General features: G+C 41.1%; 1 protein-coding gene across 2 annotated transcripts; it reads right to left on the reverse strand.

The window, feature by feature from the left end:
- Positions 1-30,400: 30,400 nt before the first annotated feature.
- PRRC1 (proline rich coiled-coil 1) lies at positions 30,401-53,947 on the reverse strand. Of its 2 annotated transcripts, none has more exons than XM_059492071.1 (9): positions 53,867-53,947; positions 47,785-47,895; positions 44,407-44,802; positions 42,845-43,002; positions 40,559-40,661; positions 37,388-37,551; positions 35,862-35,965; positions 33,718-33,820; positions 30,401-32,227 (listed from the first exon to the last, which is right to left on the reverse strand). In XM_059492071.1, exons 2-9 carry the CDS (start codon positions 47,873-47,875, stop codon positions 32,018-32,020), a joined length of 1,329 nt encoding a protein of 442 aa, XP_059348054.1. In that variant the 5' UTR covers positions 47,876-47,895; positions 53,867-53,947; the 3' UTR covers positions 30,401-32,017. The 2 variants fall into 2 exon arrangements, with proteins under 2 accessions (XP_059348054.1, XP_059348053.1); XM_059492070.1 differs by lacking the exon at positions 53,867-53,947 and adding an exon at positions 53,647-53,763.
- Between the last annotated feature and the right edge of the window lie 7,001 nt (positions 53,948-60,948).

Genomic DNA, 60,948 nt, shown 5'->3' on the forward strand with positions numbered 1-60,948 from the left:
CAAAACTTTGCCTGAAAACAGGCAGCATGTGCCTTCCCTCCCCTCTTCACGATGTTTGAGAAGCCTGGCATTACTGGGAACTTCTTCAAGATCCATCTGTGTGCCACTCTTGTGGTTTTCTCCCTCCTGCCAGGACAAGAGATGCTGTTACTGCTATAGTGTTCCAATGTGCTCAACAATGCTTGCAAATACCCACTTGGACTACAAGTAGATCTACTAAATTTTAAGCAACCTCTAAAACCTTTCTTTCCCTGACTTGTCCTGCAGACAGGTGTTTGTTTATGTTGACTTCCAGGAATGGATCTTTCTTGTAGAAATGCTTTCAAAGACATTTATAAATAAAGGTGGGTGGTGGCTATTTGTGGATTCTTAGCACCAATGTTTCAGTCATATAAACAGACTGAGTTCACCAAATAAACAGACTGGTGGAAACACAGGGTTTGAAACACATGCAAGACTGAAATTCATTTACATATGTTTTTGCAAGAACAAAGCAAAAAATCTATTTTAGTAGAAAACAGTTTGGGCAGAAAAAGACAAAGACAGGCCAAAATAATTACATGTCTTACTTGCACCAAAGATTACAGTGATTTGCTAATATCAATCACTTCTTAATGCTAAGAAAGAGCATTTTATTGAATACATGGGAAAACAGAGAATTTTTTCTGGAAGTCTTCTTGACCTTTCAATCTTATGGAATGGGACACTTCCTCTCTTGTATTTGGATATAGAGTAACAAGAGCCTTGTGGGGCTTGAAAAGCTAAATTATACCTTTCTTTACAGACTGTTGTTAGTGCAAAAAGGCTGTGCAAGAGATTATGTACTCTAGTATCTCAGCTTTTTGTAAGAGATCACATACATTCTGAAGTGTTCTGCTAACACAAACTTTTATGTTTTTCACAGTGAGAATATTCATTAATCTACTTTCAAGAACCTTATTTGCTTTTGCATTTAATTAAAATAATTTTGTGTGCATTCCAAACATTGCAACTCCTGCAATATTTGGAAAAACGTGAAACAGAAACAAAACAACGAGACATCCTGGGATATTTCTTTATCAGGGTGCTAAATAAAGCTCCAAAATTCTTGTCTTAAGCAGGAGCATTGCTACAGGATGGATGAACCTCCCCTAAGCTGGGGGGGAGAGACTAAAAAAGCAAATGCAGCCGTGGTTTCATACACAATGACCCAAAATGTGTGGATGTGGGCCGGACCAGGATCTGCTGCAGGCTGACAAAATTCATGTGCCCCCCAGGATGGAAGGCAGCAGCCACTCGGTGCCTGCAGCACTGCAGCATTTAGCCAGAGGCATAAATAAATCACTTCTGTGTGTTTGAAATGAGAAAAGAATCTGGAAGGAAGCCTGAAGTAAGTCAAGTAGCAGTTTAGTTCAAGGTCAAATGTTTCCTCTTCTTACTTAAAACCAGAGTCAGGCTTACAGACACAGTTAGCAAGAAAATATTTTTTATATCACCAGATCTGCCACATCAAGAGAATTGCCAGGATCTGGGCTTCAGCTTGGCTGTTTCTAGAGAGCAGAGCATATGCTGTGCTACTGCCTGCCTGGCATCTCTGCTCCCTGAAATGTCTGTCTGGGCGTCTGCCCACCTTTAATTTCTCCTCCTTTGTGCATTGGATCTTCCCTCCAGCAGGAGAGAAGCACTGCTGGATGCCAGAGGCAACCTAGGCCTGGTCACTGGCACCTCTGAAATGACCTGCAAAGTATTCCCAGGAAAAGAAATGACTCAAAAGTGGTCGAAGAACAGGGCTAAGGCAGCTGAGCATTGTCTTATGGGTGGGAGGGAGGAAAAGAAATAGAACACAAAGCAGCATGAAACATGGACAGGTGAAATGTTCACAGGATTACAACCACTCTTTCACTGGACTGGGGGCAGTAAAGATTTTACAAACCTCAGTAACAACGATGTCTCAGCCACCACTTATAAAATTGTGGAGGACTGACTAATAGAAGGGGATAAAACTTTAGGAATAACCAGTTTAATGAAGGGGATTGTTTTGTTTAGTTTTGTTTTGGTTTTGGTGGGTTTTTTTCCCCTGAGGAGTTGGTCACCAGGTGAAGGGAATACAGAATTGGGGTGATAAATAACATCGTGATTAAAAAAGAAGAAATATATAAACTGAGACAGTGTACCACTATGGCCAAAGGTGGTGGTGCCCAATTCTAAAAGACCTCTGGTATTCTGGCCACAGGAAGCTTTTCAGCACACACATTATGTCCCAGCCCTTAATGTTATTTAAGCATTATACACACATCCTACACAGTTAGAAGCCTTTCTTGAGGCTGCAGTCACCCAACACAGTAACTGTCCTTGCTTTCACAGACCAAGCTGTTTCAGAAAAGGTTTTCCTGGCATTTTCTTCTAGGCATTATCTGAATGCAGTTAACAACCATGGGAGAAAAGTGCAGCACATGGAAAGTCTGTGAGTGCCAGGAAAGATCAGCTTTTGATACACTGGTTTTAAATGGCAAAACTTAGAATAGACAAAGTTCTGTACACAATATCTTTCCAGTTTTGAAGAAACCTGATTTTAAAAAGATAAAAGTAGTTAATGACTCAGTGATAAGTACATGCAGTCCATTATTTTTCTTTTGGGACCAGGCTAAACACCTGAGGGGGATAATGCTATTAATTGTGTATCACTCCAGCCATGTTGCTGCAATACACCACACGTTTCTCTGAGACACAGAAGCTCTGGGGCTGACCTTCAGCTGCCATAAATTGCCCCAATATAATCAGAGGTACACATAGATTAGCAATAGGGAGATACTGGTAACTCCAGAAACTGTTGAAGGCTTCCAGGTTGAAATGTGACGCACACAATGTATGTGTGCATGAATTCAAAGCAAATATTTTAACTAGAAATGTTAACAGTGGACTGGCAGCACCTACATACTGCTATTTCTTGATAGGGCATTCATTTCACAATGCTCTGTGTAAATTACATGCAAGAAACAGATAAGCCTCTGAAACAAGGAAGTTCAAAGGAGGAATGTGGTCAGCAGAAAACCATTTGAGGGACTGGGGCCTGCAGTTTTGGTAAGCAAACTCAAATATTCTACCACTGCAGGTGTTTGTATAGCTCTGCTGACTTAGCAACCACTTACACTTTCTGGCCTTTCAAAATTTGGTGGATAAAAATTGCAGTTAAGCAATAAACACATCCAAAAAGATCTTCTTCCCTCTCTTTTAAGTTAAGGCCTGGGGACTTCTTTGCTCTTCTCTTCCACCTGAGGTGGACTGGAGGGATCTGCCCAGTCCCGTGACATCCCTGCGTGCTCCACAACACAAGCCTGATATGCAGGTATCCTATATTAGTGGAGCAATTGGTTTTCCATTATGAAATATCTCATGGAATGTAGCAAGCACACAGCTGTGCCAAGACCATGTGCATGATTTTTCCTATACCACCCATACTAGTTTCACTGATTACTCACTTCCTTAGCTACAAAAACACATGGCAAGTTTCTTCAGGCTCAAACATCTGTACACAAACTATTTGGGCAAAGATGTTTCCATTCACTCACATCTCCGTTGCTGTGACATTTTTAACCTACCTTAACCAAACAAAACTTGATTACAGAAAACACCAGGCTAACAAATTAAATTAAATTACATGCCTTCATAAGGTATCCTGTACTGTAGTTTGCTGTGTAGTCTAAATGGATACACCAGCACTGCCCTTTTCACCTGTGCTTTGTCCTTTTCTCTTTGCAGGCCTCCTCCTGCAAGCACATTTTCCCCTTCTTTGAACACCTTTTAAAGACAGATCTCTGTGCAAAAAGAGCCTCTTGGCGCACTATTCAGCTGCTGCCATTGCTAAAGGAAGTTGATGGGTTTAATTTCAACAATAAAACAGTGTTAGAAAGGGAGCTGTTCTTTTTTTTCTGTAGAACCTCCCCAATACAGTTTTACTTAATGCACTGTGGAATATTTAAAATGCAAACTCCTCTTTAATGTGCAAAATGTGCACACAAAATATTTTTCACTCATCTGCGTAAGGTGTGTTGGGATGATTTATACATAAAAAGAGTCAAAGTTATCCTAAAAGCTTGAATTACTTACTGCGTTTGGAGGTACAACAGACACCAGCCCTTCTCCACAGCAAATACCTCAAATGTGTACTTGTAATAACATAACCAAAATTGCTAAATCTTTTAGAGGCACCAGTATGGCTGACATCCAGACGAATCAGCAGCTGAAAACTTGTTATCTTACCAGCCATAGATCCACACCAAAACAAATATTTGCAGCTGAAAATTTCAATAAATGGGTTTTGCACTACGCTTTTTCCTATCAGTGAAAGATGAACTGTAGTATACTTTCCACAAGAGAAACAGGGAATACACAGCAAGATAGTCAGTACACATTAATTTAATTATGGCTATTTTTAAGCCTGATATCAGTATTTTGCCCTGCTATATAATGGACGATAGGATGCCAGTGGTGTACTTTATTTAGACAATTATCTGACCATGCAATGGGAGAGGTATAGTCAGTAACAATTGCTACTTAACTCCTGAATTTCTCTCTAGGTGTTTTTGCCTGAGAGCTTTGCTCATTTCCGTGTCCTAAAGCTGCCCTTGATCTAGCTGCTTTTTATTTTGAGGGGAAAATACATGACGAAAGTGAAAATGTCCCTGTTTCCCTTTCCCATGAGAAAAATTAGGTCAGTTTTAGAATGTCAGTCAGATAGAGTGGTTAAAAAATGTGAGTTTTTGTTTGTTTTGTTGTTTTGGTTTTTTTTTTTTTTTAACTGAGAGTTTCTACTTGAAAGCGAACAAATAGGTATATTCTCACACAGAGACCCCAAACCATTTTAGCTTGATCATTTGCTTTGTCCTCTTACGGGGAAGTTCAGTTTTCAGATATTCCAAATTTTCACGGACCAGAGAAAGAATACGGGATATTATTCCTCTTTCATATTTCTCCTCCTACGGACAATAGATGTGAAGCTCACCAGAACTATCTTCCTTTCTGTGACCCATGAGGATTTTTCCCGTGGAGGCATCTCTTATTTTTAACCATCAGCTGTGTCGGGGTCAGCCCGGCGGGGCGTGGGACCGCGGTCGGTGCACGCAGCAGGACGGCAGGACGGCGAGTGACTGCAGAGATGAGGCAGAGCTGCCACCCAGCCCAGCTCAGTGCACTTCTGATGCTTTACATGCTGCCCCGAGATTTCAGTGTTTTTGTATTTTTCGGGTCCTCTGCTGCATTAGTGTACAGCTCTGAGCTCCATGTAGAGTGTTAGCAGGCTCTCTTCGCATTTTGGTCAGACACAACTGTCGCAGACATCTTTTATGGAAAATCCTTTCCTTAGGGTTTTTCCTCCTGAGAAGCTGAGAGGCCTCAGGAACAAAATGTAAACAATGGTTATCTGCTGCTGTGGAATGCAACAGGTGCATCTGTGATTGGGCTCATGTGGCTGTTTCTAATTAATGGCCAATCACAGTCAGCTGGCTCGGACAGAGAGCTGAGCCACAAATCTTTGTTACCATTCTTTCCTATTCTATTCTTAGCTAGCCTTCTGATAAAATCCTTTCTTTTATACTTTTAGTATAGTTTTAATATAATATATATAATAAAATAATAAATCAGCCTTCTGAAGCATGGAGTCAGATCCTCGTCTCTTCCCCCATCCTGGGACCCCTGTGGACATGGTCACACACAACAATCCTTCCAGGCCTGAGAACCAAGGCCACCCTCTGCTTCAGGCCCCAAAAATTATAAACAAAAGTGAATTGGAGAGGACCAAACTCCTCCAAATGTGATTTCATTACCTGAAGCTGTAACTGGAGAATTAACCCAGATATGCAAATAGAGCAAACTTATAATTGTGTGAAAAACTCATGATCATCTTGGGTGTAGCTTCTGCAAGGCTTTTGCACTGCATGAAGTGTAGCTATTGAAGGCCTTTACTAAATACCCACTTTATTCTCTTAGCTCTGTCTTGCCTCTGTTCTAGCCAGCCACTCCAAGGCATCATACACAAATATAAACAAGGAGGAAAGCATCTCCTGCTGCTGTCACATAAAAAACTCCATCCATGCCTCCATCAGAACCTTGTCCTTTGCAGGTAACCAGAGCTATCCAGGGACATAGGCCTGGCACACTCTGAGGGAATGTCACCATCATTTCAGCTGCCTGCACATCTCTTTGCAGAGTATTTACACAGAACACACCTCAGTAAAATCACAAGGTTGTCTGCTCTGTGAATCCATTAATCTGACATCAGGGTGTACCCCTGCAGGAAAATGTTTCAGAAGGATTTTTCAGCTCCTTGTTCCCCTTCCTCAGGATCTGTTTCTCTGGATGAGCTTCACAAAGGGTGTCCCAGGGCTCTGTTGCCACACGAAGCAACTTCTGCAAGGGTAATTCACAAGGATTAGAAACCTCTCCTTGTCTGGGAGATTCATGATGAGACTTGACAAAAGATGCTGAACCGCATTCCCTGAAGATCTCTGACATAGAGATTTCATAATATTGGACAGAAGCTTTATGTTTTGCCTTTAAGTACCCTCAGATCACACAAGGTGTTACAGACTCAGTGACAAATTTCTGCAGGCTCTGTGATCCAGGCAAGCTGTTGTTCTTCCTGGGAGTACCTTTCTGTCAGGAAGAAACTCGTCATCACACACTTTCCTTTAAACAATCCTCACTGTGAAAAAAAATTGTTATCCACTCAGCTCTAAGAAACCCAGCACATCTGCAAAACCAAAAGGAATGGTTAATCTCTTAGAGGAAAAACTATCATGTAACTGTGAGAATCTATAAATCCATAAATCCTATAAATTAACAAACTCCTGAGGAAGGGGAGGTTTACTTCTATAAATTTATATGCATTTTATACCAAGTAACTATTGGATTTTTCAAAAAGAAATGAACCAGAAATAATTCTAGGAGACATTTTAAGAGTGTGTAAAAGCTGGATGCTGCTGCCACACTGTGAGCTCAGAGGAGGCAGTGTTTCTGCCATGAGCTGGTCCCAGTGAGGTCAAAGCAAGAGCCAAGAAATAAGAAGGAAAAACCCTGAGGTGCCTCTGACCAAGCTGGGAGTCAGGGAAATAAGTCCTGTGACTTCCAGCAGTCATTAGCCAGGGAGGGTTTGGGATTTCAGAGTTATGTTCATATAGTACCCTTAATGTTACTTTGGGCACCTAAAGTTCTTGGGTGTGACTTTTGGGTTTCACAGATGCTATAGGGTCAGCTCTAGTAGTGCTTGCAATGAGTGCATCATATCCTGGCTTCCACCCCCAGACATGGCAAACTCCAAGACTCTTATTTGATTTGAAAATATTATGCTTCACAGATGCCTCTGAATGAAAATAATGTAAAATTCTTCAATAAATACCATAAAACATTGGTATTTCAAGTAATTTCCTACAGCACTGGTAATGGGGTGAATTTGCATCTCCAGGTATTTAACGGAAAAGTTGCTTTACTGCCCTTCAAAGAAAACTTTTTTCTGAGCCAATGTCATTAAAATATTTTCCACAGCCTTGACTTGCTTTGCTATGAAGCTGTATCTTACCCTTTTTGAAAACAGAGACTTGAGGATAATTATGTTTAATATTTACATGTGCTTCAGTTCCAAACGCTACATTAATTTCAAATTGTGTAAGTAAAGGCAGCCTTTCAAAAAAAAAAAAAAAAAAAAAAAACCCAACCAAAAACAACAACTATTTGGAACATGCAGCAGTGTGCCACACACCCTGTACCAGGTGTGCCTCTTGCAGGTCCTCTGCCACCCCACTCACAGGGGAGAGGACCACCAAAACCTGATTTTTCCTGCAGAGGTTCCTCTGACTGATGCATTCCCTGTTCTGGGAATGTTTCCTTTGGCAGCTGTGTGAAGGTAGATGAAATATCTCCCTTAAGAGAAACCATTAAAAATGTAATCTAGACGTTATCTGAGGGTAGTAAGCAAGGAGTAGGATTCCTGACTTCTCATTTGTAGCACTGTCTGAAATACATCTGGCTCCCCTGTGGTAACCTCAGAAGAAAACCTTGAAAGGGGCACAACCTCTTTCTCTACCTTGTCTATCCAGCACGCTTCTACACTGGAATTTCATCCTGTAATCCAGGATCCAGATATCAGCCAGCATTTTCCACTTGTGCTCTCCCACTTATGTTCAGTTTCCCAGATTTTTTTTTTTTTTTTTGTTTTGTTTTGTTTTGTTTTGTTTTGTTTTTGGTGGGACGGTGTAAAACTGAAAACTTGTTTTAAAAATTGAGCGTTTTAAAAGAATGGCTCAGCCTGGACAGGGAATATGTAGCTCTGCCAGGGCAAAGTGAGAAGGATAAAGTACTGGGGAGGTAAAAAATGTTCAGAAATCTGAAGGAACATTCACACCATAAATATGGTTTACTTTGGACATTGTAGCTTCCCTTCTCTCCTGCCCTAACATAAGTGATTATCTCCCTTTTGCATCCACTGCTGTAACTTTGCCTCAGCCTGTGCACAAAGCAGAGAGCCTGAAATCCTGGCTTGGCCAGAGGAAGATGTAGGAGATTTTGTTTTGCACTCACTGTAAATATAATTCATAATCTGGTGGTCAACACTGATGTGTGTTTATACAATCTCAGCCTAAGGAGACTCCTAAAATCTGCCTGAGAACAAGGTGAAAACAGCAAATTCTGAGGCAGAGAAGGCTGTTTTGTCTGTCTGCAGAAGGAAGGGAGAAAAAGAAATAAGGAAAAGTTTTGGGGAGACAGCATCTTTTCAAACCATCAGCATGATACAGGCAGCTTTAAATCATCTTAACCCAGAGCTGGCATGGGATGCAGAAGTAGAGTTTGCAAATTATCCTGCACTCATACTGATTTATTTTTCCTTCATTTGTATTCTTTACTGTGCACTGGTGACAATACTGAAAACATCCCTAACATCATTTACATAACTTACCAAAAAAGCTAAGATTTCAGAGTTAATTTCCTTTCTCTGTATTTTCCTCTACTTCCCAATTTTGCCTCAATACAGCCTAGATGGGAAACCTAGCATAACATTACAGCAATTCTGCTGCCAAAAATATAAATATTTGTATAAAAAATCTGCTTCTCTTCCTTCAGCTGGTTTATGCAGGCAGCTGGTAAAATTTGGGTAGTGTGTGCATGTAAGAGATTGCTAGATATCTAGTGGCTGGCAGGTCCAGAAAAAACACTGATTTAAACTTACACTTTGCATGGATAGAGCAGAATAAGAGTGGGCAGATAGATGTATGTTTAATCCATAGGTTTAGTGGTAATTAAGCAAGTAATGTGCAATTTTATTGCTATAATTCTAAAGATTAAAGAAGGATGCCTTCCAAAAGGCATTATGCAGGAATTGTGATTTGGTGTGATGCAGCTCAGTAATGCCAGCCAAGACACATTTTATGTCCAACTCTCATTAAAATAACCCCAGAATAACATCACTGAACAGATTTTAGTAAGGAATTATAACCACTACCTAACCCACATTAGTTAGCTTGCCTTAAAAGTCATCTCGAAATAACAGAAAGCCCTTTGGAATAATGAGGATGAAGACACATGTGAAAGCCTAATGAGCTGGCTTTGCTGCAGTTTGATTTTGCCCTGGCTTTCAGTAACTTTGCAGAGCTGAGAGCTGCTGCTGAGAAGGGAGGCAGGAGAGGTTGGGCTGTTGCAGCGACACAGTTGCTGACCTTTGGAGCAGTTTGGAATGGTGAGTATGTTCTTCCCTTTCAAGAATCCTGTTTCCTTTGCAAAAAAGTGCCCCTTCTCACAATGATGTCATCCTTGGAGAGTGTGTCATGAAAGGAAGAGGTAGCTCCCTTAAGTAAGGCCATACAGCTGAAGTTTCTACACAATGTGCTGCAGAATCCCAGATGAGGAAGCTGGTAACGCCCAGGTGATTGTTACTCACTGTTTTGGTGAAATTTGGTCTTTAAAGAAATTAAAGTCATCCTTCTGGCTGACCCAGAGATGACAGAGGGGGCAGTACGTTCTCAGTGAAACCAATGGAAATTCCATGTTGAATGTTTAACACGCCCAGCAGTGCAACAGCTCACACTGACACAGCCAAACTGGGACTTCTCCCCCCACAGCTTGCTGTTGTCACTGATCTAATGTCATACGCTGCATTTGGAGCAGGAAATAACTGAGTATAATGTACAGTCATTTAGGAAAATGGTCATAAAAGCAGTTATTCAGTGTAAAAAATACTACCTGAACAAAGGCTTCAAACATTTCAGCTGGGAGCATGAAGATTTCACGTGACAAAAGATCAGTTATGCAATTCTCTTTTCCAAATAGAATAGTAACTAGCATATATTAATGTTAACCACTTAATGTTCTGACTCACGGAATTTATAATTCTCCAAAAGTAAATTTAGTGTCCTTAATTAAAGATAAAAGCATATGAGTCCACATAAGGAAACACACACAGACAGAGCTATTTACTACTGCAGTTAATTTACATTCAAGATCAGCTCACATTTTCCATGACTGGGGCTAATGACTTAATTCTGTTTTAAAAGGTAATAACAAATTTAATGGGTTTTATTTGGAAGGCCCACAACACATTAAGATTAATCTGAAGATTTCTGTACTAAACGGAGCATACTCTTGAACTGTGACAAACAAGGGAAAAGTATGGTACCTACTTTTACATACTTTGAAAAAGATATTTCAAAAGCAGCAAAGCATCACTGTGTATAACTACATTTTTCTGTGTCAAAAAATCTTTTATTTACTAATAGAACTACACAAAAAAATTATAACTATTCAAGTTATTATTATTATTAATAATAATATTATTATTAAAAATATTATAGTTCAATAAAGTTCATCTACATTCCTATTCTGAAAAGCAATTGGTTAATACAGCCCTCACTTTCTTTAGCCTGATATTTCAAAAATCAGTAATGGTCTCAAATAACACTATTATTCTGCCTTTTTCCTTTGCTTTGAAGCATTAATGAAAAACCACCAAACCAACAAGGAGGACCTAAGCTACTGTGGAATGCTTTTGGAACGGGCAGCAGTGAGAAATTCCACTCCATTTCTACTCCCTCCTCCAACCTCCTCCAGGCTGTCCATATCTTGGTGATCCCTATCACCAAGGAACTGGGGACCTTTTCTGCTGGAAAAATCTGCAGCCAGCCTTTCACCTCCCTGCCTCTTGCTTTGGGAGAGGCTTTTCACAGCCCAACAAAGTGACTGTGTGTGACAGAACAGGCAAACTCAGCCCCACCCCAACTTCCAGCCCCACAGGCTGCCTGCCACCACTGCCTCTGCATCAGACACGGCTGGTGTGCAACTGCAGCACAAATCAGGTGTGCAGAATTCTCCTGAGGAATTAAACATGAAGGAAAACAAAGACATTGTCATCAGACCAGTTAGCATCGCAAGAGATGGGCAGAGAGAGGGGGCAAGCTGAAAACAGAGCAGCACCAGAGCAGCTGATGATTAAATTGGCTTCAGGCTGCAGGCTGAAAGTGCATCCTAAGCCTTGGTGCAGAGATGGGGAGGAAAACTGTTGGGGAGGATGAAAGTTTGACAAGAAAGTCTCACAGATATGTGTGCTTGGCAGAAAGATTTTTTTAATGTAGAGTCTGATGAAGGAATAGAAATGGAAGCAAGTTTTGATATAGAAGAATTGCTCAGCCAGTCTTACTGCATAACCAAGGAGGCAAAGGGTGTGTTAATTAGAAGGGGTTTTATGGCTTAGAGCAAAGGATAAACCCCCCCCAAACAAGAAGGTGTTTTTACCAAGCAGAAAGAAAGCACAGGCAAACAAGCCAGCAAAGCTCAAGTAGAGAAAAGGACCAGTGAGACTGGCTCAGCAATTCTTCTATATCAAAACTTGCTTCCATCTCTATTCCTTCATCAGACTCTACATTTAAAAATCTTTCTGCCAAGCACACATATCTGTGAGACTTTCTTGTCAAACTTTCATCCTCCCCAGCAATTTTCCTCCCCAGGCAGAGAAGACTCAGGGGACAGAGAATTGCAAAATCATGGTTTCATTGAAGTGCACGTGAGAGTAGGAGAAAAGTGGAATGGCTGAAAGGAAGGGGCAGAAGTTTCCTGCATATCAAAACACCTGGGAAGAAAGCACAAGAAAACACCAGCTCAGAGGGTGTGTGCTTACTTGGAGACACATGTTAAGGTGCTAAGGTTGTTATCATGCCATAAACCAAAGGCACGTCTGGTAAAGGAGCAGATTGTTAATGGCAAACTGCAAGAGTCTCAGCGATACATACCCACATTTCTTTACACTCATTGGGCACCCCCTGACACCACCAGCAGTCACCTTCCTTATGTTCTTGTTGTGAGACCATGAGACAAAACAAAGGCAAAACTCCAGGGCCCGAATTCTGGGGGGGTTTTTATCTATCACTTACTTGCAGGTTGAAAAGTGTGATTTTAGTATTTTTAAATTTAATGTGATTAAGCTAAAGTTTTAAACAGTTAACCACTTTAATGGTTTAAGCACTTTAGGAAAATAAAAGGACTATTTAAACATCTTTCTTATGTTATCTATCATTCCTAAATTATTTTAATAAGAAACAGCAACCATTTAATCTTGAAATAAGACATTTTTTCACAGGCAGAACTATCAGACACTGGAACAAGCTCCCTGTAAATATGGTGGGGTCTCCATCTCTGGAGGTTTTCAAGATGGGATTGGACAAGGTGCTGGATGATCCCCTTGATGCTGCTTTCCCACAAAAGGGACCTCCCAACCTGGTCTATCCTGTGATTCTCATTTGATATATCTGATCTGTCAAAATTTAAAGAGAGGAGCAATAAGCATTGCTCTGGGAGATCTTGTTAAACACCATAAAGATGAAAAAATGTTTTCATTACTCCTGAATGGTTCTGATTAATCTCAAACACTGGTTTTCAAACCTCCTTCTTGACATTCTTGACATTCTTGACATTCAGCTGTGCTGGAGGTACTGGGGTGATTTCTAACTAAAGGCTGCAGCAATGAACACTGAACATGTTACCAAATGAGGGTGTCATTGCTTTTGCCAGCACAAGGTTATTTATCAATAAACCCTCCTGATGGTGTTACATCTTAGTAGCTCTTAAGGCTTTCCACATTATGAAACCACATTTCACATGAAATGCATGCAAAAAGTAAGATATAAAATAATACTGAAACACTTGTGAAATTTAAGAGAGAAGATGGCTAATCAGAAATAGAGACTCTTAATTTTTGTTTCTCAGGCTTTTCAGTGGTGTGACAGATCTTTTCCCTGTTGCCTGCCTAGGTAACTTTGATCTGGTTTGGTGGGTGCTAATATTGATTCATTAATTCACTCCCTTATTGCCAGTGAACTGTAAGACAAAAGATGTATTGTTCAAAATCCTCACTTGACTTCAAATAGAGGCCTCAGGCTTTTTAATTTAAAAAAATAAATAATTGGGGTACATACTGCAAAGAAATACACAGCAAGCCAATACTGCTGTTACCACTGGTCAGAGAGTTTATTTAACAAATCTGGTTTACCTTTTTCATTCTGAAAGACATTATTTGAAATATTTCCTTCTGAAGGGGGGAGCAATAAGAATTCAGGGCCCAGCAGTGCCTGGTGATGTGCCACAGCCTCTTCTCCTGTGGGGCAGAGCTTCCCCCTCCTCAGTCGACCTGTCCTGTGATCAGCCCTCCCAGCATCTGGCAATTTCTCACTCAAAACAACACACATATTCACCTTGCTCTCTACTTTCTCTCCACGCCCAGCCATTCTGGCAATGTGGATGCACAGCCCTCCCTGTGTCACCCTGCTGTCCCACCTCTCCTGCCTGCCACAGGTCCCATCGGGAGCTGCCACCCTCTGCAGTCAGCAGAGACACCTTGTGGGAACCCACAAAATCAGAGAGTTTTGGGAAAGCTGCAAAAGGCAGGCCCCAGAGACAGCGGGACTGTGATTGGAGATAAGCAGCAGCCATGAGATAGGTCAGCAGAAAAATTATTTAAACTGTAGAAATGAAAGGACAAATAGAACAGTGGTCTGTGTATTAACACTTGTCTAGAATAGCTCTCTAAGCTACAGAAAAGTTTATCTAGCAAGATATTAGGAAGTTTGAAGCTTAATAATGCAGGACTGTGCTTTGTGTTTTAAGGCTTACAAGCAGTTATTGTGTTTGAAATAAGCAAGCATTGTTTAACCAAAGGTACCTGTGCTTACAGTGGTTGGATAGAACTACTGTCAATGTGCTTTTGCTTTGTGTGATTGGTCACAAAACTCATAAAGTGAGTTGTGACATTGAGTTCTGTGTCTGCTGCCTGGGATGTGAGCTGCTGGCATCTTCCCATTGTCACACCCATGTAATGAGAGTGATGCTGGAAAATCAAACAGCTCGAGGCAGTTCCTCAGCAGCCCCGTCCCGTTTGTGATTTGTACACAGACCCCCAGCCAGCGTCAGAACCTCGGCACCCTCTCATCTGGGCATCTACCAAGGACCTGTGCCAAGAGATGCACTTGAGTCACTTCTGCAAGTCACCCTGGCTCCACAGAGAGCAGCCAGCCCATCCTTACACAACTGATCAGTCTCTGCTGGCCAGCACTGCATCCACACCTGCAGGGCACTGAGGGTGCCTGGAACGTTGGATTTTCAGCAAGGCAGTGCCCTCACACCACAGGGCACAGCCTTGCTTTGTCACTGCTGCAATAACATTAGGAACAGCTGCAAAATCAGCTATTTCTCCCCTTCATACGCTGCCTGTCTAAGTACATTTCATTTCAGAGAATTCTAAATGGTCACATGAATATTTTGGCTTAAATTTACAGTCATCAGCATCCACCTGGTTCTTCATCACAATTGAGGGGGCAAAATATCACACTCTTTTTGATTTTTTCCAGTTCAGAAGAACCTGCTGTGCTGGTAGACTTGAATGATTTCATTTTTCTGCACAACCTCTTATTAGAATGTTAAGCATAGAGGGCTTCTCCACCGAGAAAGAAAAGACACTCTCTTTTGATAGATACTTATAATAAACTCTTAATTGTGCAAAAAATTCTCTGTGTTTGCTTTAGTTTCAGAAAAATGTGGTCCCCTGCAGAGGATTTTGATCCTGCAGATACTGCATTTTCCAATGAAAGACATTTCTCTGAAAATTCTCCAAAAAGTTTCATGTTAAATGACTAAAAATACCAAAGTGACGCCTTCTTTAAAGCATAAAAATAGTGATGAAAATCTCATTGTCCCATTCACAGCCTATTCTTGTCATTACAAACAAAAACTCGAAAACAATGTTTCTTCAGTGCACTATTTGGAGCCAATATGAGTTTTTCCCAGGGCAAAACCAATTACAGCAGAATTACTCTGGTAGATGTTTGTCTGACATCCAAAAAATAATGTTTCTCCTTCTCCTCCTCCTTCATTTTGTGAGATGGCTGTGTGTGCTTAGGTCCCACTTGCCCTTAAATCCTGCCTTTTGAAGGCCAGAATCTTCATTTTTCTCTAAATGGAAGCTGAGGTTCTCACATGGTCACAAGCCAGTGGGAACTGGGTTTTAAGTAAAGCATCAAATGGCCATAATTGAATTTTTGGAGCTGGCAGCACCCCCTGAACTTGCTGAGAGAGAAAAGCGGGCGAGTTTTTGAGTAGCTGGAGGCTCTCAAGTGGAGCTCTGACTCACACAGAGGGAAAACACACGACATTGTTTTGAGTGCTTCTCTGTGCACATTATTCTAATTTGGCAGTCCTGGGGCTCAACTGGTTTTCACAAGTGTCATAAATCACTGTCATTTCTGTCCTTAGCTACCAATAAAAACAGGCACCGTGTTGTGGGGCTTTCTTACATCCCTTCTCCTGGCACAGGTTTGTTTGGAAATGCTTTGAACTCCACATCAAATGCCCCTCACAGTACAAATAAAAACTTCACAGAAATGTTTAAACAGGAACTGTGCACAACTGCCCACAAATCACTGAATCTGAGACTGGCTGACTAACTTTAAGGTGCAAGTTGTAATGCTGTGATGAAAAAGGCTGTGTTTTCCCTGCCTTATTTGTGGATAAGTTATCTGTTCTCCCAGCCACCTTATGAACAAAAGTAACAAATTATAATTGAAGACAACTATGATTTTGAAAATATATAATCCTTAAAAAAATGCTCTAAGTTCTTGGGAATCAGGGCAAAAAAAAAAAGCCCTGGTAAGGATGGGGAAGCACAAGACAAAGAGATTTTAACTGATTTTATCACGTCCACATAAGCATATTGAATAAGCTAAAATACTATCAGAGGCTCAGGTGTGACCACAAATACAACTGGATTCAGCAGCAAACAATATATGGGCTTGAAGGTGTGATGGAGAAAATGATGAAACTGAGCTCTTTTAACAAAGAGGACTTTAAAGCCCTACTGCTACACCAGAATGTGCCAAGCCTAAGTGTGTTGTAGAGGACTGACAAAGAAGATTATCTCCAAGGCAAGGAATTTTCTCCCTGCAGGAAAAAGACCCAAAAGAAGCACTACAGAATGACATGTGGCTGGTGGGTATGGTTTACCTTCTCAATGGATGAACTATGTGACTCCCTAAACTCAGCTGAAAGATCTGGAAAAAGAACCCAGGAAAAAATATTAAGTGATTTTCCGTTTTCAGTTTATGCCCTTAGTAAAGACAAGAGCAAGTACAATGGCCTTTTGCTGTCATAGTGTTTGGTAAAGAATAAATCTGGACATTAGCCCTAGGGATAACTTGAGCATGCTGATGCTTTTTTCTCCAGTCTGTACAGAGAAGAGAAACAGTGAAGACACAAAAGTTTGAATACAATTACAAAATAAAATAGGAGAGGTAAAGCACAAAGATATTTGTGAAAAGAGAACACCTTGCCAAATGAGAAGGGAGTAAACTTGAGGACACAGATAACTGAAAACTGATTTAATTTTAAAATAGAGACCTCTGCTATGCGCACAGGGTCAAATGGAAAAATTCTGTTTCAAGCTGAGAATTGACTAAAAAGTTCAGGGAAAGACCTGAAAGTATGCATCTGACCACAAGATGAGTACAAGTACTCCAGATAATGACTTGGAGCACTTAAATTAGATTAATTTGATGTGCCTTCATATGGCTCTCCATCTCTAGAGACCACAGAGGAAACTCTGAGTTCATAAGCCCTTGTTGGTCATGGGTGGGCCCAGCAACAAAACATAGTTCAGATATTTATGTGAACAATAGCATTAACCAATTAAATCCTTACTAATTTCTGTGGGGAAAAAGACTTTAAACAAGCGACCAGAAAAAGCTGTGCACTACTAAATCTTGTCAGATGCCACACTGATTTTTCATTATTTGCCACTTTGGCAGAATGTCCAGGCAGCCCTGGGAAAACACAAGATGACTGAGTGTAAACACGGCTCTACATGGCTCTAATTTAATAAAGAAGCGCAAGCACAACTTTAACATTAGAAGAGAACCATCCTCTCTAGTTCCCAAAGCCTATCCTAGGTGCCTCTGCTTAAATCTGTCTGATTTTCTCAGTTTTTACCTACAGAACTGGTTGAAATTCATATTGTTTTATAGTAATATGTAACAAGCAAGACAACATAAAATTTAAGGTGCAGGATAGTGCATCATTCTCACTTTATCCCTCCTTACAGCAGTCAGGGCAGGAGAGATGGGAATTTGGCACTGTGAACAGGCTGGATTGGTGGGCAGGGTGAAATTTGTTCCCAGGGGGGTGATGAGAGGCATTTTTGCTGTAAGGATGGTGGTAGGAGCAGGGTTCCCTCACCCTGAGGTCAGGCAGCCTCTCAGCATTCATGGAGTGCACATGAGGCTCACGTTTCCTTGCTGGCTGTGCTGGGACCCAGGTGCTTCCTCTTGTTTCAGAGGCTGCACTTTGTGGTTTGAGAGCCACAACTTGTATTTCCACAGCACTATCAGGATGGGAGTGAATGGCACAGAGAGACTCTGAAATATCCTTTTTTCACCTTTCTTTTTCTTTTTTTTTTTTCCTTTTTCCCCCCCTTTCTTCCTTTTTTTCCCCCTTTTTCTTTTTCTTTCCTTCCCCCCCCCCCTTTTTTTTTCCTTTTTTTTTTTTTTTTTTTGGTTTTTTTTTGGTTTTTTTTTGTTCGGTTGGGTTGTTTTTTTTTATTGTGGTTTTTTTTTTTTTCCCTTTTTTTGTTTTGCTTTTGGATGACTTTTTTGCTTTTTTTTTGTTTGTTTGTTTTTTGTTCTTTTTGGGTTTGTTTTGTTTTCTTGTTTGTTTGTTTGGTTTGGTTCTGTTTGTTTGTTTTGTTGTTCTTGTTTTTTGAGGGGTTTTTTTTGGTCTTGTTTTCCAAGAGTTCCTGCCCACTCTGGAGGTTTTGTATCCAGGCATGCATTCCTGAGCAGGAATATGAATGGGGGTTAATAAGGACAGAAAGTAAACCTGACATTTGCTTTTTCATTAGCAGAGAAAACAGCCAGGGCTGATGGCTGAGCTCTGAAAAACATCACCACCTACATCTAATCAAGTGAAACATTCAGGTCAAATGCACACTATAATATAAATGTCTTTGCAAAAATCCACAGCACTGAGATACTTAACAGGCTTGTGTTTCCTCATGTATATTTATTTTTTTTTAAATGCTGGAAAATGGTATTTTCCACTTAGCTGAAAATCCAAGAATGGGAGGTCTCTGCTGTATAAGAGGAAGAAGATTTCTGCAGATTATTGAACTTATAGAAGAAGAAGCACTACCAATGCAGCAAGGCGGACATTGATATAGTTTGGAGTAACAGTGGGAACAGAGAGGGACGATACTTGTAAATATGGCTAGTGGAAGTTATGGTCATGAATTTTATCTGCCACAGCTTCTATTGAAGACCTTTTATTTAGCAAGCATTATTTCCAGCATTTCCTCCAGAAGCCTAAAACAATTGGCTGAACGCTGCTGGAATAAATTATGCCTCCCCAATTTTCATATGCATTTAAACTATCCAAGGATCTCCAAGTGGTGGGTTACATGTGAAACACAGAGGACTGCTGAAAATAGTTTTAATTTTAAATTTTAATTAATTTCTTCAGTATTTCTTAAAAATACCTGTCTACCACTATTGATCCAGTGAGTTTTCCTTTCTTTGCCACTACCTGTTAAAAAATCCAAGAAGAAAAAAAAAAAAGCAGCAAGATATTTCTGAGGCCTTGAAAAGAAATCAATGTTTCAATTAAAGAAATATCTTCAGAAACAGCAGGAAGGATAAGAGGTTGAGAGATTTCCTGCAGATGGGAAGGTGCATCATCTCAGGGTAATGTGGAGAGTTTAGTTCAGGCATGGCTTGAGGAAAAAGGCCATGAAGCCATGCAATTGAGAGAAAAGTAACAGGTAGCTGTGAAGCAGTTCCAAAGCAGTTCCCAGCCTGACTTCTATAAACAATTAGTCTCTCTCAGGCATCATTGTATAAACAATAAGGTTCCCAGGCAGTCTTCCCATAACAAGCAAAACACCCTCTCTGGGAAAAGATGGCACCCTGGGAACAGATGTGGAAGTTTTGGGAACCGTTCATATCACAGTGGGAACAATGGTTTTGTTTTGTGTAAACAATCAACGGTATTGTATAACAAAAGGAGTGGTTAGAGTTTTCTCTGTTAGCCTATCATATACCTGTATTTTGGAATATACATGAAGTTCATTAACACTATTATGTAAACTGGCTGATCGATCAATAAACTCGAGTTCGATGCATTATAGGAGGTCGTTCTCCCCTCACTTCAACAGGGTAATGATTATTTTGATTTTTTTATTAGACATTTTTTGGTTTGTTTATTTATAAAGCAAAATGGACTAAGCTAATTTTACTTATGATTCCTCCACAGCCAGATTAAAATTATCTGTCCAAATACTTTCAGTATTTTCATGTCTCCTTGGTCCAAAACTTACTTTTTGAACATTTCCTATCAACTTAAGAGGAACATTTCCTATCAACAAATTCAGTAGCATTTTACAACAGTCCCACCAAACTGCAAGAGTGTGTTTTACAAGGAGTTGACCAAGCTACAGGAAGCAGACACCTGATTTATCTCTAAGGTATTATCTTAAGGGCAACACCTCCAGTGAGAAACAATTTTTGGAACACACCAAAACCTTTGAGGCAGAACTTACTGCACTGCTAACGCTGAAAGCAGCTAAATGTGCTTTTTTAAAATTAAAATTACTGAGCTCTCCCACTCGGATTCATGACTGAGCAGGAGAGCTCAGGTTTTCAAGCCATGCCTAATACTTCTGTGTCACATGGCAGGCAGATTATCTCCCTGCTGCTGGCTAATTAAAGTCATTTTTTTCCCCACAGGGCTGGACTCTAGTCCACTCCACTCTCCCTGACATCCAGTGCCACCATGTGGAGACAATTTGTTACTCTCTGGATGCCTGAGAGGAGCTTTTTCTAAGGACAAACAATTACATTCACTTAAAATCTGGTATTTGCAATAATGAAACTATTTTTGGGGGGGAAAAAAATCACATCAATAAGGTGTTTGGCAGTTAAAATTTCCTTGGCTGTTAAGAACCTCCTTAATGCCTCAGATCTGTACTGCTAGCTGTACTTCTCCCTGTATTAAAATAAAAGAAACCTTTTCTAAAAGAGAGCTCTAATCTTCTAAAATGGTATGAAAGCATCATTCACTGGAGTTTATTTTTGGGTGCTAAAATTTTCACTGTCTTTCCTCAAGGACAAAGTGACAGATTCCTTTCTTGAGAAGAAAAAAGAAACCAGTTTTATCTTCCATTCTTACATAACTATATGCCCACACAGACACACATACACTTTCATATCCACAAATGCACAAAAAAACCCCATAAAATATTTAACCTGGAGACAGATTATGGGGGAGAGGATGGTCTCCTTGTGGTCACAATATGTTTTGACCTCCCTGAGACAGGAGTTCCACCCTGGTAGGTTTCAGACTCAAATGGTGGCCTGAAGGCAAATCGATGTGAAGACGCAGAAATAAAAGAGTAAAACAGTTTGTGCTCACTTCCAAATTGTCAGAAGCTGCACAGAAAACACATGTGACAGGTGACTGTCACATTAGCAAATTTCGGGTGCTGCAATGCACTGACTCCTTCTGCCTCGGGTGTTTCCTGCCACAGAACAAACACATTTAGCTTTGGCACAGCAAGTTTTCCAGGGAGGTCAAAATGACCTTCAAACAAGCAGGTCCACGATGCTTATCAGAATCCATTACTGAGGATAGCAAAACAGCACATTAACTTTATCCAAAATGATACCCTGTTGTCTGTCCCACTGCCACAGCCCAAACATCCAGTGTGGAGATACGAACCAAAGGAAACAAGTGGGTCATGTTTCACCAAGCCTTAAGAGCCCAGGAAGTAACCACAATTTGCTGTGCGACTTTGGCAGGAGCACTTTTAATTAAACATGCAATGAATTGGGATCAGGTCTGTATGTCGGGAGAAATGAAATCTGAAATGAAATTCTGAAGCTTTCCCCCAAATGCCTACAAACCACGGTGAAAAGTGTTGTGCACAGAAACAAGCAGGGAAGCAGGAATTCTATATTTGTCTTACTTTGCCTCAGACACGGAAGCACTGACAGCATCTCTCAGGTCTGAAGAAAAACAGGTTATCACCCCATACAGCAAAGTCCTAGTCAAACCACTGTGACACTTTCAAGGACTTGCTGTGCCACAAAACTTTTCACTAATCTGGATTAAAACAAAGAAAATCACAGCAAAGCCAGCTTTCTTTCCCTTTAGCAGAAACTTTTCCTCTTGAAGCCCATGGCACCACGAATGGTTGTCTGTGAATGCTTAGAACTGTTCTTGCAATACAGTCCCTTCTACACAGCTCTTATACTTTAGAGGGGGAAAAAAAAGGCAAAACATTCAAATGAGGATGTTGATTTGCATTTATGCATACACTTTTTAATATACTATAGAAAATACATTAAAAATTTTAATAATCATGCATATATAAGTTCATATGAATGCATGTGTATGACCAAAGTAAAAAAACAGCCAGACTTCTTGGTGAGAGTACAATTTCTGCCCTGTTTTGCCTAAGCTTTTATAGCCTCTTCATTTGGCAGGCCAGTTTAAACAGGGCCAGTAATTGCCAGGTCCTCAGGATTGTGTCCATGGTGAATAAACCAGGAGGATTCTTTGTTAAAGAAGCATCAGTGAAGCAGCCTCTGGGCAGCACTCACAAGCAGAACTGAAGAGGCTCAAGCACAGAATACTCAGAGGTGTCACTGGTTTATGCCATCCTGTGCTCTGTCTCCTGATTCACAGGGGCCAAGCTAGAAACCAGAAATTAATCTGGCTTCTGCTGTAACAGAGAACAAAAACATTTTTGAAAATATCTCATCATCCAAAGGAGAGCCAAGGAGAATCTTGATTGGATGCAGGGGAAAGCAGTGACACAGGAGCAGGAAAGGGCTGAGGTACAATACTCACCTTCATGAAATGGAATAAAGGATGAAACAATCCAAGGAGAATGGGTCAGTAATGTGCTGTGTGACTTGTGTTTCACTTGTGACAACCACAGATCTGTGGGGCTGGGTGGGATCCAACCGAGGATCCTGAAGGAGATGGAGGAAGGCCTCACTGAGCCACTTTCATCCTTTTAACAGCAGTCCTGGCAACCCAGGAAGGTCCCAGGTGACTGGAAGTTGGCAAATGTGAAAAATGCGAATTTTATTATTGGTTTTCCCAGGCTTTTATCCCTCTTCTTGGCTGTTACATTGTGAAAAATGCATATTTTATGATTGGCTTTTCGCAAATATTAAAATGAATATTATATGTGTTGTGTTAGAAAGTGATGCTGTATTAATTTGCTTAAGCAGTGTGTTAAATATAGTTTTAGGTTATAACATAATGTTAAAATAGAAACTATTCTATGCAAGATAATTTTTTAAAGAAAGGACTCTCACCGAGATAGCAGCCACAGGACACCTGAATCTTTCAGAGAAAGACAATTTATGTCCCCATTATCAGGAGAAATGAACTTCTTCCTGCCTCGCTCAGGCATGAAGACGTTGTCAAGATTAGGAGGAAGAAGGTGACACTGACGAGGCAGAATCCTGTGTTTGAATGGAATTTATGAATCATGTATGAGGTGTATGAATATGCAACAGGTTATTGTTTTTAAGGGTTAATCCTTTGTTAACGTGGGTCCTTTTTCAGGCTCGTGCTGCCCAGAAAATGATACCTGGACATCCGTAACTCTTTGTTTCTGTTGTCTCGTATTGTCCTAATCCAAATTGTCCAAATTATTATTACTCTAATTGCATTACTATTTTATAACCATGTTATTACTATTAAACTTTTAAAACTTTAAAAGCAAGTGATTGGCGTTTTTCACAGGAAATGTGTTACCGACCTCCCAGAGGCCCAGATGGAGGGTCTGGGGAAGCACCTACAGGCCACTGGGGTGAGGGACAGCAGCGTGAGGTGCTGGGTCCTGCCCTCGGCTCACAACAACCCCATGGAGCTCCAGGCTGGGGGAAAGGGGATGGAAAATATCACCGACAAGGGTCTCTGTACAAATCACAAATGGGATGAGAATGCTGAGAAACTGCCTCGAGCTGTTTGATTTTCCAGCATCACTCTCATTACATGGGTATAACAATGGGAAGATGCCAGCAGCTCACATCCCAGGCAGCAGACACAGAACTCAATGTCACAACTCACTTTATAAGATTTTTGACCAATCACACAAAGCAAAAACACATTTACAGTAGTTCTATCCAACCACTGTAAGCACAGGTACCTTTGGTTAAACAATGCTTGCTTATTTCAAATACAACACCTGCTTGTAAGCCTTAAAACACAATGCACAGTCCTCCATTATTAAGCTTAAAACTTCCTAATATCTTGCTAGATAAACATTTCTGCAGTTTAGGGAGTAATTCTAGACAAGTGTTAATACACACACCATTCTTCTGTTTGTCCTTTCATTTCTTTGTCTTACTTTTCTTCTTACATAATTTTTCTGCTGACCTATCTCATGGCTGCTGCTTAGCTCCAATCACAGTCCCGCTGTCTCTGAGGCCTGCCTTTGCAGCTCTCCCCAAACCTTCTGGTTTTGTGGGCTCCCACAGGAAAAGGCCCCGGGGGTGCTGTGCCAGCAGCCGGACACAGCCCAGGGGTGCCCGGGGGCCCAGAGGCCGATGGCCCCGGGGCTGTGCCGGCCTGGGGCGGCAGCGGGAGCGGGGCAGGGCCCGTCCCTGGGCCGGCCCTGCTGAGGCCGCACCTCGAGGGCTGCGGCACCTCCGGGCCCTCACACGGGCAATGGAGGGGCTGCGGCGTGGCCGGGGCGGGGAACGGAGCTGGGAAGGGAATGGAGCCCCAGGAGGGGCTGAGGGAGCCGGGAAGGGGCTGAGCCTGGAGCAAAGGAGGCTCAGGGGGCCCTTGTGGCTCTGCACAGCTCCTGCCAGGAGGGCACAGCCGGGGGGTGTCACCGTGATAGTCTCTGAAAAATCCCCTCACCAGGATCTTTTCTCCTGAGAAGCTGGGAAGCTTCAGCTTCTCCATGTTTTGTTTTTCTGGAATGTGATTTGGAGAGGTGTTTACCCAGCATGTGAATTGTTTTTAATTAATGGCCAATCCTAGTCCAACTGTGTTTGACTCTGAATCTGTCACAGGTTTTTATTATTCATTGTTTTCTAGCTTTCTGATGTCTCTCTTTCTTTAGCATAGTTTTAGTATATAATTTTCTTTTAAGATAATATAACATCATTATATAATAAATCAGCCTTCTGAGAACGTGGAGTCAATTCTCATCCCTCACCTCGTCCTGGGGCCCTCACAACAGCACAAAGGGGGGGTTGGGCTGTGCTCCAGGGAACAGGGACAGCAGCAGAGTTTGGAACGGCCTCAGGCTGGGACAGGGCAGGTTTGGACTGGAATTTAGGGGAAATTTCTTTGCCCAAAAGGCTGTCAGGCATTGGAACAGCCTTCCTGAGGAAGTCTTGGATCCACCACCCCCAGTGCAAGGAAGTTTTAAGTCACCATGTTCACTTGTTATCTACATGTATCACATGCCTTGTGGGTTTTTTTTATTTTTAGATTTTCAACAGTTCTGCCTGTACAATGGCGAAATAAATGCCCTTGGCTTGGGCTAAAGGAGGACACAGCAGATTTTTGCAGGTGTTTGTGCTCAGCAGAGAGACACCAGACACAGGCAGCCGCTCTATCTGCAACCCCTCACACAGGAGTCTGGCACCTCTTGTGATTTCCCTTTCTTGTTTTTTGGCCGCAGTATCCCTCAAGTGGGTAATTACAGGATGGTTTTCAGGGTAGATCATCTCCCTTTCACAGAAGCACACAGAAGAAAACACACACTCAAGGATTACACATCCAGAATGTAAAATGTTTTTGGCCCAGCATGTGGCATATGCAACTCATAAAATTAATACAGAATTGCACCACTAAGCTGATTATGAATTGTGCTAACTGCAAGCACAGAAGGAGGATGTGTAGAAGACACAGTTACATCCTCTGCCAAGAAACATTTCCCTCCTACTATACAAACTTCAGAAAAAGATATGCTCTGAAATGGCATTATTTTATCTGTTTCATTCACACCAGATTATTAAAATTTGCCAGAATTTTCTGAGTAGGTACTTTGAATGGTTTAAAAAAACTCTCAGCAACAACATGCCTTTCATTAAAAAATTAAATTTAAACATTATTGGGCAACTCCACAGTCGGAAGGATGCAGCAGAGGCAGGACATTCTGCTCAAGTTCATCCTGAAAACGTGTGTCAACACTGACTGGAAGGATCTGCTCTCACAGAATAGTGTTTATTCACTATTCTTTCACTTCCAGATGAGTTCATCCAGCACCAAGAAGAAGGGTGGGTTTGGTCACAGCCAATGAGCAGAAAGATTAATTTCTGGGGAAATCTGAACTCTCAGTTCTCAAAACTAAGAGAACTTAGTGGGCTTTATTAAACTTATTTTGAAGATGTGGATTCAAACCCAGTTTGTTTGTTTTGCCATGACTCAGAAGTCAAAACAAACTGTGAAGAAAACACTTTTTTTCCCCTATTAAATTAAATGTATGGGAGCAATGCTTTGGTGTTAGACAGTTCTGCAGATCTTGGAAAAAAACCACTCACGACCTCTGCTGTCTTTAAATGAAAAAAATAATGAAAACATGGAGCTACCTTATCACCCCACATGAATTGCTGTTTAAACACTGATTTAAACTAGCAAAGGACTGGGACTTTGACTGGAACCAGTCGTTTCAGTCAACAAAAAAGTGAGATGTGGACTTCCTTATGAAGAAAACAGAGAGAAAACTGTGTATTGGGAATATAAACAGCCTGCAGTGAGAGGAAACTAAGATTAGCAAAGTAAATTAAAGAGGTAATTCAAAAATGCAACAGAGGTCTTCCGTGGGCAAAATGATGATACTTTCTCGTTCATAGCAGCAGAAATTTCACTACTAGAAATGAGTGTAAGAAGAGGCAGCACTCCTTCTGCTTCCTTTTTCTAAAAGTACAATTAATCACTTTGTGCAGTTAATGTATGGACTTTGCCAATACTGCTTTTCATGTGCATCAGATAATGGGACAAATCTTACAATGCTTATTTTATCACAATTACAACTTTCTAAATATTGGGATGTTCACTTCTGACATATATACTGATATATATTCTGATATAAAAACCCTGAGAACCACAGAAAAAAAAAGAAACAGGTAACAGTGCAATGACTTATTAGAGCAACTCCCATTATGTTAAAAATATTCTCCTGCCCTTTCCTTTTCAGACACAGGTTTGCTGATTTTTAGTTTTAACGCATTTTATCAAAATAACTAATTTCAGTAGTTATTTTTGTAATTTCAGTAATTTTGTATTTAGTAATTTCTGCCTTGCATGTGTAATTCTTTTTACCAATAAACGTTTTCTTCCTACTATATGAACTTGAAAACATATATGTACTGTAATGTCATTAATTTCTGTTTTATTCACACCAGATTATTAAAAGAGCATTATCATCCAAGAGCAGCATCTCAGGTCCACCACTACTAATAGTATAATTAATAACAATAATGATAGTAACAATAATTATATCATATACTACATATTTTTATATATATATATATACACACATATATACACACACACACACACACACACACACACATATATATATATATATATATATATATATAATGTATATATATATATACACCCTATAATATATATAATATATTATAAGTGTTATTATATAACTGGTCTGCTTGGGAATTCTTTCTATGCCTGCTGCTGTGCCTGAAACTGTTTTTCACCTCTTGTTGGATGGGCACAGCTATTCAGAATCCCACTAGTGGTCTAAACAGTCACACAAATTGCACTTTTCCAAGAACATGTAGAGCATTCAGCACTTGCTCTGCAATGGCTGCTCCTGCAAGTGTAAGGGTTACATTATGAAAATGAGCCATGGGTACTGTGCATTCAATGAGTTATGGTAAAAGCAGAGGAAGCAGGTGATACTTGAGGAAAAAAGAAATTAAGGTCCCTCTCACAGCAGTGAACTCAACTGCAAGGCATGAATACACAAATATTCAAGTTAAGGCAAGTGAAAACTTTCAAAACTCAGAGAACTCTTGAGGGAATACAAAACCAAGCTGACAAAGGTACTTGACCGAGTGATTCAATGCGTTATTCACCACAAAACTACGGCAGTAGCTAATTTTTAATTTGATCCTTACCAAACACAGGATGGTTGCACTCATCTGACAACAAAGATTAAAACAAGTTTGAAAGTTTTGGTGTGTGATTTCCAATACCAGATATTTTATTAAAAAAAACCCCAAAAAACAAAAAACCAAAACAAACAAAAACATTCACTCGTGTCATGGAGCATCCTTTACCAGGAAGCATGTTTTTGTGGTCAACACCAAAAAAGCCCTGGCATAACACAGAATTCCATATGACTTTGTACTAAAACAGCCAACATAATCTTGGAAAAACAACTTACCTTTCTCCTTTACTTCCATGAGGTACTTCCCTATTTTTCACACAGCTACATTTGCTCACACATGTAAAATACCAAGACAACTGAAAATCACTTTCTCAACACTAAATATTTTATTTTTTCCTGTAACCTTAAAGATCCATCTCCTTTTAATCCAGTACGTGAGAACCCCCTGTGTTAGCTCAGAAGCAGCTGTTGAGTGTTTTTGGACCTGTTATTCCTCCCTTTATTCCCAATTTAGCTGACAGGCCATAGTCTGGCCAGCAGAATCAGCTGGCTGGAGTATCCAAAGCTTTGACAGAGCTGCACAATGAGATGATAAATCAAACCAATTGGCCCCTTTTCCTTTTAGGAACTTGAAATCCATTCACCATTAGTTTTATCACTTTTTTTCCTGAATTATGTAACTATGGATGGAACAAAGCCATAAAGTGAAAGGCAAATTACTCCCAAGATTCAGGATTTCAAAATATGAGTTCATGATAGGTTACAAATAGAAGTGTTGAAGTTAAAATCCACATCAGAAAATTAATCAAGTTTGAAGGTATTTTACTCTTGCTTTTAAGTCTGTTAACAACTTTTCATGGGATACAGCATGTTCTCATTTACTACTTGTTCCTAACAGCAGGAAATAAACAAAAGAATTTTTTTTCTTTTTAAAAATTTGCTCAAAATTCAAATGTAATTGCAAACTAAACACACAGAACTCTGTATTGCAGAGTGAACATTATTCAGTGAAATTTCTTACTTTCATCTGCAAAGTTTACTATTATGAAAAAAAGGTGATACTTTTACAAATATCCTTAAGAATTGTTACAAAAATTCTCATTTGCACAGGTTTATACTTACAGAAATCCTTCAGAAATCTCCCACTTGAAAAACACCCCCTGAAAAACTTCCCTCATGCTGCATGGAGGGGGGTAAACATCAAAAGCAACTTATAAACTTCATTAGACAGAGATATGGAATCACATCTGTGCTAAGTGTCTCTGCTAGAATATTTGCATGCTTGTGCTCTCCTAAAAAGCTGGCCAAAATTGGCAATCAGACACAAGTTATTCCACATTCCTGATTTCTCAACTACCCTCTGCAATCCTCCTGCATTCAGGCCTCACCAGATATTCCTATTTCTCTGGCACTCTCCTGATTGCTTTCACATCCTTCCAGACCCTGTTCTTTCCTTTGCCCTCTTCTGCCACTCAATATCTTGCCAAACTGAGCAGGGGTCTAGAAAGGGGGAGTGGTATTATAATTTCTGAAAGCCTTTTGTTAAAGGAGAACACTCTGGAAAGAGTATGAGCAGTTATTGAAGCTGTTTTGTTCCTGATTTTGGACCAATATGTTCCACCAAGCTGTAATTGCTGTTCCATCAGACCCCACACGCCCCGATCCCTTCACAAACATTTAGGGACAATCTTGAGAAAGGCAGCTGGGTGAAAGCTATCAGACTTTGTTCAACAGAAATGTGTGTGGAATTTTATATCCAAGGTTTTTCTCACCATTTTCCCATCATTTTTCTCATCTCAGAGCCATGCTGTTCTGAGCAATGCCGTGATGAAAAACTGAGGCCAGGAACAGAGAATTAACTTCTCAACAAAAGCAGCCCCAAATGCAGATTTTTTTTCCAGAATTTTAAAGAATCTCAGTTTAAGGATCTCACAAATCTTTATGTAATGCAAACTCAAAGAGCTTGGCTGGTTTTTTTTTTTTTTTTATGTGGAACACAGTTTAAAAATGGTAGTATAATAGTAAAACATATAGTAGTTTTTATGATTTCTTCTGACACTCACATTGGAGCGACCTCAGCAGAAATGGCTTCTGCAGCTGCACCTACAAGTTACCCCCTGCCATGATGTGGCAGTTGGGAGTTGTAACAAAAGTTACATGTCCCAAGCGTCTCTGCTTCTCTAAGTTGATCTGTGTATAAATTTAATGCCCCTGTTGAGCTTTCTCTCTTATTATTGGCCACAACACAACTCGGGGGGTGGTAAAAAAGCTGAACTGTCTCCATAATATGGTTCAGAATTTATCCATGTAACTCAGAGCCTGAGCAAGGCCTCCAGAAAAATGCAGAAAGCAATTTCCAACTTTTTGGCCTCCCAGATCACAGTCCAGACATTTTTCCTTCCCTTGGCCTCTCAGGGAAGAAGCTGAGCTTGTGGTGCTCATGTGAGGGTGTGACTTTCCAACACACAAGCAAATAATGCTCTCCAAAGGGAAAGAACTAATAGGTAGCTGCAAAGCTAAATAATTTTAATTCTTCTGGGAGCTGTCAGAAATAAATCACGAGACGTTCATAAGCCGGAGAAAAAACATTGCACTTGACCACATTGTCTTCCTCTACTCCTCTCACCTCTTAAAAAGTGAATGCCAGGGACAGGAAAGGCATAAAGAAAAGGTTGTTCCTCTTGAGTTTTAATTTTAAGCCATGCCAGGGCCTAAACCTACTGATGACTTCATGTCCTCCTCCTCTGCATCATGGATGCTGCTAGCAGTGGATAAAACTGCAGCATTCAATTTATTATCTACTGCAAACTGAAATTACAGTAAATGCAAAGATGCCTTTGCTGCATAATGACAAGAAAACCTCTTTGTATCCCCTTTTTGGTTTAACAGGGAAAGAAGAAGTCTCAATGAGGGACCTCAAGACTGAGAGCTGGATCATGTTTTAGTATGTGACAAACCTGCAAACTGACCATGCAAATACGACTTCAATAAAGGTGTTCATCATCTGTAATAAAAACCAAGCCTTTAAAATAGATGCAATTCTCTAGGGAAAACATTTATTCAACTGCTTTACAGAGTAAGCCAATTAAGGCCAAATATATTACTTGGAAATAGACAGGCTTTCACTGGGTACAAATATGAGCTGGCTTAACAGTATACTGTATACAAAATGTTCTTTGAAAGCATCTAAGAAAGGTAAAGGCTGAGCAATACAAGCTGAAAAACTGCTTCTTTAAGGCAAACAAAAAGTATTTGTTTATTCTTTGTTTCTTAAAAAAGTATTACCAAAATATTTCTTCACAATTACTTCCATATTTCTAAGTAAAGATTTAAGATTGTGTGAGTGTGGATGGAAGATATTTATAGCCACAAAAAAAAAAAATAAAAAAAAAAAAATCAGACACCACTCAAAACTTACATGAGAAACAGTGAACTCATGACATCATGAAAGCTTTAGACTTAAAAGTGTTTAGAAAACTCAGAATAGCAAGTGATACACACATGACCATTTTCCATAATCAAATTACTGACAACTGTAAATACATAGAAACAAATTACATAATTACATATAACAGATGATGTCTGGAAGCACTGGAGTAAATCATGTTATTGAAACTGCTGAGATGATTTCATGTGGGGAGAGCAGTACCTGATCTAAAACCCACTGAAGCAACTTGAAATTGTGTCTGTGGTTCTTCAGCTGGCCACGAATTCAATTACTGTTACATAAAAAGCAGAAAGATGCAGCATAGAAAATGAAAATTCAGAATTATTTAGCAACGACTTCAACTAACAAGGGCATGGATTTGTGCTCTTCTTCAGCAGCTCACTCTTAGGTGCTGTAGACACTACTTGGCATCACTCCTGAGAACTACATACAGACACCAACCCAAGGAGGTGGTAAGTATCCCCTAAACACATGCCCCAAAAACCACATGTAATACAGAAGGTAGTCTCTCAGGACTGAAATCCATATATAATGTACATGTTATGCTGTCAACATGTTTATATTACTAATATAATAGAAACAGCTAAACAAATATCCCCTTTAGAAAGAATACTAACTAACTGTCTCAGCAAATGGCTGGTAAGGTGTCACACCACAGCACATTCCAGTTAAAAAACTGCAATGCTGCCTGTAGCAGTCATAAATACACGTTTGTTTTATGAATCATATGGGAGATCACACATTAGCTAGAAACTGCAATTGCTCACTTCCACTCCTGGCAATCACCTTCACTTCTCAACAAGCAGAGACGGTTTAGAGTTGAAATCACAAATCTTGCGCTGCTGAGCACGGGAACGCAGGGCTTCCACTAGAACCAAACGCGCGTTCCCGGCGTGAGGGCGTCGCTGCTGTCACACGGTCCTGGGCGGCAGCTGCTGCTTGTACATGCCTGCCAGGGCCTTGGCCGCGCTGTAGATCATCTGGCGGCGGGACATGCCCGTGAACACGGCGTGCCAGTCCGTGCGGCTCGCGTTCAGCACGCTCTTCTCCAGCACCTCGCCCACCGTCACCAGCAGCCCCGACCACCTCAGGCTGTAGTCCTGAGGGGTCAGGCTCTTGGCCTGCGTGTGAAAGTTTGACAACTGGTTACTGAAACAGTCTGGATTGGTAGATTTGTGTCTGCTGTTGGATTTAAGCGGATTTTGCAAGAATCATGCTTGTATCAACGGACCTATGTGGAAAATTAAAGGGTGTGAGAAGCAAATTTGTCACAGACATATTTTATGAAAAATATGTTTGCTAGGATTTTTCTCCTGAGAAGCTGAGAGTCCTCAGAGGAAAAGAGAAACAGTAATTATCTGCTGCTGTGAAATGCAACAGGTGCATCTGTGATTGGTCTCATGTGGTTGTTTCTAATTAATGGCCAATCACAGTCAGCTGGCTCAGACTCTCTGGTCAGTCACAAGATTTTATTATTATTCTATTCCTTTCTATTCTTTGCTTGCCTTCTGATGAAATAATTTCTTCCATTCTTTTAGTATAGTTTTAATATATCATTTTCTTTTAACACAATATATATTATAAAATAATAACTCAGCCTTCTGAAACATGGAGTCAAGGTTCTTGTCTCCTTTTAGTATGGTTTTAATATATAATTTTCTTTTAACACAATATATATTATAAAATAATAAATCAGCCTTCTGAAACATGGAGTAAAGTTCTCGTCTCTTCCATCGTCCTGGGGCCCCTGTGAACACCACCACACAAATTTCAGCTATTCAGAAATTGGTGCTACTGAAAAAAGCCCCAAAGTTACTGTTTGCTCACCCAAAACAACATCCTCAGGATCAAACCCCAAACAGTTCTGGTTATAAATTCTTCATGGAAACATTTATTTTAAAAGAATTTTCAGGCCAGAGTTAACTGAAGAATGACTCATATCTGCTGTCAGGCAACATGCAGTGACTGGAGTAATTCCCAGTCTGTGCCCAAAAAAAATAAACCACCTCCAGAAAAACTTCTTTTGGTGGTATTTCAGAACTGCACACTACTGCAGCTCATTCCATTATTTTCACTCAAATGAAACATGGTATTTTCAATATTTAAACATTCTGATTTCAGAATTGTACATCTTTGCCAAAATAGCACATTTGAAATCAGCCTTGTCTTTCAGGTAGGACTCTGTGTTCAGAGGACTTAAGTCCAAGTATTGACATGGAAAATGGGAATGCTTTGTTTTTAGGAATGAATTTTCAGAGAGTAAAGCATGCTGCCTGCTTGGTTAGTGTTTCTTCTTATAGGAGAGTAAAACTTGTGACAGATATTGCAAATATCCAAAGTGACAGATATTGCAGAATGAGACTCTTGACTAAGAAAAGCTTTACTATAAATGTCTAAAGATTAATTCATTAACATGATGCAAAAATATTCTGCAAAAATATTCATAAATAATTAATAAACATGATGCAAAAATATCCTCATTCCATAAATGAAAACATTTAAGTGTAATAACTTCCAGTAAGAACTAACATCAAAACTAAAATGAAACTTCAGTCTTATGTCTCAGCTGTTAATTGGTAAGAAAACTGAAAAACTGAAAATATGTTCTCACCTGCTGAACATATTGCAAAGGCACTGGTGTTGCTTGGGTGAATGCTTCCAGGTGAATTCCATGAATTGGATCCTCAATAATCAGACATCCAATGTCAAACCACCTGCAGTGATGTGCAAATTGTTTTTTTTCTGAGTACTGGTGAAAACCAACATGCTAAAAGTTGCATTATGAACATTTTACAAGTCCTATTACAGCTGCAGTAATAATTTAATAATGAAACTCATCAAACTGTTATGGTATTTTGCAAGTGAAATTTGCATATGTCACTTTTCATCCATCCATCCATCCATCCATCCATCCATCCATCCATCCATCCATCCATCCATCCATCCATCCATCCATCCATCTCTCATAATAGCGCATGTATATGCAAGTAAAACGCATAAAATACACAGAAATATAAATTTCATGAAACTTACAAATCAAAGAAAAAAAAGAGAGCTGGAGGGCTGGGTGTGTGGGCAGACACAATCCCTTGGCCACAGGTATTCTGACAGAGTTTTCATTCAATCTTTCAAAGAACATTTCTCATTAAAATAACCTCCCCTAACAATTTTAAAGAAAATTGTCTATTTATCATTCATGTTCTACATTCAGAAGATTTTTTTGGAAAGTGTAATGCTACAGCAATAATTAAAATTATTTATTCAGGGAAACATTTCTGCCTGTCTGGACCACACAAGCCTCACGGTAAGAGTTTAGTGGAGCCAGACAGGAAGAAGCAGTTCCATCATCTTTTTAGCAGGGAGCAGAGCACTGGGATGCTTTGACTGGCAACTATTAAAGGCTGCTGAGAAAGCCTCATGGCTAAATATAACCTGCTTCCAATTAATAATGAAGTTGCTGGTATTTTCTTGTCTTCTAATGTTTGCATTTTTATCCATGTGATGGGCTTTTATTTATGTTTTGGACAGATACTCTCATTTTGCTATATTTTTCATTTAGTATTTTTAGTGAAATATAAATGAGGAATTTTCTAAAGTAAATAGGAGTAGGAAGAAGTTTTAATTTTTGTTTAGCATTTATTTCCATCTAGTCTGATTTAGACATTTTACTGTCTTTTCAAAGAGGATTAACTATGACACATATTATTACTAGTGTGGGTAGTTACTTGAAACTCCTCTCCTCTGGACATGTAGAAGCATGGTCAACACTGGAAGAAAACTATGTAAGTTTGTATTAAGAAAAACACAGCATTGTCCCTAATGTCTTAGCATTTACTTATAAAGCTGCTTCAAGAACTGCCAGTCAAACAATGTTACAAAATCAAATTGCAAAGCATTTTGAAACAGAATTTTTGTGTCTGTGCAGTGCAAATTAGATGCAATAATACATTCTCAGTGAAAGGAAAACAGAAAATACATTATTTGATAAAATCATTTTGTTCTAAATGCCAAACATCTCCCAATATCTCTTCTGATACAATTTCAGAGAGAGAAGGGAGGATGCACACCCCAATGCACAAACTGTTAGCCAAATTCCCAATTTTACCACTCCTTAATTTTTTCAGCTCACTTCAATGTGTTTTTACATTGTCAATCTACAAAATCTGACAAGGACTTCATTATATTAAGGTCTCAAGAAGCCTGGACAAAAAGCTGAACGGCATCACCAAAACCAAGCCTGCCAAGATACTTCAGACAAATTTTCTGCTTCTTTCTCCTTCTTATTCTCTTTCTCCTTCCCATTCTCCTTATTCTCCTTCTCATTCTCCTTATTCTCTTTGTCCTTCTCACTCTCCTTCTCCTTATTCTCTTTCTCCTTCTCATTCTCTTTATTCTCTTTTTCCTTCTCATTCTCCTTCTTTCTCTTCTCCCTACTCTCTTTCTCCTTCTCATTCTCCTTCTCCTTATTCTCTTCTCCTCCTCATTCTCCTTCTTCCTCATTCTCCTTATTCTCTTTCTCCTCCTTTCTCCTTCTCATTCTCCTTATTCTCATTCTCTTTCTCCTTCTTTCTCCTTCTCCTTATCATTCTCTTTATTCTCCTTAATTCTCCTCTTCTTTCTCCTTATTCTCCTTCTTTCTCCTTCTCTATCTTTCTCCTTCTCCTTCTCCCTCTCCCTCCCAAACTGCCACCAGCTCCTTACAAGGTGTCCCCACAACGTGTCCCCACCCTCCTGGGACAAATGCAAGGCTCTCACTTGTCAGGAAGCAGCTCCTCGATGAAGTTTTCCACTGACACAGCAGGCTGCTTCTCGTGGATGACTCCTGTCCGGCGCAGGCTGTCTATCCTCTCCTGGGCTCCCTGAGTGGCAACACAAGCTGTTAGACAAAACTGAGCCACAGCTTAGTGCTGGGCTTGCAGATCAACCCCAAAAGAACCCCAGAACACACTTTTCTAAATGACTCTATGGGAAAAAAAACCAACAACCCAAACTAAGGAAAGGCCAGGAATCCCAAACAGCAACAAAAACCTATGATAAAGCTAATTAAATTTTTTTAGGTTTTTTTGCATTCCAAGAAAAATACCCAGGGTAGCATGCAAAGAATTCCTAATCTGTGACAACAATTCCTAACCTTTGATGGTTTTAACTCTCACTTAAAGCATCAGTGTATATTTGTGTTACTTTGACATTTCTACCACTTAAAACTTCTTGGGTTTAGGCTGTTTAAGAGCTTTGGACCAGCTTTGTAAGAGCAAGGGAAAGAATCCATTTGTTGTGTTACATATCCAACTAACACACAGGAATTATTCCCCTGAAAACTGTTATCACTCTGAAGTTGGAACAGAAATATACAATACACCGCAGGAGATAAATAAAGGAACACACACATTGTTTTGCTTTATCTTAATATAAAATTGCATCAGATAATACACTGCTATGAGGACAGGCTTTAGTCTGCAAACACTGCCACAACAGTCGGGGGAAAGCCTTCCTTTTTCATGAATTTTTGTTTACATTTAGTTAATAGAGTATGAAACAGCTGTTTTCAGGATTTTCACTCATTGGCCTGAACTGATGAAACAACCTTTGCTAACCCCTCCTCTAGGGCGGCACAGCAGTTTGCAAGGCTGCCCAGGGAATTCTTATTTTTCAAAGAGAACACAGATCTGTTCAGAAATATCAAGTGTTAATCAAATTTTCTTTGATCCACAGAATCAGTGGGGAGAAAAATCAATCTTGGAGACTTTTAATTTCTAACATTTCCAACATGATATGCTGGTAATATATTCAAAAAATGCCTAATATACTTGGAAGCCACAGTAATAGCCCGACGTATGCAAGATGTGATGGCAATCAGTGACAGTACAATGAAACTGACATAAATGGCATCATACACTGACATAGGTACTCTTCACTTGCTGCAAATATGTTTGCAAGAAATCTTGAAAATATTTCAAAGAGAGCTTTAGATCTAATGATCCAAACTGAGGAAAAAAAGACAAAAAACGCCAAACCCCTTAATCCATAAAATAACAAGACCAATGAATCAACAAAAAACCCCATCAAGCCTGGACAAAACAAAACAAAAACCAAACAAAACAAACAAACAAAAAAAAAACCAAACAAAAACCACTTCAATGAACAAACAATAACAAAAAACGAAAACACCAAAAAAATCCCCAAAGAAAATGTTTACCTATCCCAGAAACTGACCTTCACTTTACAGAAAATGAGATAATTTTGGGTGAATTTCTCTTTGCTACTACTACATATCAACTTACCTTTAAGCCTGCAGCATAGCCCACAGGCTGTGGTGCAATGTTGGACTGTGCGGCCTCTCCAGTCACAACAGCCATCCCAAAGACTTCTTGAAAAGCATCCCGAATTGCTGCAACTTTCACCTCTTTATTGGAAGTGACCACTATGTCCAGCTCTCCCCCAGTTCCTGCAAAATAATTTTGTAAAGTGATCTGTAAGAAATGGAATATTTCTCCTTCCCATGGCAGTATAGTTCAAACACAGTTCTACACCTTCTCCAGCTGCTTCTTCTCTTTGCCATGCACTGGACAATAATTCTTCCATGAAGCAGAAGTCACTTAAGTTAGGAACTGAAATTCAGACGAATAACTAAGGGATACAAAGGTGAAAAACAGGCAGCAGGAACTGATCTATTTTCAGGTTCAGCACCCAAAAAAAAAATCATACCACTCATTCAAGATGACAATTCACAGAGCTTTAGGAAAATAACTCAAAGACATCCTTTTCCAAGGATGTTTTGGTGTCCTGTGAAGCATCAAGGAATACTGCAAACCCTCATGAATGGGTTGAAGAACACTGATGCAGGTCATAAAATCCAGTGAGCAGCTGCCAAATTACACAAGATTTAAAAGAAAGGCTCCCATTACTTTTTAGCTGTCCTTGGAATGTGAACTTCAGTATCATTTTATTGCTCTTTTTAGATTTTAAATACCTACGGAACCAAAAAGCTTGTACAGAGTTCTAAACATTTCCTGTAGGGTTGTATCTCCACAAAGAAGCATGAGCTTTCACTAAACTTATTCAGAATGAAACAAAAGAACTCATGAATGAAAAGAAATCTAAAGCTACCACAGAAGACTCAATCACACCTCACATCTGTCTGTCACAGCTGGATCACTTTTATTGTGCAGAAACACACAATAAAACTCATCCCTGCTGTGAGAAGCTTTCTCAAGAACAGATAAATCTTTCCTCAAACATGGAATATGACATCAGAGAGAGCTGCCTAAATAAAATACATCAACCACACAAGCTTACAGAGTTTGCAGTATTTATCCTGATTCAAGAAAAGTTCCTTCACTGATAAGGGTAAACCCAAAGCTTAATTTTAATGAAAAAAACAATTAACTTTTTGGCTCAGCAGACCTCAGTTACAGGAATCATCTTATTTTTATGAATAATCACCAGATAGGCTAGAACCTTTTAGCAATTCCTACTATTTGTGGGGTTTAAGGTAATTTTTTATCATTTTATTTATCAATTGCTTTGCTGAATGTAATTAGGTGTACAGATCACTGAACTTGGAGCAATTGTTTTAAATGCTGTGCAACTATTGGACTAAAAATAATTGAGAGTATCTTTTTTCATTGATTCCTTCTTGATATAAATCAATTTAACATAATTAAACAAGTGCTTAAAATTGACTGCAGGCTTTTACTGAAGTTAGCCTTGCCTGACTGCTCAGGAACAGAAATACTGTTCAACAGCTTTTAATGAAGTTAAAAACTAATCCATAACATATCTAGCAAATTACTACCTAACAGTTTTAAGAATGGCAAATGTGCCTCTGGTTGCAGAATACAGAATATGTTCTTTTGTATTATGGATCATCAAATATCAAAGCCATCTATTTTTTTCATCAGAGATACTACAGAACTGAAAAAAAGACACTACATGGGTTAAAAGAAACCATTTGTGACAAAATCTAGTAAAATGGAAACCTAAAATGTAAGAACTAGATGCACCCTGGTAAATTCAGGGGCAGAACTCTTGTATCAAGTTTAGCTCTGACACCTGAATGTGAAATTTCATCGTACCTTGTGCATTATAAACTGAAATTACAGTTCCTTATCCTTATTTAAGATTCCCTGCTGTCTTTTGTTGTAAAAGTACTGTTGTTGATGCTTATGAGGTGACCATTTCCTGTCTAGATAGAAATTGTCTGTTCCAGGAGTGCAGCTCAGATAACACTTTCACCATGTGCCAATGAAAACAGTTCAGCTCTTTTCAAGAAAGAGATTACAGAAATACTATTTGTTCAGATGAGGGAGAAAAAAAAGAAAATTTCAACCACCTCATCCAGAAGCTTTGGTAATTTCAGGTTTTGGCAATGAGGGACATGAAATTCCTTGGCATTGCAGTAATGGAAGGAGAGCAGAGAGAAGTGGGGCTGTTTTTGTAGAATACATTTCTACAAGGAAGTACAGGCTAAGTTTACAAACCTCTGCTCCTTTTTCACAACCTGAAACTACAAAAATAATGCAGTACATAAATGGCCAAGATACATACAGATACTCCCCCTTCCAGAACTGTAGAGAGTTTAGAGGTAACTACTGACTTAATATACTCAACCTAAATCCTACAAACCAAGCATTTTATTCATATTACTTCCTCCTCCAGATAAAGTTGTTCTGTCAATAAACACTGGGCCAAACTATCCAGGATACCAACAGATCCTGTTTCTAAAAAAAGGACAGTGATGACTGCAATAGAAACCTTAAATACACTTTGTCAAATCAACCTTTACTGTAGCTTTGCCCTGCATCCTGCTACTCTCCTCAAATACCTTTAGAAGGCATTGCTGGCTGTGGCCTCACTAGTTTTATTCCCACTCCCTCCTCCCTAGACAGCTGCTGGGAGATTTTCCCTTAAATGTAAGAGAATTAACTACTACTCAATAATTAAGTCATCTTCCCCTGTCCTCTGCACTAGTACAAAAGTGCAGCAGTAGTTAGCTGGGTCACCTAAAAGGTTCAGCTGAAAAAAAACACCTCAGGAAAACAAAATAATAAAAAAATCATTTTAATGGTTTCTTCTCAGTCTTAGGTGTTTCCTGACCAGCTTTTGTCATAGGCAGAACAAAGTCAGTACTGACACACCTAGGAGGGAGGACTAATAGCCTGCTTATCAGACTATTAGGAGAAAAAAAGCCATGCCAAAAAAAACAAAAACAAGCCACCAGCCTGGACAACTGGTGCCTTTGGCTTGCTTATTTTACTTTCAGGTCACCTACATGTGACATGCAGTGTCCGCCAGTAACATAAGAAATGTGAGTAACGCAAAGATTTTCTTTCCTGTTCATTTTCAATCTGTAACTGAAATGCTTTTACACTTCAAGTGTACAAGTAATGGCTTTTGTAGTAGCTTCTCCAGGATTTACAGGCAATACTTAATGGTTTATCATAAACACTTACTGATATATGGAACCATGCCAGGATCCAGCGTTGTGATCATGGTCTCCACTGAATGCTTGGTTTTATCAAGAACAGACTTCACCATGGGATTCTCAGCTACACCCTAAATTTAAGCAAATATATTTCCATATTATTTTCCTGGGTTGGTTTTTTTTTTTTCTCCTCAAGAAATTCAAAATGTTACATATAATATAATATAACAAAAATATTAAGCTGCTCTGTAACATCTGCTGTGCATTACTCATCACAAACACTGCAGGGTAACACTTATCAGTGTATGGCTTTTCTGTTACTACCTCAGTAATGCAGAAACAGCCCTTGCAAAGCCAGGCAGTGCTTCTCCAGGTAGCATCCTGCCTGCCTAACTAACATAAAGTCATTATACAGATGGATCCTGAACACTGAGACTGCTTCTACCTGTGGAGGATGCCTTTATGTGTTTATCTGCCTAGCACAAAGAGGGTGAAATAATCCATATTTTTATACAAATCCCAAACATTAGGTTATCGCAACAATTATGTGGAAATTAGTCTTGGAACTGCAATGGGACTGCTCAGGCATCTTTGAAGAAACTGAAACAGTCCCATTTGATTCCAGACCATTAATTTGTCAATTTTAGATTGACACAGTTTGCAGTATTACTGAGCTTGAAGGAAATCTGAAAGGAAGGTGTATGATTTCTTAACAACACCAGAGGAAAAAGGGTATATCAAATTACTTCAACAACAGAAATAAAGAAAAGTGTGGCAACTACTGCATGAGCTCCTCAACAGGAAATTCAGGATGCATTTCTGTAAAAATTACCACAACATGTCCCAGATTCTGGCTCACCTTTAAAAAGCACATAGTCTGATGTGAGCTTACTTCATACATCATGAACTTGATGGTTTCAGTATAACTAATGATTCCTCTTTCTTTCACTGAAGAAATTCTCAAGCAGTGGTTACTGAACACACAGAGCACATGGAATGCTTGATACTTCAACCAAAATCTTTTTACTGGAGTCAGTAACATAGACCCGCTCTATAAACAGAAACAGAACACCTTCTGGATCCTAGTGGCAGCACTAAAATGTGGATGAGATTGGCTTTTCAATTAATTTGCAATGGAAAGCTCTGGTACTCCAAGAAGGGCTAAAGAACCATGTTACAAGTAAAACGTTCTCTTCTAGAACACTGCCACCCACTGCAAATATTAGGAGGAATATAAGGACTGAAAGGAAAACAGTGTTACTTAAAGGAAGAAGGAAAATGTGTTTTTTATGATCATGAGAAGACATTTCTCCCTGAAAATGGCAGCACGACACTGTGCTCTCAGTGTACTGATGGAGAGTTAACCTTTCTCTTTAAGGCTGTATCACTGGAGAGATGGAGGGTCCAGTCTGCCATGTCACACACAACTTCTTCTGCCAAGTTTTCAAGCTTAAAAGGGATTGAAAACCAAAATTTTTCAAGGGCACTGGGACAATAATTTTCTTTATTCTTCCCAAGGACAAAATGTGGTGCTGCTCTTTAAGACAGCTCAGTGTTGATGTATAGCCCTCAGAGTTTCTTGCTACAATCTTCATGATGCCACTTGAATGTAGCATCTCTTACAGCTCCATAGAGTTTACAGGCTAATGAAATTCCACTAGCTGATGTTGCTGCTTATTTCCTGTCTGATTAGATGGCATCACAAGGAGAATCTGTTCTGCACTGTGCATTCCATCCCTTCTAGCAGACTAATCTTACAAAATACCTTAGATGCTTCTTTGTGATTGAAAAAATAGGTAGCTTGTCTATCCTTGAAAAAAGACAAAATATAACTTGATTGTTATAGAACAAATATGACTTGCATCCCACAGGAATCCAACTCAGTTAATTAGGAAGTTATAGATGGGATATGCAAAGCATTCAGGTAAGGTAAAACAGACTTCTCTTTTTCTACATACATTCTACATTCTGCATAGTCTTTGTGAAGTAAAAAACACCCTTCAGGACTTAAAGGGCTCTAGAATTTTGTCTGGTTTAAGAACATATCCATATCGAACAGGCTCTATCACAAGTTCGTATCACAGCAATCAAAACTAACCTAGAACACCTGCATTTGTGAGTCCCCTCTCTTCTATACAGAGAAAAGGTAAAAGCATAGTTTCAGCAAACAGCACTATTAAAAACAGCCACCTTGCACATGAGGCTGGAAAAAGAAATTACTTATAGTAGCATGCACTTAAAAGAGTGCAACAAGTCTTCCTATAGTCAGTACAAGTTGGTAATTCCTCACGAAGGCAACAGAAAAACCCCCTACCTTTATAAACCCCCAGATTCCTCCAGCAGGTCCTCCACTCTGGGCAGTAGATACCCTGGGATCTTCATGCTCCTCGGGAAAAGTGATTGCAGAACCAGACCCAGGAGACAAAGATGAAGAGAAAGTTGCCTGTTGAGTAATGGGATCTGCCAAAACACCTGTAAGAGAGAAATATAAAACACAAGGGTTTAATTTGTTATATTGAAGCAATTGTTTAAGAGGAAAATAGCAGGAAGAATAAAACAATTCCAGGCAAATTCATCTCATTTCTTGGAGGCACAAGAACAATTCTGCTTGTCAAAGGCTAGCAGATCTAATGAATGCAATCATATCTGCTAAGAAAATTGAGACTGCTTGCACATTATGTACAAAGTTAAACAATTATTCTTTCTCTTATCACACTAATTTAAAAGCTGTTCTTTTTACTGTATTCAAATTTTCAGAATAAACTCTCAGTAAAGAGAGGGACAAGTGTTAGTCGCTGAACAAAGGCACAGGAATGTTTTCATACAATAGGAAAAGTAAATTTTCTAACACCAAGTGCTGGAAATCAATAGTAGTAGAAAAAGGACGGAAGCTTTATGTATTTTGAAAACAAAAGAAACTAAAACAGTAGAAAAATAAAGTCAGAGCCTTTGCCCCATTACTCAAGCTTATTTTAACGGATTTTCCAACACTAGCCTTAACTGAGAGTTATTTTTATTTTATGCTGCACAACTGATAGCTGTTTTTGAACATCCTCCTAATACAGACTACTTAAAAGAGATATCACCAGTAATAATAAAAGCTTGGCCCAACTGCAGCTGAGGAGAGAAGTTTCCACTCCACAAGCTGAAAATGACATCAGTTCAGCAACCACAGCAACTGCCTGCATGGAAGGCATGTATTATTATGTATTTTTAGCTATCCCAATGCAATTTTGTGGCTGCAAACAAAAAAAAAAATGCAGAAGCTGGTGTCATGTGACAGCTTGTCAAGAGACAGATTTTCAGAACAAAACCCTGAAAATTATGAGTTTATTGTCATTCTGGGGAAACAGGTGGGACAAAATGGTCTTCAAGGCCTTTTCCACCCAAACCATTCTGGGATTCTACCAGTATTAAAACACAAGTGATTATTCAGGTTTACTACTATCCCCTGTAAATCTGTTTTAACTCCCTTCTATGCTGCTCATCTAACTATGGTCTATAATGGAAGGTATTATTTCCCTAGCCTTGCATCCTTAAAAAATACAAGTGCATCCACATCACTTCCTACAATAGCTTCAAGAATAAAAAAAAAGTTGAGGGTGGCTCTCTGAGCTGAAGAAAAGCTGGCCTTTGGTGTGCAAGGTAACAAAAATAAAAGTCCTCAAACAAAAGATTTTCCTGTGAACCTGAATGCTACCATAACTTAAAGCAGACTCTGTCCTGGACCATGACTGTATTTTAAAAGCGATTATGCCTTCTTTTGAGTAGAGCTAATTAATTAAGAGTATTATCCCTTCTAAGTACAACTAATTAATTAAGTATACCCAAAAGAATAATAAGCAACCAAGGAGATCCTCAGCAATAAACAGTTACCTGTGACTGGAGGTGCAGAGAATGAAGGCATCAGCGGGCTCTGAGGTGCTCGGCCAGCGTGACCTCTGGTGATATCATAGGTGGAAGAAATGGAAAACCCTGAAATGGGGGGACCAGTGGGAGGTGCAGCAAGGCCAGGGCCAGCAGCAGAGCTCAGAGGAGGAGGAGGAGGAGCAGCAGAGAACTGGGACACGGGGGTGCTGAAGGCTGCAGGGGCAGCAGGGGGTGGGACAGGGCTCTGGGGCGGCGCAATTGTAGAAACGGCGGCAGAAGGCACAAGTGGAAGAGAGGCCGAGGTCATCATGGGCGGAGGAGCTGGGGACACTCCAGCTGGCAAGGGGGGTGAGTAGGCAGGAGAAGATGGCATGCTTGGTGTGGCAAGGGGGCTGGAAAAAGCTACAAAAAATACGGGGGGGGGGGGGGGGGGGGGGAAGAGAGAAAAAAATTTAGAAGCCTTAATCTCAGCGATTCAGTTATATATTTTGTTCAGACACTTCAGTTATATATTTTGTTCAGTTATATATATTGTTCAGACACTTCACAAATAATTTTTAACCTGTCACGTTTTTTTTTTCATTTGAAGTGAATTTGAAACTTCTGCCTGAGTTTTCACACAGCTCCAATGGCATTTAATCCCTGGTGACAGCATCTTGTAGGACACATCTCTTCCTGCATGACCCTACTGGTCATTAGCTTAAAAAGACAAGTCAGCATTTGACTACTGAATTCACAGCAGCTGAAACCTGCCTCAGAAATTTCAAGCTAGCTCTGTTATTCCTGAGGGACTGCTGCATCAGCTGAGGATGCAGGAAGTGCTCCTCCTCAGGAATAAAACACACACTCCTAATATCAGATTTAGAGGTGTGGCACCGGAAAATGGACTGAACCTCAGGCAGCTCTCTCTTCTCTGGCACTCATCTCCCTGATCCCTATTTCCCTGTTTCAGCTGATCCTTGGATAAGCCAATTTTCCTGTCTACAGCCAATCATGACAGGAAATGAGATCAGAAAAACAGAAATTGCCTTTTTTGATGGCAGCAACATGCTGAATCAGCTTAAGCATCACAGTCAAATGATGTACAATTCACACTAATGCCATGGTCTCAAAACTTGGTCACACACACACATCAGTAAAAAAAGAAAAAAAAAAAAAAAAGAGCATCCATTCCCCCACGTAAAATCTACTTCTATATTGTTTACATGTACCACTGTTCAGTATGTCATATATATTACAAAACATTCACAACAAAAATTTCAAAATTATGAGATAAAGACAAATGAAAAAAAATTGTCAAGAGTACAAAATATTTTCTCTTTGCACTGGAAATGGTTTTGATAATATACTATCAATATAATAATATAGTTCTTTAACAACGGTTAACATAGTATATAACACAATCATTGACAGTAACTTTCTAGGTTGAGCAGTGCAACTGAAGAACCTCAGCAATTTTTACAGCTTGGTTTAACACGTAATGGTGTGCAGGAATTTAAAGGTCTGGTTCTACATTCAGACTATTCTGATGCTTGGGTTTAAGGGCTGAAAAAAATACCTTACAGAGATGGAATTGCTTTGTTGGCTGTGTTTGCTGTACCATGCTATTCATTTCCCACTTACACCCATAAACCATGCATTTCCTTGGAATTTAGCTGGCAAACTTTCATCTTCCCCTTGCAAGATGAACATGCTGCATTTTTGTATTTTAATTTTATTTTTAATTTTATAAATTTTTAAAAAATTTTCATTTTATTTTGAGTGTGTTCAAATCCCACACAAACAGTTTGGAAGATGTTCACACAGGTCAGGAAATTATCTTTGCAGGCTGATGTCTACAGATCTGACAGTTTTTATGCAACACTTGCATTGGTTTTGGCTGCAGGAATGAATAATGATGAAGTTATTTCCAACTATCAGTTTTGGAAATAGTTTCTCAGAAACATGACATTCTTATAAAAGTACTTCCTGCATCACTCCTAGTTGAAATGTCACCTTTACCTGGATGGGACAAGTTATGAGTGCATTTTTTTTTTTTATAACATCAACCAGGCAGTAGTTGAAAATATCAACTAGTCTCAGCAAATCTGAGACTTTTTGTTAAAAAAAGTTAATGTCCACATTAATTTCAACAACTCTTTTAACAGACCTTGCCACTGGTGGCCAGCAAACCTCTGCCCCATAAAAAAAAAAAATTAGATCTTTCATGGTTTCTCCCTGTGTAAGTAGAAAATACTGCCAAAGACGTACTATTTAAAGACCATTTCTATAAAATTAACTTTATTGATGACATCCTGTACCACAATTCATGCACTTCTGGCTCTGGTTTCTTTGCCTGTGTATGAATGAGGCAGTGAACACATTTCATGTGTGCTAACATCTCTGCAAGCCTACTCCAGAATCCATTTTCATCCTAGCTAAAGCAACTGCACCATCATAGGTTACATTTCCACAGTTTTAATTTTAGAAAATTGCTTTTGTTATACAACTAATTTAGTGCTATAGGCTGAGATCTTGTGAGAATATTCCTCCTTTAGCATCTGACAAAACATACCGCACAAGTCTGATTTAACAAAGTTACATCTGCCAAAAAGTTCAGTATGTGGTATTCAAATGTGGTGTTCAGAATCTTGAGAAAAATCAGAGAAATCACTCTGATTACCCCTCACAAGTGAGACCTTAAAGCACTTTCCAGTACCTAAAGGGGCTGCAAGAGAGCTGGAGGGACTTTGTGCAAAGAGGTGGAGTGACAGGACAGGGGGAATGGTGTTAAACTGGATTATTTAGGGCAGTTATTAACAAGAATTGTTCCCTGGCAGGGTGGGCAGGGGCTGGGATGGAATTCCCAGAGCAGCTGGGGCTGCCCCTGCACCCCTGGCAGTGCCCGAGGCCAGGCTGGACACTGGGACAGTGGGAGGTGTCCCTGCCATGGCACAGGTGGGACAAAATGGTCTTCAAGGCCTTTTCCACCCAAACCATTCTAGGATTCTACCAGCATTAAAACACAAGTGATTATTCAGGTTTACCACTATCCCCTGTATATCTGTTTTAACTCCCTTCTATGCTGCTCATCTAACTACGGTCTATAATAAAAGGTATTATTTCCCTAGCCTTTCATCCTTAAAAACCACAAGTGCATCCACATCACTTCCTACAAGACTTTCAAGAACATAAAAAAAAAAAAAAAAAAAAAAAAAGCTAAAATTATTCAATTATTCTGTGCGATACCAGACGCATTACAGATAAGGAGCCCACTTCCGCGATTAAGAAACAATTTAAATGCTTCCAATTATCCTGGAGAAGAGAACTGCAATTATGCTGGTTGCAGCTGGTTCTGTAGTGCTTCAAAAGCCCGAGTAAAGGTTTATTATTTATTATCATCACCTAAAGTGACAGGCGCGGCAGCAGCGTCCCCGGCTGCGCTCGGAGGGGGCGTGCCAGGCGGGGTCGTCTCTATGCCACTCTCCTCCATCATCTTCCTTCAGCCACAAAAAGCTGTGAGGGGAAACAAACCACATAAAGAGTCTTCAGAAACAAGGGAAAAAGATTTTCAGTTCGAACACAAAGGCCACAACGCAGTTATTTACATTGCTGGACAGAGCAGGTCGTTCAAATACCAACTCTAGCGGAAAAAAAAAGAAAAACACTGACTTATCTCAAGTACAAAATTATCCAGTTTGTCCCCCTTCTCCTGTATCTTCCCTTTATTTTTAGCACTTTGATTATACCTCAAACTCCCAGACTCTTTCTAAAATTCTTACTGTGCCTGTCCAGCTACTGCTTCCAAAATATACTGGTGGTACTTGGAAGAATAACCATACAGAAATAATTACACATCATAAACCCCATACCCCATTGCAAGAAAAAACTTAACTACAGGGAACAATTCTGCAGCATTGTTGAGCTGTAATAATGCAAACCACAACCTGTTACTTCCAGCATGATTAAAATTACACTGACACCAAGTTTTCCAGTATAGCCAATTCCTGTAAAATCCATATACCACACTTCTCTGTTGATGTTAACAGAAGCAGAAGTAATTGAAGGCTTTGGTTTTTATTTAGAAGGCCAGAAGAATCTTTTGACATATCTGAATAAACCTTTAAGATGTACTACTTCTAAAAAAATTAACTTAAGAGTATTAATGTAAAAGGTCTTAGAAAAGTGGAAAAATTAGGATTTTCATGAACACCAGGAGACTTTCCATGCTTCATTGCAGCAGCAGCTTACAAAAAGTCCTGCTTCTTCACAAGCCTGGTAAATTACCTGTACCACTCCTTGAGGCAGCAGTCCTTAAGGAACTTTCACTGAAATGAAAGTAATTATCTATATAAAAAACAGATAGGCTCAAGACATTTTCCACCACATCCATTATATCAGTGGCTACTGAAGACTGCCAGCTTATTCCCTTTCAGAATTCAAAGGCGTACATAGTATGTTGAATAAAAATTCTCACATATATATAAAAAAGAGCTCCACTTACAAAGGCACAGGGGCTTTCCTCTGTTTAAAAAACAAAAGTAAAAATTTCTCATTCTCTCATCGTTTTTTCAAAGGTACATACAACTCTCAGTTTAATGTGAAGGAAAAATTACTATTATTACCAAACTGAAAAATCCAGAGAGCAGGACATCAATGTCAGTCTTGACAAGTGGAGGAGGAGTTCTCAAAAGAAATGAGAGCATCAAAATCACACAGCAGAAGCCACAGACCCTCTGCCAAATTAGTATGATCTGCATTAAGTGATTCAGGATTAAATGCTTCAGTCGAGCCATGGAAAGCAAGTCAACGTGGCTTATGTGCAGCACTCTTCAACAAATTCTTATGACAGATGGATTTTGGGCTCTGAGCATCTCTAATTCACTTACAGGCTTCTCCTCAGATGGGATGAAAGGGTCAGTAGCTGCCTGGTGGGGAACAGACTGTCCTTGCAAAGTACATCCCATCATCCCATAAAAAAGAAATGCACACGCTTCCATTTAACTTTACTAAGGGCAGGAACTTGCAATTTATGATTTTTGTCTTTTAATCAGTTTACATTCCTCTGCACAGAGGTATTTCTTAAGTTATTCTTCCAGTTATACACTGCAAAGGATGAAAGAATTTTCCACTGTGCAATTAAAATAATCACTGACCAAAACCTAGAAACATTTTTTTGAGGCTCTTCCAATCTGCTGCTTGATTTCACCCAATTCCATGATTAAAAGCTGGTGAGAGGTGCTTACTACTTAAAATAAATTCTGTGGCCATGCAGAATTACTGGTAAAGTTCCACAGAGCAACTTTCCAAAAACTCTGTGCAAGGATTTTTCAAATTTTCAGAAATCTATTACAGTGGTGGTGATGGGGGGTGGGAGAAGGAGCAACTCCCCAAAAAGCCACCTGACGTCCAGAAAAATCAGGAATTAGTAGAAATATAAATAACTCTGTAGCTGTTTTTTGCTATTAACTTCACAATAGGAAAGATTAAGGACAGAAATAATAATTCCAAATGTGCAAAAAATCATGTCAGCTGCTGAAATACGATAAAAAATCCCATATGGATCTGACTTCAACCATGTCTTGACTAATGTGGAGCCTGCACAAACAGGCAGTGATTTTTTTTTTCTGTACAGTGATTTTTCAACAGGATCCACCTGTGGTTTGCAGGTACTGCATTATGAAAAAAGTAAATAATTTAAAGGAAAAAAAAAAAAAGGGCAAAGACCAGACACAGGAATAGGCAAAAGGAAAGCAGAAAGCACAAAGGGTAACTTAAACCTAATAGCTCACAATGTTGAAACAACCCAGCACCACAGATTATTGAAATGATCCTACAGGATATTCATGAACATAACTGGCACACCCAAACCCAGCAGTGTGAGAGGAATGGGTGGAAGGAGAAAACCATGGGGAAAAGGACCCAAGAAATCCATTAGCAGTGTTCAGTCCTCAACGAAAATCCCAGAGGGGGATTCCCAACTTCCCTCATGGGAGATGCAGGGAAAAAGTTTCCCCGCAGGACGAGCCCGCAATTATTTCCTTAAGGACTGTCTTTTCAGTGACTTGACAAAAAACCCCAAATCTATAATAATAACTCCACGTAATCCAAGCCACAAACACACAATTTGCAACAGGGAGCACCTGGAAACTCAGCCCAACTTCTCAAGGAACTGACTTTTGTGCCTTCTTGCAAACTGGAACATTTTGGTTTACTAAACTGAAGAGGCAAAGGAGAAACCCAGAGGCGGGGAAAGTGAAGCACATGGAATTTAGGTGAAAACAATTTCAGTACTGCCATCTAGTGATCCGTGACCAGAAACTGCAAATTCGATAACGCCACGTCTTCCTAGAAGGAAATCCTGGTTTGTTTTTATATGGAAATGAAAAAGTGGGGATATGGTGATGAGAAATACAGGAAAAATGTATTTACAGTGATCAGTCATCCTTAAAACAAACCCTTTAGGAAGTAGAAGCATGAATTCTGTTTGACCAATTATTTTTAAAAAAAAAACCTTTTTCAGTACAATGAAGACACTGTAAGGATGATGCTAAATCCTCATATTACACAAAGGAATTACAGTACACCCACAAAATCCGTCTCTAGAACCATTTCTACTGATTCTCACCAGCTGAACCTCATCCATTAATCTAAAACAAAATCTCAGCCATTAACCTAGTTCTCAAACTAGGTAATTAGGCTGTGTATACTGAACACAAAACCAGACTACAACTCGGACTGAAGTTTTTAACAGGGCTTGTGCTAAAAGCAGGAAGTAAATAATTTGATTTAGAGACTAGAATGGCAAGTTATTAATCTTCTCACTTTATTTTAATAGAAAGTAATTGCATTTGTGCTAATATTTTGCAATCATCCTAACGACTTAACCACACTTCAAAAGCATTCTTCACTTTATTACTCTAAAATACAGACATTCACAGCTAATGGTAAGATTACCTACAAATGGGAGATTAGCAAATTTCATGTGGATAAAAACACATCATCTAGAATCAGCTACACTTCAGAGTTTATAATGAGGTGTATTTTCAGTCATCTTTAATTGATCTCTTCTTCTGTTTCAGTAAGTGCTCCTGCTAGTAAAAAAAGCAAAAATCCCAAACAAAAAACCAAAACAAAACAAAAACCAAACCCCCTCAAAACCCACAAAAATAAACCACAATATATTTAGGCACGCTAAGAGAGGAAACTGCTCTCTAAATAGAGCCTAAAATGAAACATAACCACTAAGCTGGAACACTAAATTGAAATGTCGCTAAACGTTTTGACTTTAATCATACTAGGCATAACTTTTAATTAAGTTTTCACATGCTGCAGGCACTGCTTGTCGCTAAGCACACGCTGACAACTGTGCAGAATGAGGTGCAGCTAACACCAAACAAATGGCAACACTCTTCAAAAAATGAAACCAAACCAGAACTGGACCCTGAGTACATTTAAAACTTTCATCTGAAAAGTTCCTCGTGGTTGGTTTTTGTTTTTTGTGGTTTTTTTTTTTTTTTTTTTTTTTTTTCTCTCACTTTAGAAAGGGAGAGCACTAAGGAGATCACTTTTCTCTGTGCAAAGACAGTGCACAAAGAGGCCATCAGTTTAATCACCTCGTGTGAACGACTTGTTCCAAAGTCCAAAGTCTTAAAGAGAAGTAATCATGAGAGGGGATAAACAACACAAGAAAAACCCCCAACAGACCAAGCCCCCAAAACTCTCCTGTACCTGACTTGTGAGAGTTTGGGCTCTTTACTGATGTCACACCTCGAACAACGCACCTGGGTGTGAGGCGATCCCTTGACTGGAAACTGAGGTGGCAAATATCTTTTCACGATTAAGGCCTTAGAGGAGGAAACTGAAGCTAAGTCAACTTTCCTCCCAATTCACAGGGAAGCTGATTGCACCAGGTAAACAGTACTGTGCACTTATTATTTTGGGGCTCTGTTCAAGTTGTGCTTCTTCCAAGTTAACATGGGCGCTTCAAAGATGTGACATAAGCTAGAAAATCCACAAATGAAATAACTGTGCAATGTGCTAGTTTACATGTTTCGTGGTATAGCTTAATGCAGAATCTGATGTATTGAACTATCAGTAAAGAGTGAAAAACATTCACACTAAAAGAGAGTAGGTTTAGGTCAGGTATTAGGAAGAAATCCTTGACTGTGAGGGTGGTGAGGCCCCAGCACAGGGTGCCCAGAGAAGCTGAGGCTTCCACTGGATCCCTGGCAGTGTCCGAGGCCAGGCTGGACAGGGCTTGGAGTAACCTGGGATAGTGGAAAGTGTCCCTGCCCATGGCAGGGGATGGAACAAAATTATCTTCAAGGCCCTTTCCAACCCAAACCATTCTGTGATTCCATATTCACCACATAAATTATGTTAACTGCAGCACCCGCATAACTTTTTCACCTTAAAAGAAACCCCAAAGAAGCCTTTTCACCACTGTGCATGAGAACTAACACGCACCAGGACAGCTGGAAACCTCAGGCATGACAGCAAGGGCTGTTGGCCTTCCCCTGTCACTAGTGCTGGCATAGTCCACAGACACATAAACCCAGCAAGCTCCATTTTTCCAAAGGCTGCCTGACCTCATCAGACTCATTAGAATGTCAGTTATTTCACGTTTTCACGCCACTGCCAATCCTCAGGATTTGCAGCAAACTACACCCCCCTGCCTCCTCCCTTTGCTGTCAAATATTTCAGTGTCACAAAACCCTCTCAAAACCTCACACACCAGCGATGGCTGCAGCAGAGCCAGGTCTTGAACTGCACAGCACCGTGAAATAACAGCACCAAAGAAACAGCCAGACCCAGCCCATTCCAACAGCCCGCTCCCATCATTTTTCCAGAGTATGGATATCACAGGGCATGATGCAACAGCTCCAGCACTTTCAGAGCTATTCTCCCAAAAGAAATAATGCGGGGGGGTTTTTTGCGATAATAAAACGAAATAAATCATACAAAGAGCAAATTATGCCTCCAGACACACCACAATGAAGCAGTAAGGCTCCTGAAGCACCACTTCCCTCCGGCATTAACAAAAGTGAGGATGAACCCGCAGGCGTTTTACCAGGACCAGCATTCCCATTCCCCGCTGCGGGGCTGGAATTCGGTGCCCCGAGGCTCCGAAAAACCCGGCACCCACACTCTCCACGCAGGAGGAAACCCGGCCTGAGGCAGGAGCAGGACGGCACTGGCGACCCAAGGAATCCCCGGGATAAATCGCACCGGGAATTCTGCGCAGTGCTGCTCCCCGACCCTCACCTCACAGCGAGCCTCAGCGCTGGCAGCTCTCGGAGCGCAGGAGCCGCCGCAGCCCTGCAAGGACGCGCCGGGTCAAAACACGAGGAGCGAACCCCGCACCTCCCGCAGCCGCTCCGGGCCCCGGCACCGCCCGGCCCAGCCCTCCGGCCGCTCCTCCCCACCGCCGGGAACCACGGGTCCACAACGCGGCGCCTGCTCCCGCCGCCAAAAGTGCCCTCACCGAGACAGATCGCCCCCGTCCCGTGTTGTCTCTTCCCGGCCTTTCCCGTCTCAGAGATACACGGTAGGAGGCCGCAGCCGGCGCCGCCTTGGACTTCAACTCCCAGCATTCTGCGCGCCGCCGGCCCCGCGCCATGCCACGTCTCTCACGGCCGGGTCCAACGGCCCCTCGCGGGGGGGTCGCACCCCCGTCTTGCGCCCTCAGCTTGGTTCGCTCCGCACGCATATAAAAACGGCGGGGCGGGCGGGATCTCGGTAGCGCCACGTTGGCGGCGTGAGGGAGCGGGTGTGGGCGGAATGCGCGTCTGAATTACGTAGTGCCCTTAGATCTTAGCCTTACAAGGACAGCCTTAAGACGTAATCGGGCATCCTGTGTAGATCACTAATTGTAGAGATTTGAAGTACGTCTCCATTTAAGTGATTTGGGTTCACAGAGCGAATTAGGGTGGGAAAGGCTTCTGAGGTTATGGAGTGGAGCTGGTGACCAGCTCCCTCAGCCTCTCCTGGGGCTCCGTTCCCTTCCCTGATCACGCCGCAGCCGGTCCTTTCCCCGTGTGAGGGCCCAGAGGTGCTGCAGTCCTCGAGGTGTGGCCTCAGCAGGGACGGGCCCTGCCCTGCTCCTGCTGCCGCCCCACAGCCGGCACAGCCCCGGGGCCATCGGCCTCTCGGCCCCCGGGGCACCAGCCGCACTATGGACCTGAATAGCCCCCCTGATGTCTTATCCCTGCTTACAAAAGAAGAAAAAAATTACATGATTAATTAAGTCTTGCAGGCTTGACGCTCCATTAGGCTCCTGTTGCAGCTAATGCAGGAATTTGGAGTGTGTCTCAGTTAAGGCCTGAAAAATAAGACTCAACAGATACACTTCCCGTTGAATCTGCATATGATATTAAGGGAAATTTAGCAAAGCCAAGTACTTTTAAATTAGACAGATTTCAATATTTTTTTCAGGAGATGGTTTTTTCTTCTTGTATCTGCATTTCCCAGTAGAATTTAAGGTTTGAGAAATAAGAGGAAATTTAAGTGAGCAACAAAAGCTGAAGATTTTTTGTGCCCTCTTGACTCTCCCAAAACTGCTATTCCAGTAACAAAAAATGTCCTCAGCTGTGATGGTATTTTGCATTTTGCTGGTAAAACAGCAGAGTATGTGAGAATCCAGAGCCTGCAATACACCCTTGAAGCTGTGTCCTGATGGAGAATAAATTTGTACATTCTCTCAGAGAGAAATACACAGCAAAATACTGTCAGAATTCTTACGTTCGAATCCAAATGGTTTATCAGTTGAAGTGTGCAGCTCTTCAATATGCATCCAGATGTAGTTATTAATTTAGCATTCATTGTTAGAGGGATGCTGTGAGTGAAGTGCCTCTAGATGCAGTGTACTCTCATGCTGTGTGTGCCTGGAAATGTTTGCTGGAACCAACAGCAGTCTTTTGTTCCTCTAGACTGTGGTAAAACAAGTTAGTTGGAAGCACCCATTGGAAAGAACAAGACCAAGGGCGTTAACCAAGAGAATAGAGATAAGCAGGGGATATTTGCAGCTAGAGAAGCAGAAGGAATACATGCCTTCAGGTTTTTTTTAACTGTTTGCCAAATATGTTGATGCACGTTGCTTTGTATCAATAGGAAGGATGAGCTATTTAATTGTGACAATGATTTTATGGTATGCTTTGTTAAGGAGTACATAAAAAGAAAACAAGCAGCAATAATTTAAAAATATTAGAGAAACAAGATGGTGAAAAACACCAATCACTTGTTTCTAAAACTTCTAAAAGTTTAATAGTAGTAAAATGGTTTAAAAAATAGTAACACAATTAGAGTAATAACAATTTGGACACATTGAATTAAGAGAATACAACAATAAAAGCAAAGAGTTATGGACGTCCGGGTGCCTTTTTCTGGGCATCACGAGCCCAAAAAAAGGACACCCGTTAACAAAGGATTAATCCTTAAGACCAATAGCCCGTTGCATATTCATACACTTCATACATGATGCATAAATTTCATTCAAACACAGGATTCCGTCTGGTCTTCATCAGCTTCTTCCCTCTAATCATAACAGTGCCTTCGAGGTGGGAAGAAGTTAGTTTCTTCCAATAAGAAGGCAATAAATTCTTTTTCTCTCGAAGATTTACGTGTCCTGTGGCTGCTATCTCACTGCAAGTCCTTTCTTTTAAACAAAGCATCTTACATAGCATAGTTTATATTTTAACAATGTTTATAACCTAAAACTATATTTAACACAGTACTTCAGAAAATTAATATAGCATTATTTTCTAACACAACACGTATAATACTCATTTTAATATTTGCAAAAAGTCAATCATAAAATACATGCATTTTTCACAAAGAATTAAGAGGAAGTGTAAGTGATGAACAAAAGCTGAAGCTTTTCTGTGATCTCTCACTTTCCCAAAACTCTGTTACTCCAGTGACAAAAAACATCCTCAGCCTTGATGCGGGGGGAAAGAGGACAGGGAAAAGGCAGGATCAGGGGGTAGTGCTGGAAGGAAAGGATTCTGGGGAGGAGAAGCCTCTGCCACGAGGTGGTGGCCATTTTGTGGTGCCGCAGCGGCTGCCACGAGGTGGCGGCCATCTTGTGGCACTTCTCTGGAATGTGCGAGAGTGGGTTTTGGGGAATAAATCAACCTTGAACATTCTCAGGATTAGCTATGGGGAAAAAGGGATTGGGAAAAGGTTTAGGGACAGATTCCCTGACAGTGTGGCCACCACTGTCAGGGTGAAGGTACCGAGGGGACTGGGGGGAGCCAGGGAGATGGTAGCAACCCTGCGTTTGCTGTGGATCGGTTGCTGTCCCTTGTCCACCCAATGTAGGGGAAACAGAAAAAGAAGGCAGGGATGGGGGTTGAGGGAGAACTGGGGACCACGGTGTCAGACATTTTTTGCTTTCCCACTCACAATTTGTGCTACTAGTCTTCACAGTCTTAATAATCAAAAGAAACAACCGCATATATCCTTACTTTACAGTAGGGTTCCTTCTTTTTGTGCTTTCCGTTAACAAACACCCTACGCTCCTCTAGAAATTCTCATCACTAACCTCTTTGGCCATTATTTGCGGGAACTTAAACATCCAACGAACAAACCCCTTAGCCAAATTTTTGGGAAATTTTTCACCCCCCTTCCTCAGGAACCCCACAACTTGGAGATAAATCTCTCTCTGATGGGTGGACAGCCAAGTATCCATGCTGCTGACCAAACTTACTCCCACCCGCTCACTGCTGGAAACTAAGAAAAATAAACTGGAAAAGGGTCCTGAAAGCCGATGGCGGCAGGCCCCATGCACTGCGCGCGGTGCATTCCCTCACCCCCAGGGGCGTGGTTGCCTGTGGAGAGCCCCCCTAGTCGGGTCCGTCCCAACGCCACCAGGAAAACTCACCCAACCGTTGACCTCAGGAGAAAAAGCAGCAGTGAGAGTCCTAAGTCCTGAAGGCGTCCTTTCTTGCTGCAAGAAAGGGGTCATCCTCTCCCGCTGCAGGAAAGGGTTGCCCTTCCGTCCCTGGGAGCACCACTGGACAACAGTCGGCGTGCTCACACAAGGGCACTGGTGCTGCCAAGAACCAAATCCAAAGGGCTGATGCCCACAGGAACAGTTCAAATCCAGAGGGCTTCCTGCCATGCAGCAATGTCCTTCGGAAGTGGCGTCCTACACGGTGCCAGCGGTAGAAGAGCTGACTGAAGTAGCCCCATGTTACTCCGGTGACAAAAAAATGTTCTCAGCATTGATGGCACTTTCTGAGTTGCTTAGAAAGCAGCAGAGTATGTGAGAAGTGAAGAGGGGCTCAGTACATCTGGCTGGGAAGGAGCAAGGAATTGGGGCACCTGGAAATGTCCCCAGGGCTCTCTGCTTACGTGCCACTCTGGGAGGACCGAGCCTTGTTCTTTGCCCCCAGCCCTGGGAACCATGCTCTGTGCAGTTCACACAGGCAGGGCAAGCCAGCAGAGTTGCAACCACGCTCCTGGTGTGGTTGAACACAGCTTGTCTTGGGTCCTGCTCAGACAGAGTACTCAGATGCTTTGCAGTGTTGTGTTGCTGGGATTCTTCTTAGTCCCTTCATTTCAACCTGAGCCTTTTCTGCACTGTGCCAAAGCCAAGTGAGGCATGTTCTGAGCACATCTGGCTGGGAGGCAGCAGGAACCTGGAGCACCTGGAAATGTCCCCAGAGCCACTCCGGGTTTCTGCCACGCTGAGAGGACCGAGCCCTGTTCTTTGCCCCCAGCCTTGGGAACTACGCTCTGTGCAGTTCACACAGGCAGGGCAAGCCAGCAGAGTTGCAGCCACACTCCTGGTGTGGTTGAACACAGCTTGTCTTTGGTTCTGCTGAGACAGAGTACTCAGATGCTTTGCAGTGTTGCGTTGCTGGGATTCTTGTTAGTCCTTTCATTTCAACCTGAGAGCTTTTCTGTGCTGCGCCAGCCCAAGTGAGGCACACTCTGAGCTCTTCACACCAAGTGGACCCTGCGCTGCTCACACACCAGGTGATGCCCATGCTGACCATGGGTGCATTAGCTGGGAAATCCTAACCAAAATGACTACATGGAGATATTCCTGGTCCTCCTGCACTGTTCGCCAGTGTCTCTCCGAGTGTGTGATCAGAGTCACCCCAGCTTGCTCTGGCACTCCAGGCAGCATGGTACACTCCTGTTACTCGGGAAGGGGTTTTGGGTACTGAAGTGACCTTGAACTTTTTCGGACTCAGCAACTGGGAAAAAGGGATTGGAAGGAGGGTTAGGAGCAGGTTCCCCGACGAGGGAACTGGGGTAAGTCAGGGAGACTTACCCCAGTAGTCTCCCTGGTAGTAGTCAGGTAGCAGCCCTGCGTCTGCTCTGGACACGTTGCTTCCCCCCCTCCACCCGGTGTAGGGGAAGTGGGAACAGGGAAAGAAGGCAGGGACAGGGGTTGAGGGAAGAACTGGGGAGCTTGCTGCAGGACATTTTCCACTTTCCTGTTCACGAATCGCAGCATCATTTTTTACAACTTCGATAATTAAAAGAAACAGCTGCATATACCCTTCCCTGACAGTAGGATCACTTTTCTTGGTACTGTCTGTTAATTCACAACTCACTGCCTTCCAGAAATTCTTCTTCTTTGACTCTTTAGCGGTCAATTGCGGAAACTAAGAAAATATCGATCGGTCAAAGCTTTTAACTAAACCTTTGGAAAACTGTCCAACCTCCTCCTGCAGGAATCCCACAACTTGGAAATACACCTCCTTCTGCTGAGAAGACAGCCTGTTACCCATGCTGCCAACTCAGAACATTTCCACCCACTTGCTGGTGGAAACGGAGAACCTAAAACTTTGAAAAGGGTCCCAAAAGCCGTGGCGGCAACTGCTCATGCTGCGTGTCCCATCCACTGGGATCAACAATCGCCTAAAGGGAGCCCCCCCAGCTGGGTACATCCCAGCGCCATCAGGGGAAATCTCACCAAACCACTGACTTCGGGAAAAAACACAGCAGGAGCAGTCCCCAGTCCAGGAAGGCATCTTCTTATCTGCCTGCTGCAAGAGAGGGGTGCACCCTCGCTCCCCTGGGAGCACCACTGGACATAAATCGGCGTACTCACGCAGGGTTGTTGGTGCTGCTAGGAACGAGTAATTCCACAAGGGCCCATGCCCACAGGACAGGTCCAGCGCCATTAGATGGCTCCCTCCTGAGCTGTGATGCTTTCAAAGCTGCGTCACGTTCAGCGCCAAAGGTGGAGGGCTCGGCCGAAGCTGCCACACAGAGTACTCAGATGCTTTGCAGTGTTGCGTTGCTGGGATTCTTCCTAGTCCCTTCACTTCAACCTGAGTCCTTTTCTGCATTATCCTAAACCCAAGTGAGGCACGCTCTGGGTTGTTCACACGAAGTGGACGCTGTGCTGCTCACAAAACCCAGGTGATGGCTGTGCTGATCACTGGTGCATTGGCCAGGAAATCCTAACCAAAACTGATGGAGAAACCATGGAGATATTCCTGGCATCTTGCATCTGCTCAACTTCATCCTGGTCAAGTTGAAATATCAAGTTGAAATAAAACTTAGGACACACCTTCAGCCCTGTATGAGTGGCTAACAGAGCCAACATGAAGGCCATTGTTGGAGAAATGGCCTGGTTGGAGAAACAGGGCTGAGCACATCTGGCTGGGAGGAAGCAGGAACCTGGGGCACCTGGAAATATCTCCAGAGCCGCTCTGGGTTTCTGCCGCACTGGGAGGACCGAGCCCTGTTTTCTCCCCCAGGGCTGGGAACCGTGCTCTGTGCAGTTCACACAGGCAGGGCAAGCCAGCAGGGTTGCCGCCACGCTCCTGGTGTGGTTGAACACAGCTTGTCTTGGGTCCTGCTGAGACAGAGTACTCAGATGCTTTGCAGTGTTGTATTGCTGGGATTCTTCTTAGTCCCTTCATTTCAACCTGAGCGCTTTTCTGTGCTGCGCCAGCCCAAGTGAGACACGTTCCGAGCACATCTGGCTGGGAGGGAGCAGGAACCTGGAGCACCTGGAAATGTCCCTAGAGCCACTCTGGGCTTCTGCCACTCTGGGAGGACCGAGCCCCTGTTCTTTCTTCCCAGCCCTGGGAACCATGCTCTGTGCAGTTCACACCTGCAGGGCAAATGAGTAGAGTTGCAGCCATGCTCCTGGTGTGGTTGAACACAGCTTGTCTTGGGTCCTGCTGAGACAGAGTACTCAGATGCTTTGCAGTGTTGCGTTGCTGGGATTCTTCCTAGTCCCTTCCTTTCAGCCTTTTTCTGCACTACGCTGCTGTAGCCTGCTCTGTGGCCACAGGAGCTGGACAAATGCCGGCTAGCTGCTCCTGGTGTGTGGCCAGAGGAGACCACAAGATCTGCCACTTCCAGGTTCTTCTGGAAAACTCTCGGGTAGTGGTGCTGTCTGCAGCATGGGTGGTGCAGGCAAGAGCATAGCTATGAAGTCCCGAGATAAAGGAAGGAGAGAGTGGATGTTGCCTCGCTTGAGGCGTGGTGTCCCGGGTCGAGAACGGCTCAGTGGCAGCACTTTTGCCACATGGTCCAAGTACACGCACTCACCAATGTGGTAGATGGTAAATGGCATTTATTAATGGTTAGACC

The sequence above is a fragment of the Ammospiza nelsoni genome, chromosome Z (assembly GCF_027579445.1).
Source record: "Ammospiza nelsoni isolate bAmmNel1 chromosome Z, bAmmNel1.pri, whole genome shotgun sequence".
In the NCBI taxonomy this organism is placed as follows: Eukaryota; Metazoa; Chordata; class Aves; order Passeriformes; family Passerellidae; genus Ammospiza; species Ammospiza nelsoni.

Excerpts from the sequence above, each read along its gene's own strand:
- PRRC1 (XM_059492071.1), bottom strand. The coding sequence starts at position 47,875 with ATGATGGAGGAGAGTGGCATAGAGACGACCCCGCCTGGCACGCCCCCT. Across the intron at positions 37,552-40,558 it reads TGGCATGGTTCCATATATCA|GAACTGGGGGAGAGCTGGAC; the intron begins GTAAGTGTTTAT and ends ATTATTTTGCAG. Across the intron at positions 33,821-35,861 it reads GAGGAGCTGCTTCCTGACAA|GTGGTTTGACATTGGATGTC; the intron begins GTGAGAGCCTTG and ends ACATCACTGCAG.